The following is a 59,922-nucleotide window of genomic DNA, read 5'->3' on the forward strand; positions in this document are numbered from 1 at the left end:
CCGTGAAGAGGGAAAAACCACTCTTCGGTCATTTCGACCTCCAGGACGCTCATGGTAGACTCGACCTCACTGGGGAGAGAACCCATTGTAAGGGAAGAAAGGGATTAAAAAAGAAAAAAGGATGACCTGGGGAGGACGCCGGAGAATAGAACTTCGGACCGTGAAAGGCTGAAGGAAGAAAAGCTGGAAGAAGGCGATAAGAATGGGACAGAAGGCCTGGGGAGAGTTTATATAAACCTCCCCAACGGCCCTGATCGGTGAAAAGAAAAGCCGCATCCCGTCAAGATGACCACACGTGTCGGTCCAAAAGACAGAACGACGCATTTAATTAGGGCTAGCGCTTCGGACGCCGAAGCGCCCCATCGGATCATGCGGCCCCATCATGAGCCCACGACGCGAGGACGCTTCGCAAAAAGTGTCCCAATAATGAGACTTTTCGGGAAGGGAGAGACGCCACCTATTAAAGGCACCTCGAAGCGCTCGATAATTCAAAATGCGCAATAAATTAGGATTTTCGGAATCCATAATGACCCAACTAAAGCTACTTCCCGCGCTCCAGCTGGTAGCCAACTGGAACTCGGAAGTCGGGGGTAGTGTTGGGGGAAAAACCCCAAGTCATACCGCCACGGAGGCGCTCGGCCAAAGAGCGCCGACCGGAAAGGCGCTCGGCCAAAGAGCACCGACTAGGAAGATGCTCGGCCAAAGAGTGCCGACCGGAAAGGCGCTCGACCGAAGAGTGCCGACCAGCAGGGTGCTCGGCTAGAGAGCGCCGACCAGAGAGAGCGCCAAGAAGAGGCGCCCAACCAAAATGACCAAGTAAGGATGCTCGGCTAGAAAGAGTCGACCAGAAAGCGCCGACCAGGAAACCAACCGAAGAGCGCAAGACGCTCGCCCAAAGGGCCCCGAGCAGAAGTACTAGAAGCAACCCCGCCACAGGGCGCCCCTCTGGGCGACCAGCTCGGCTCGGCACCCCTGCCTTGCCTAACCTTCTCGAAAGGTCTGGCGGCTATACACGCGACTCCACTACGACCTGCCACTATCTCCAAGCCATCAAGGCATAAGATCTCCGCAGGTATTCGGCACGACCTGCCATTAATGCATGAGACCCCCTCAAGTCTCCGATGCACTCAGTCATTTAATGAACACGGCCCAAGACGATCTCCGGATCACTGAACCATCAGAGCGTATGGCTCTCCCTGACCGCCGGTTCACTCGGTAATAAATGCACTTACCATCCACGGACCTCAGGCCCACCACGGCCGGCGGTTCAACCACTCCAACAGGTCCGATCGACCGTGACAACTCCCTGACTCCGGTCCGATTCGGCCTTATTCTCCACTACGCCATTAATGGGCCAAATCGTGCCCAATTATTACAAAACAGGACAAACCTCCTGTCACCTCCCAGGTAACAAAAATCCTTCTATAAAAGAAAACCTGGGGAAAAAGGGAGGGGGGACGGGACCGGACCGGGATAAGAGAAAACAACACAGACACAATTGAGGACATCATCCTCTTCATCTTATCTAAATATTCTTGCTGCCTTCTCCATATACTCTCTTCCTTGCTCTCTCCACATATTAGCCCCCTCTGACTTAAGCATCGGAGGGCCGGCGCCGGGGAGCCCGGCCACCGGCTTCTTTTTGCAGGACAGGACAGGACGCCCTCTTCGTCGCTCACCCCACTCCAGCTCACCCTCCAGGAGGACGCGGCCGGCCGGCGCACCGCCGTCCGCCCTTCCGGCAGTGGAGCTCCTCCTCCTCCGGCTTCGTGGTGGCCCCCAGGTCCAATTTCCAGCAACAAAAGCAGTACACACTTGCACATGTTAGTATGTGGTGGTTGATGAAACTCATATGTGCCGGCTAATGTCGCATAGAAACTCATATGTGCGTGCCTGGATGGTGCCAATTTTTGGGTTTTTGAGAGTGGGTTCCAGCTGGCTGTTCAACGGTTCAGGCCGTTGCCACGTGTGTATTTTGTGCGGGCAGTCGTAAACGTTGTGTGAGGAGTGAGGACGATATCAGAGGGTCAAAATTGATGAAATGTAGGGAAGGGGATAGGGCGAGATTCACGGGCGTCCTTCTGAGGTATATAATGTTAAAATAACAAAATCTTTGACGCGTGTCAAAGACGTTCTCAGGCTTAATCAAGTCCACATCTGGATCATTGTCCATTTATTAATCTTCTTCTTATCTTTTCTGCTAGGAAAACATAAGAAGAAGACTAATAATACAAGAACATCTAAGTAGTCTTCCGTAAAAGACAAGCGCGTCTTAGTCAAATAGATTAGAGATTTCCACTCATGTTGCACTGCGGTCTGCAAACAGTGGTCCAGGAAGTTTCGCGCGGTGTGCCCTGGAAGACCGGTACCCTGTCTTGTTCAGCGCCGGAACAATAAAAAACCAACGCCTTCGACGCGCTTGTTTCGGTTGCTTGCTGCAACTTTCCAATCAATACAAGTCAGCCTGATGTTGATTCCCGACGAGTTGGCAGGAAGTCTTGAAAACCAGGTTCGATCTCTCAAGGGCTGATATCACCCAGCCGCTATAAAGCCTGCATGCTCTTGGAAGGTCATCCAAAGCCTCCACGAAGCTATATTGTTCATTATTTTCCTCTCAGACTTTCAAGTAGCGCACATGGGATCTCTCTCCAACTCACAGAGGGCATGCTCTTGGTGGTCCTCTCTCATGCGTGCAACCCTTCTACTCTTGTGTCCTTTTGTGCTCTCATCTCCCCAATCTCCTGCTATCACCACCAGCACTCCAACCTCCTCGGTGGGGAACAACAGCAAAAGCGTAGGCGACCACTTGGCTCTCATTTCATTCAAGTCCAGTATATATGATGATCCATATGGGGCTCTGTCCTCCTGGGACAACAAGTCGCTTCATTTCTGCCAGTGGCAAGGCGTCACATGTGGTAGTCGGCACCCTGAGAGGGTCATTGCTCTGGACTTACCCTCCTTTGGCCTGTCCGGCACCATATCACCATCCATAGCCAACCTAACCTTCCTCAGAAGACTAAGTCTCCAAGAGAACAAACTCGACGGATCCATCCCTCAAGATCTTGACCATTTGCATCGGCTGCAACATCTCAACCTAAGGGCGAATTCTCTACAAGGACAAATTCCATCCAGTCTTGGCAACTGCAGACATCTGAGTTGGATTCACTTGGGCGACAACCATCTCAACGGACAAGTGCCCCATGAGTTGGGATCACTTCCTCAGCTCATCGGCTTGAACCTCCGATCGAATAATCTTACAGGAGGCATCCCAACATCTTTGGCCAACCTCTCCTCTTTGGACTACCTTAACTTGGGGAGCAACCAGATTGCAGGCGGCATCCCACCTTGGGTAGGGAACCTGACCTCCATCACCGTTTCATTCTTAACTTTAACGCTCTATCGGGGGGCATTCCATCTTCATTATGCCGTCTGCCCTCCCTTGCTGGCTTCGAGGTAGCAATCAACCAGTTATCAGGCATGATTCCTCCCTGTCTCTACAATCTCTCAAGCATCCGTGTCTTTAGTGTGGGGGTGAACAGTCTTGGAGGGACAATCCCATCCCACATAGGTAGCACTCTTCCCCACCTCAGAAGTCTCGACATGGCCTACAATGCGTTCACCGGACTTATCCCTTCTTCTTTATCCAATGCTTCTGAACTGTTTCGCATCCAGTTTCAATCAAACAATCTCCATGGAAAAATCCCTCGTAACCTTGGAACCTTACAGAATCTGTCGTTCCTGGGACTTTTCGGGAACCAACTAGAAGCCAAGGAGGCCGACGATTGGAGCTTCCTCACTGCTCTAACCAACTGCAGCAAGTTGACAGTACTACTTATCGGCAACAACAGCCTCTCTGGTGTCTTACCCAATTCCATTTCCAACGTCTCCACAGATATCCATACCCTCGGTTTTTGGAATAACCAGATATCTGGAAGCCTGCCTTCAGATATATGGAATCTGAAAAACCTGGTATATCTTGACATGTCTGAAAACCTTCTCACTGGTAACATTCCTGCCTCTCTTGGAAATCTTAATGCACTGAATGTACTGGATATGTCTTACAACTATTTCTCCGGCCAAATTCCTCCTTCAATGGGAAACATTAGTCAATTGAATTGGCTCTCTTTGGCAGCAAACATACTGAGCGGGAGCATTCCAACCCACCTTAGAAACTGCAAAAACTTGCAGTTACTAAATCTCTCCTACAATCAGTTTACAGGCCCTATACCCATAGAGATTCTTAGCCTGTCTTCCCTATCTGAACTCCTGGACCTATCCCACAACGCATTACATGGGTTCTTACCTTCAGAAATTGGCAGCCTGATAAATGTCAATAACCTCGATGTTTCCGAGAACAGACTATATGGCGAAATCCCTGATAGCGTTGGCAAATGCGTGGTCCTCGTAAAGCTTAACATGAGCGGTAATTTTTTTGAGGGGATCATCCCGACATCGTTGGCCAATCTAAAAGGCCTTCAATTTCTGGACCTCTCAAGCAACAACCTGTCCGGGCATGTACCTGACTATTTCCAAATATTTCACTCGCTCCAGTTTTTGAATCTTTCTTTCAACAACCTTGAAGGCGAGGTTCCGCTAGGTGGGGTCTTCGCAAATATGAGCGCATTTTCACTTATTGGAAATCGAAAGATCTGTGGTGGAATCCAAGAACTGCACCTGCCACCCTGCTCCTCTACCCAACCCCATGGGAAAAAACACAAAGCTGCTATCTTGGTGGCGATCATCGCAGTTGCCAGTGGAGTTCTAGGTGTATCTCTGATTCTCTTCTTCGTGTTACTTTACAGGACTAGAAAGACAAGAATGAGACGTCCATCCATTGCAGCCATAAGAACAGAACATGTTAGAGTCTCTTATGCCGAATTGGTCAGAGCAACTGATGGGTTCTCTTCAGCAAATCTGATTGGTGTTGGGAGTTTCGGTTCTGTATATAAAGGAGTCATGGATTGGGATGATATAAAGATGGTTGCTGTAAAGATACTGAACCTTCAGCAGCAGGGGGCTTCAAGGAGTTTCATAGCTGAATGTGAGGCCTTGAGAAGCATCCGACACCGGAACCTGGTCAAAATCATAACTGCATGCTCTAGTGTTGATTTTAGAGGTAATGATTTCAAAGCATTGGTTCTTGAATTTATGGAGAATGGAAGCTTGGAACGATGGCTGCATCCAGAAGTGAATGAGCAATGCCAGATGAGGAATTTGAATTTAGAACAGAGAGTGAGCATAGCCATTGACGTGGCTTCTGCCCTGGATTACCTTCATCATCACAGTCCGGTGCCAATCGTGCATTGTGATCTCAAGCCGAGCAACATTCTTCTGGACGGCGACATGACTGCCCGTGTGAGTGACTTCGGGCTGGCGAAGTTTCTTTCTGAATCTGCTAACTCATTCTCCATATCTGCTAGCTTGGCGGCGATAAAAGGATCAGTTGGGTACATTGCTCCAGGTGAGACTCCATGCACAAATTTTTCTACTTATTTGCTTCCAACGTAGGCTAATATAGACTAATAATGAGCAGCTAAAGACAGAGGCTAATCTGGCTCATTCATTTTATTACAACATATTTCTACCTTTTGATTTGAATTTATGCTTCTAATATAATCTTTCGGTGGCATAGAGAAATGATCCACTTCTTTGTTTTGTTTGTGGAGCGATTTATCTTGATTGTTTAATTATGTTATTTTTGCCGTTGTCTTTGTACAAACATATATCAGAGTATGGTTTGGGAAGCCAAGTATCGACCCAAGGAGATGTGTACAGCTATGGAATACTTCTCTTGGAGATGTTTACTGGAAGGAGACCCACTCATGAAACCTTCAATGAGAGCCTAGATCTACATCAATTTGTTGAGATGGCTTTTCCCACTCAAATTATGAACATCGTAGATCCGCAGTTAATACGAGAGGAAGAGTATGAAATTATTGATGACATACAACACAGGATACAAGAGTGCTTAATTTCAGTGATCAACATTGGGCTACAATGTTCCTGCAAATTACCCAAAGAACGAATGCATACGGGAGATATTCTTAAAAAAATGACTGCAGCGAGGCAGATACTTGGCAGGGTCTAAAGTCAGAGAGAATGGCCCACAAATATTAGTAAGATATTATGAAGGCTTACGTAAACATACATTATGGAGCTGCCGTTACTTCCCTAGGCCGCTAGTTTTTGCTGTTGCTTCCGGTGCCCATCCCCTTCGACCTGTCTTCAATTTTTGGTTTTTGCCTTTTGTTTGTGCCTGCAATTGTTTGAGGGGGCTCTTTCTCTTTGGATGCTCTACCATCACATTGCCCCGAGGGATATCAGGATGAACTTCTCCATGGATTTGAAATGAGTCTTGTCATAGTTGCACGAGTTATGTTTTCCTTGACACACGGGAGAGGTCACTTTTTGCCTCCATCTTGCTTGCGCTTTATATATTTCTACCTCTTATTTTGATCCTTCTTATCTTTTAATCCTTCCACTAGGTAGAGGAAAAGAAACGGGTGGGTATAAAATGTGTTGTGTTTAATGGAAATGTTTAGTGTTAATTAACGTGATTACTGTTGTTTAATCTTTCTCAATAATAAAAAACGTGTTAACTGTGTACAAAATCAATATAAGTTTATATAAAGTAAGGCATATGTATAATTAAATTTGAGAGACTGAAAGATGAAATTAAGTATGACTACGCCATTAAGTGGGAACATTAAGTGGGAGTCCAACTCGTAATAAAAAAAAATGGAAAGACAGAAGGAAGGAAGAAAGAAAGAAAAGAGACTCCCAGTTACCTCTGTGATGTGTTTTGAATGGCATGTGGTACTGGCATGGGCATATCCCTATTGATCTGTTATGCACCTATGCTTGTCATGGTTGTAAAACCGGATGATCCTATGCAGAAGGACTTTCCAATGCCCATGACTTCAGGCACAAACATCAACAGAACACTTGCAGAAAAATTATAATGCAAAGAGAAGAAAAACTTTATTAAATAATAAAAGTATTACAACTTACTTTTGAAGCAAAATTTTCTCTTTAAGGAGAATTAACCCATCTCTTCAAAATACTTCAACTTTTTTTTTAAAAAAATAATAAATAAAGTTGGCGGTCTCTGCCATCTTCACATATATAAAGGCCGAAGCCTTTATTTCGTTTCACAATAAGGGTCATGTTCGGACAATGCGAAGGAGAGAGGGCCTCGAAAGCTCTCTTTGTCCCTCCCTCCGTCTCTCTTGGTCTCTGGCACCATCTCCCTCTCACTCCTTCCCTTCCTCCCTCCCAATTTTCCTCCTTTCTCTTTCTATTTTTCTTTCTTTCTTTCTTTCTCTCGCTCTTCCTCTCTCTCACTGGTTTCTCAATTCAAAGGTCGGAACTATTTCGGGCGGTTTTTGATACGGCTCAATACACCTCAAATTGAGCAATTCGGGATGGTACTTGTTGCTGGAAATTGGACCCGGGGGCGGCCGTCGGCTGAGGAGGAGGAGCTCCGGCGAACACTGGCGGGCGGCGATCCGTCGGCGAGCGGCGTCCTCCGTGGAGGGGCCTGCAAAAAGCGATGGTCGGGGTTTCCGGCGCCGGCCCTCCGATGCTTAAGTCAGAGGGGGGCTTAATTTTGGAGAAGGAGATAAGGAAGATATATTCCACTCGGTTTCAGAGTCCAACCCCCCACTGAGGAGGAGAGGTTCTTTTTTATAGGGGGGTCGGATTACATGTGATGTGATGGGACGATGTTGCTGTACGACTCAGCACGTCGCTTGAGTTAGTGCGCGACCAGGTGAATTAATGCCTTGACGTCGGAGGCAAGGCCAGGATCAGAGAGTTGTCACAGCTGACCGAACGCTGCCGAGCTGGTTTGCCGTGGAGAACAGAAGATCCGTAGATGATAGGAGCCATGCGTATTAATTGTTGAGTAAGCCGGAGATATACATTAATTGTTGAGTGAGATGGAGATATACATTAATTGTTGAGTGAGCCGAAGGTTTGCAGAGATCATGCGCATTAAATGCTGGAGGCGGTGGCAGGGTATGGCCCCTGACCGGACTTCAAAAGGGTGCAACCGCGGTAGGTGGGCGGCGAGGTCGGACTTCCGAGGTCAAGAGCCCTGAAGCTAGACGTCTGGTGGGGCGCCAGGTCGGGCGTATTACTTGTGGAGTAAGCCACTTCAGGCGTGATCCTGCGTCAGTCAGTAGGGGAAAGTACCCACAGTGGACAGTTGGTGGAGTCCGACTCCCGAGGTCGGGCGCCCTTCGGGTCGGGCGTTCCGAAGTCGGGCATCAGGTTCGGCCGCCCGAGGTCGGCCGTCATCCGGCCCCGTATCGGCCAGGTACTCATGTACTCAGGGGAACTTGTATTCCCTCAACAGTACTGTTGACCTTGATGCCATCTGTATGATGTTATAATCCCTCTTGCGGAGATGAGGGGAGCCTGGGAGGATTTGATTTATGCAGTCATTATACTAAAGGCCTCCAATGTAATTCTTAGGAGGGACTCTTGGATGGTTATCAGCTAGTTAGTTGATTAACAAATTTATGTTGAGGATTTCCACACTATTCTGGATGATATAAGGAGGATCATTAGTATCCTGCAATCTTTTAAGGCTATCCATATTTACAAGAAGGTTAACAATCAGAGGCGGCCCAAGGAAGGCCTCCGGCCCTCCACTCTCTAGCCTGGGATAGCCTCATCGCCCCTCATCGCCATCCTAGGATCGCCATGAATTTGGCTATCAGCTCCAGCTGCCCAGTGCCCATGATGGGATATTAGGATTCATAGCTGCCTGCCTGGCTGCTGCCTTGCCTTAGCTGCCTACGAAGTACGAACGATCCAGCCTCCAACCTCCAGGCATGGCCAATGAGCAACGGACAACGGGGCTATGGAGGGCCCTACGCCCCTACGATCCTCCATAGCCCGTCTTCTCCATCCGCCGGCCGTAGTCACCACCCACCAGTCCAAAATGGCAGAATCCCATCCGGCCATCCCAGATAAGAGAAAACCAGTAAACCAGAGAGAGTCCTCCTTCTAAACTCTTCTTCGGTTCTTCCTTCTTTCCTAGTTCCTTACTTCCTCCTGAGTCCTTACTCCTTAGTTCTTCAATCTTCGGTTCTTCCTACTAAGTTCCGTCCTTCGCCCATTTCCGGCCGTTCGCCACTCGCTCAGTCGCTCTTGCTGTCGTCGGTCCTCCCCGTCGGCACTCGGCCGAAGAGAGTGACGATGGAATCAGGGAGGCGGCATCGCCGGCATGACGGCGTCTTTTCTCCTTCAGTCCTTCTCGACCCAGCCCTCCGTCCTCGCCACCATCGCCGGAGCCCGGAGGTGAGCTTCTGCCTTCCGAGAACAGCTTTAGGCCCTTTAGGGTGTTCTCTTTGTTGGGTTACTTGGATAATGGGTTATTACTTATTTATTTTTGTTAATATATACTCATAATCATGATGCAGGAATCCGATTCCTACTTGAGTAATGGGTTACTTGGGGTTTATTTAATTATTTTTTATTTTTATTTTTAGAAGTTTATTGCAATATCCATGAAATTCTAAAAGGATACCACAAAAGATAATAGACCAAAAAATACTGACAGAAATCATGACGAGAATAGTAAAGATGTCTTAAAATTCAGAACAGGTTTGGTTATCTAAAAGATCTGACATAAAAAAACTAAGGCCAAGCGGCCAACCCAATATGCATGCTTGGGAACAGACTACAGAGGAGGTATGAGAAAGAACCCAAGCATGACTTGTATAACAAATTTAATGCTCAGGCACAGGGCCCAGCTCGATAACAAATTTAATGCTCATCCTTGATATCTTTCCTCCCTGGAACGGTAACAGATTCAGAATCTGTTTGAAGAAATGCACAAGCTAGTCTGAAAAAAATGGGGGTCATTTATCACCTGAATCCTGCACAGCTTCTTCCAATTTAATTCCAAGATCATTTCTTTCAGCAATAAACTTCTGAATCTGAATCTCCAGCTCCTCAATCTTGGCCTGATATGTGCTAAGAGAAATCTTTGCGGCATCAGCTGACTCTGCCTTGGGTCAAGTGACAGGCTCTTGAGTCTTGATGAGAATATGGTAGTCCTTTGCTCACCTGATTTTAGGAGAATAGATATCAAGTATTCCTTTTCTTTCTTTTTTTTTCTTTTTTTTTTTGGTAAAACGGCTACTCATTTCATATAACTCTAACGTGAGTACAACCTGCTAAATCGCGGAAAAGTAAAAGATACAAGTAAGGATGAACATCATCATCAGACGTCCAAGTAAAATCTCCGGAATGCCGGGCAGCATGAGAGGCGACCCAATCTGCAGCCCTGTTCGCCTCTCTGAACACATGTCCTATCTGAACGTCGCCCATCAGCCATACCATCCTACGTACCTCTCTAATGAGGGGATGGCCATCCCCAAACCGATCCGCCCCTCGGAGCCACTCGACAACCACAGATGAATCCCCCTCAAGGCAGACCCGCTCCACACCAAGAACCTGCCACACGTAGGATATACCCTCCCAAGCCACCCGCAGCTCTGCTCCGACCACAGAGAGTCCTGGCGTACGCCGCCCTCCTGCCGCTATCAATCTGCCATGGTGGTCCCTAACCACAAATCCAACCCCTCCAACCACACCATCCACTGACCGACTGCCATCGAAATTTACTTTAAGATAGCCAAGGGGTGGAGGTACCCAAGAAACAAGGGCAAACCGGGGCGCTGAAGCAGCGTGGAGAGTACCCCAGATGTCCCTGGCTATCCCAGAAGAAAATCGCATGGTAGCCGCAAGAACCTCCCTCGCAGATAGCGTCGCTCTATCCACCACCCTCCTCGGGGGCGACCTCCTCCCCTCAAACAGGCCGGCATTCCTATCCAACCAGATGTGATAGGACAGGTATGCCACCAGAATCCCTACCTCCACAGATTGGGAACTCAGCGTGGAGGCTCTCAACATCTGAATCATATCCTGTGCAGAGACTATCGAGTCGGGTAGTAGGACCGGTGATCTCCTCCATATCTCTCTGGCTCTGGGGCACTGCAGGAGGACATGCTCGATCGTCTCCTCACTATCTGCACACTCCTCACAGCACTGAGAGACCGCCATGCCACGCCGGGCTAACAAGCTCCTCGTAGGAAGGCAGCCCCAGGCCACCTTCCAGATGAATAAAGCCACTCGCGGATGAATCCGCAACCTCCATATCCAGCCACCCTCAATCTGACGAGCTGGCTCCCTACCAATCAATGCACGGAGATCTCTGACCCGTACCCGCGTCCGTCCCGTCGGAACCCATACTAGCCTGTCGCCCCCCCCACCAGTGGGAATCGGAATAGACAGAACCGACTCCGCCAATCGCTCTCCAAAGACCTCCCGGACCATCTCCTCCCTCCATCGAGCCCCCTCTAGTGTCAGCAGCTCACTAACCCTGCAGCCAGCTAATCTCGTCACATCAACCGTGGTCGGCATACGGCAGATCGGTATCTCGGTCACCCAACTGTCCTCCAGCACATCAATAGACCGTCCATCGCCTATGATCCATCTAATCTCTGGAAGCACCACCCCAGCTCTAGTGCAAATCTCCCTCCAAATCGGAGAATGGTGACGGCCAGCTCGCACCCCAGGAACCAAGGCACCATATTTGGCCCTCATCAGTGAAGACCACATACCCTCGGGCTCAAGCAAAAATCTAACTGCATGTCTAGCAACTAGTGCCTCCCGCGTGGCCACCAAAGACTGCACCCCCAATCCTCCATATCTAGCCGGCTGGCACACAACATCCCAAGCCACCAAGTGGACTCCCCCTCTGCCACTGCACCTCCCCCAAATAAAGTCCCTAAACAGCTGCTCAAGGGATCTCAGGACTGTAACTGGAATGATAGTATTGGAAAGTAGATAGATAGGGACCGAGGTAAGAACTGAGCGAACCAAAGTGATCCTACCCATCATCGAAAGTGTATGCATCTGCCACCCCTCGAGTCTCCGTCTGATACTGAGCTCCAGAGCTGCACAATCCCTCCGCCGCAACCGCTGACCGGAGAGTGGGACCCCTAGATATGTCATCATGCCCTCCTGCTCTCCCACCCCCAGGATCTCCACTATCGAACGCCTCACAGCTACTTTGGTCTTTGGGCTGAAAATAATAGATGACTTGGACTGATTGACCCGCTGTCCTGATGCTGCACAGTAGTCCCGAATAATCCCACAGATGATCCGAGCCGACTGCACCGACGACCTGGCCAAGAGCAGACAGTCATCAGCAAACAACAAGTGGGAAATCGGAGGAGCCCTCACCACCGGTCTATAAACCTCCAGCTCCTGAGAGGCCACTGCTCGTCGTAGAGCTCTAGACAATGCATCTGAGCACATAATGAATAATAGGGGAGAAAGGGGGCACCCCTGACGCAACCCCCCTGTCGACACAAAGAAACGGGATGGCGTCCCGTTCATCAAGATAGCAAAGGAAGGGGCACGTACACAGCCCATCACCCATCTGATCCAAGTCTCAGAAAATCCAAACCCCTGCAAAGACTGCTGCAAGAAGTCCCATCTCACCCTATCATAGGCCCTCTCCATATCTAGCTTGATCCCCATCAAGCTCCTCCTCACCGGGGCCCTGCCGAGATCAAACATAAACTCCTGGGCAATAAGTACATTATCAGATATACTCCGCCCCTCCAAGAAAGCTCCCTGCTCTGGGCTAATAAGCCTAGGAAGGACACACCACAAACGGACGGCGAGAATCTTCGCCGTCACCTTGTACAGGGTCGTACAAAGGCTAATCGGCCGAAAATGACTCGGCTCCGTGGCATCCTGCCGCTTCGGTATCAGGGTGATAAAAGTCCTCTGCTAATCTGCCGCCATCACTGCTGTACTGAAAAACTGCTGTATAGCCGCCATCACATCTCGACCCACTATCATCCAATATCTCTGAAAAAATAAGGGTGGGAAACCATCCGGCCCTGGGGCCTTGTCCCCCGCGAGGGACCTCACTGCCTCTCTGATCTCCTCCTCCGAAACTGGTCTGGTCAGTGCAGCTGTCTCCCCCTCTGACACCCCAACCTCAGGCGAGTAGATATCCACTATGCTCCCACCTGTAGGCTGCTCTGTCCACCTAGCCCTGAAAAAACACTCCATAACCCTCTGAATCCTCTCCGGATCCTCTGACACCTACCCCCTCTCATCCCTGATAACTCTGATTCTGTTCTGATGCCTTCTGATAACTGTCGCCTGGTGGAAAAATCTAGTGTTTCTGTCCCCCTCCACAATCCACTGTACCCTCGATTTCTGTCTCCAAAATATCTCCTGCTGTCTAAGAAGGCCATCATGCAGTGTCAGTAGTGATCTGAGCTCCCCCATCTCCCCATCTGCTAGACCTCCCCTCTGGTCCTCCTGAGCCTGTAACCTAGCAATTGCCTCCTCAGATTCCTCAATCCTCCTGAAAATGTCTCCCACCTCCTCATGGTTCCACCTCCTCAAACGTCTCCTCGTCAACTCCAGTCTACGAGACACCCGATACATAGCATCTCCTCTAACCGGAGCACTCCAAGCCTCCCTCACCATCTCCCATGATCTCGGATAACAAAGCCATATTTTCTCAAATCTAAATGGAGGCCGAACTGGAATAAAAGTGTCTGTACTCACCAGTAATGGACAGTGATCCGACGCAATCCTGGGCAAATGGCTCACACGGTGATCCGGGAAGCACTGAACCCACCCAGCAGTCGCACAGGCCCTGTCAAGTCGCTCCCATACTCTAGCCTGGCCCTGCTGATTATTACACCATGTAAATCTGGAGCCGGAAAACCCCAGATCTATCAAACCATTCGATGTCAAAAAATCTTGGAACTCCCTAACCTTCCTCTCATATGAGAAAGGTTTTCCCCCCATCTTCTCCTGAGGATCAACGATGCATTTGAAATCACCAGCCACCATCATAGGGCACCCCTGACTAATCAGCTGAGACGCCTCCTCCCACAATGTCCGCCTCTCCCTGAGGTCAGTACTGGCATACACTGCAGCAAGCACCCAAGAAACACCACCACCCTCCGAAATCACTATAACCACCTCCTGTGTACATACATGGAACACATCCACCCTGCAAGAGCCCTGCGCCCAGGTGACTAAAATACCACCCGACAACCCCTGGGACTCAACTGCATAAAATCCCCACGACCGAGGAACCGCTCTCCTAGCCTTCTGAAGACTCCTTCCGGAAAGCCGGGTCTCAAACAACACACATATATCCGGACAATGCAGCTGCACAATCCTGCGGAAGGCCGGCGCAAAGGAGGGTATGTGGTCTATATCTTTAATAGTGGAGATTGCTTGTCTATATCTTTGTTCTGTTACTTCTGTACCAGACAATGCATGTTCAGTGTCCAGTTTTCTCTACAAGGACAAAAGGATGAGGACCAAAAAAAAAATATCTATCGACAAAAAAAAAAGAAAATTACTTTTTGATTATTCATCTTTTTCTCTTTTCCACATATTTTATTGTCTATTGCTTTGGGTATAACTTTATGCTTATTCTAAAAAATTGGCAGTAGCTTTTCATGTCTAGGGTCTCCATTAAAATTGACTGCTTTGGTTTCATCTAAAGAAACTGCAATTGAAATGAAAGTAGAACCTACATTTCGTGAAAAACGTATGATTCGTAAAAAAAACAATTTGATGAAAATAGTGATGATGAAAATAGAACCTTCCAGTCGAAGCCCAGACCAGTTTGTTTGGCCCTGGCCTGGAGGGGATAGGTAGGGTCATGATCCTCTTAGCCATCGCCTCCCTAAAAGCCTTCCAGACCACCACCTCACTCCACCTGCCCTCTCCGGGAATAAACAGGTCACAGACCCTGCATCCCGCCAACCTCGCCGAATCAACCGGCATTGGCATATGACAGAGCGGAAACTCGGTCACCCATCTGTCCTCAAGCACATCAATGGATCGTCCATCGTCGATGGCCCATTTGGTTGTAGAGAGCACCAACGGGGCCCGAGCACAAATCTTCCTCTATATAAAGGAACACCTATGCCCTGCCCTGACATCTGCCACCGCCGATAGGCTACAATACTTGGCTCTCGGGAGGGAACTCCACTCCAGAATGAACCTGGCTGCATGTCTCGCCACAAGTACCTCTTGCCTCACCACCAAGGAATGCACCCCTAATCTGCCACATCTAACTGGCTCACAAATCACCTCCTATGATACTAGGTGGATGCCCCCTCTACCACCCCGCTTGCCCCAAATGAAATCTCTGAAAAGCTGCTCATGCGATCTTAGTGGTGTCAAAGGCAGGATGGTGTTGGATAGCAAATACACTGGTATCGAACCGAGCACCGACCGCACTAGGCTGACTCTGCCCATCATGGAAAGAGCACCCATCTACTGGCCCTCAAGTCTGTGCCTAATGCTCTGTTTCATGGAGGAACAATCTCTGCTGCGAATACACTGGCCAGTGATAGGCACACCCAAATATCTTTAAACACCGTCCTGCTTATCCACCCTCAGAATCTCCTTGAAATAGGAGAGGTTGAGAAAATTGGTGGGCTTTTAGTTAGGTTTTATGATACAAGAGAGGTTGAGAAAATTGGGGTATTTTATTTTGGTTCTCTTCTTTGGAAGCACCATAGTTTTAATGCTCCAATTTTTATTATTCGAGACATTATTAAACACCTCTATAATGCTGGTGTAGCGATGGATGCAATTTTTATTATTAAACACCTCTATAATGAAGTCGGTGTGGTCGGACAATTTGCAGGCATAGTGGTGGAGGCTGTAGGATTTAGGAATCGAACAACTTATAGTCTTATTATACCCATTCCACATGAGTCGCTCGGTCACAAGTAGGGCGAGGTCTAGGTTTGGGTAAATCTAGACCTAACCCTAGACCCAGGTTTTTTTCCATACCCTGCACAAGGATTAGGTTGGGTTCGGGTCCGGAGAAAATAACATCATTTCCCATCAGAGTTTTCAAGTCGAGTTCGACAGCATTCACACTTTGAGCTGGGATTCTCGCTCGCATTTTTTGCTACGGTGGGCCCTCCTCAATCACGGTTGTTGTGGCATACAGGGACGGTTGTGATTAGTAAATAGGCCCTCTCTAGTCAATCAACCGAATGGAGAGGATCTGAATTGTGACACTTTAATAAAAATTTATTCATAAAACGCCCAATTATATGCTGCAAAAATTAAATCCTAAGAAGCACTTGGTAGTTGATTATATGACGGACATTGGCAAAAAAATTTTAAATACACTTAATCCAAAGTTAAGTACAAACACCATAACATGTTTAATGTGACTAGTTTTATCATTTATACTTTATTAAGTTATAGTATTAAGTTTCATATGCTAAGAGTTTAGAAATAGAAAGATATGTAAATAAAACTAGAATTATATATATAAATTAATCCAGTAATTAGCTGGAACCAGATTAGGTTAGGTCTAAAAATCTCAAAACTAGATCTCTCCCTAATTTTCAATGAATTCGGCTTCAAATCCATACCAACCCACTTACGAGTGGTCAATGTTGCGTTCATATCAAGGTTGGGTCAAGGCTGTGTCAGAAATCAAGTTTGCATGTTGGAGTAAGTGACCAGTACCCTAGGCACAAACCGGCCATATATTTGAAATGGGTCCTAGCGTACTGAACTCTTTATTTTCCTAGAAAAAATCCCTTTCTACTTTTGTCTAGATTGATTGGGATAAAAGCTTATATTCAGATCTCTCGTTGGGATGCTCCTTATTCTTAATCCTTGAACTATGCAGAGAATGTATTAGATGAGAAAGTATGACTAGTGAAGGTTATTAGGCTTAACAAAACTAATCAGGCTTCGTCTAATCTTTCTTAATAATAAAGAAGAGCAAGTGCATTTAAGTATATAAAAAGCCATGTGTGTATATATATATATATATATATATATATATATATATATATATATATATATATGTATAATAAATAGAAAGTAGTTCTATCTTATTTAACCAGCTACATGAATGCGAAAGTTGCAGCTATCCAAACGCCACCATAGTCAGCATCTAGATATGAAGAGGGCTTGATGATGGACTAAGAGTTCGATCACGAAGGAAAAGCGTCAAATATAATATTCAATATAATATTATATTTTTATCGATTACTTAAAAAAAAATAAATGCTACGAAATTTTGAACTGATATCAATTATGTGGATAGGGCTTGCCATATTCTAGTAAAGCTATGCAGACTTTGTGCACGTTTGCACATTGAGTACATTTTTTTTTTCAGAAATCATTTGCTCATGTAATATTTATTAATGGATGCCATGAACCACAACCTCTTTCTAGCTGCATCCAAATACAGTTGGGGTAGGTCAGCCACAGTTGAAAGATTACGAATCCTTCCAACGACTTAGGTAGGAATATTAATAGATGGTAATAAATAATTTGATTGGATTTTTTGTTTAGATCAATGCCGTCCAACTCGATCATAAGACATGATGGCACGATTTCCAAAGCGCATGCAGTGTTGCTCCAGGACCGAAGGCCCAGAACGAGCGTACAGTCTGTGAACCCAAACCCCCTTGTCTCTTCCCATTACACCCTCCGTTTGCCCAAAACGGGAGCGGGTTAAAAATAAGGGTAAGAAAAAATAACCTTCGGCATTTTGCATAAAATTGCAAATACTCCTCTTCATTTTGCATAAATTTGCAAATACCTTTCTGCATCTTTGATTGATGTAATGTTCACCTTCTATTTTCTAGAATGTTGCAATATTATCTAGCAACCTCTTAATTGGGATCAGAGCTTGCTCCCGGTGCCTATGTGTGATTTTTGCTTGTATTTGTTTAATGAAGATGGAAGATGATATGGATAGATTATGGGCGGTAAATGCCCCCCATCATGTGAGTTGCATATGCAGGTCCCTTTTAGTCGAAGGATCTTTCATTCGCAACTTCACTATGTTGTTTTCACTTTTTTTCGATCAAATTCGTCTCTACGATACTAGATTTGGCACAAAATTTGCTTCCGAGTAGGAACAGAAGTTTTGCTCCAAGATGGCAATGATATGTCTTTGGTCCTCTACTACTAAGGCTTGATGCATCCCCGTGCCAAATTTTCGAGCTTGAAGAATTGTCTACGATATGAAAGAGAGATAGAGAAAGCCAAAGAGAGACCATCTCACACACACACAAACACACACACACACACACACACATATATGTATATATATTTATATGTATGTATATACATAGATGTATGTATGTACATATACATATATGTATGTATGTACCTATATATATATATATATATAGATATATATATATATATATATATATATATATATATATATATATATATATGTATATGTATATATGTATAGAGAGAGAGAGAGAGACAAAAATTAGCTCTTTATTGATTTTGGCGGAAACTTTAGTGCCACATGGGTATTTTGGTGCTTGGGCTCAAGAAACTCGGTGTCAGATTTTATCCCTTTTTTAAAAAAACCAAACAAATCCATATCATACAACTAACCAAAGATAACTTGCCATATAGCACCGAAGACAAGCTCTGGCCCTAATTTAGAGGCTGCTTGATAACATTGCAATAATTTAAAAAATATAGAGTGAACATTACAACAATCGAAGATGCAAAAGAGTATTTGCAAATTCATGCAAAATATAAAGAGTTATTTTTTTCTTTGAAAATAAAGTTCCTTATGAGCGATAACGACTTTGGCCCCAATTAATTTACATGCAGATTGTTTAGTATGATATGCAATATTTATATTTTCTAAAATATATTAAACAAACTATAATTTGTTATCAATCATTACTAGCAATCTAATACATGCTATGTATCTAAAAGAAAAGTAAATTTGAAATTTTATTATATTATTTTCATTTTTTTGTTTCCTGCTCTTGAAAGAGGGGTAATGTTTTAATTCATTATTTTCATTCTTTTATAAAACTAGAATTTTGATTATTACACATCTAATAATAATTAAGTTTATTTAAATAAAAATCAGTCAGTTTCATAAATGATAGAAAAAATCAGGGAAATAAATTCAAATCCAAAGTTCCTATTTTTACCTACAAATGTATATAAAGTTTTCTTATTGTAGCACTTTAGCTGTTACATTTTTTCTTTTTTTTGGTTGCTTGATTGTTGTATCACTTAGTATTTAATTTATTTTAGTGCCAACAATAGAAGTGGCAATCAGGTCGGATACGGATCAGGTCAAAATTTGCAATCTGATATATTCTTAAATAGATGAAAAATTTAAATATAAATATGACCTATATATTAAATATGTAACCCAACTTAACTTTTTTTTTTTTTTACCAAATGGATCAAATCAAGTTAAAATGGATTACATAGATCAAATGGATTGTTAATGGATTAAACAGATTAAGTAGGTTTTAAATATATTAAATAGATTATTTTGTGACCCGGTTCACTTATTAAAAAGATTAAGACGAGTTAAATATATCAAAGATCCAAGCATGTATTTAACTTGTTTAATAAATAGGTTTAAATGGGTTGATCTGACTCAAACTAATTTGTGTTAAAACGTATGTGACACAGGTTGAGGGTTGGGTTATAAATTGCTAGCCTTGGTCGTAATAACACCGTTGTAACGGTCATAATTGTCAAAAAAAAAAAAAAAAAAAAAAACAGTTTTAGGATCCGTTAACAATGCCGTTAAGGAAACCTCGACCGTGACGGCGTGACTTCGAGGTATTTTGGTCAATCCAGAACTCAAACCATTGTTCCATCAAGCAAACTAAGAAGAGAGATCACCAGTCCCAACGCCCCGACCTGTCTCTCCTCACTCTTCCTCCTTGCCGAGGTCTCTTCGAGCCCTCCATTTGAGCTCCACTGAATCGAAGAAGAGGGAAGAAGAGAACGAGAGTTTAGATCGAATTCGAATGCCAGCGCAAAGAAGAGGAAAAGAAATCGTTTTCCCTTTTACAAATCTTTCCTTTTCCTTCCTCGATCACATCAATCTTTGGTTTCTTCTTTTCTGAGAGGATTAAGGGGGAGAAGTACCTTCTTGCTTTCTTCTTCGAGCGAGATCTCAGGCCATAAGAATGAGTATCGGAGATTTTCTCGATATCCAGCCGGCAGAGCTAAAATTTCCTTGTAAATCCCATTTCTTAGCTGTTTTCCGCGTTCTTTTTGTAATGCATGATTGCTCTCTTCGTATGAGTTCCTCCATTTCCTTATCATTCGTAGATTTCATGCGTTTTTGTGGGGTTTTTCGGGTGAGATCTTGGTTAACCATTGAGTATGTCGTTTTTCTGTTTGTGATCCATTGCTGATGCTTGATGGGTTTATTTTGTTCGGTTGATCTCAGCAAAGGTGAGATTTTGAAAGGGGGAAGTGGTACTGTGGCCGTGGTTTCTCTTCTGGGTTTGTAGTTTAGTTGGATTTTGGTTTGGGTTTCTTGTTCTTATTATTCTTTTCTTTCATCCTGAGCTCAAAAAATGAGCTCTTTTCCATTGTAGGGTTGATAAAATTGTCTTCTTTTTTCTTTTCGCTGACAGAATATGTTTTTCTTTATCCATGTTTTTTATTGAAAAGTTGAATTGAAGAAGCAGAGCTCATGTTCCATGCAACTGACCAACAAGACCGATCAGTATGTTGCCTTCAAGGTGACTTTAGTGCTCTAGTTTGGTATCTTAAGTTTTATTTGTTTGCTTCCCTTTTTGATGCAATATTTTCTTGCTTTATCTCTGCATGCTTCATTGAGTATATCGTTGATGTTGGGAGGGCGATTTCAAATACATTACGTTCATTCTCATATTGTAGGTTAAAACAACCAACCCAAAGAAATATTGTGTTCGCCCCAATGTGGGAATTGTTCTACCTGGATCAACATGTGTTGTCACTGGTAAACTATCATTACTGGTCATACTACAGCAAGATTTTGACGTACTTATCAATGCTTACTTGTTCTGTAGTAGAATATGATATTCACTATTGCTTTGATTTTGGGATTGTTAGTAACAATGCAAGCTCAGAATGAGGTTCCACCTGACATGCAATGCAAAGACAAATTCCTCATCCAGAGTGTCATTGTGGACCATGGTGCCACGGCCAAGGATATGACCCCTGAAATGGTGGCTAGTTCTGGGCAGCTTGCTCTTTATGGTCAAGTTTCTTTTGTCACTTTGTTTTGGGAGCGCGCTGACTTATATTCAATATCATACTGAATTGTCAGTTTAATAAAGAACCTGGTAACGTTGTTGAGGAGTTCAAGCTGCGGGTTGTTTACATTCCTGCCAATCCTCCCTCACCTGTCCCTGAAGAATCAGAAGAAGGATCTTCCCAAAAATCTTCTACATTAGAAAATGAGGCTCAAAACTTATCGTTGTTTGATTCTGTAAGTAGTTGTTTTTCACTTACTCTCCTTAATATGTCACTGATTTCTTTTCCTTTCATTTTCTATAATAAGAGTTCATATTGTATATCTTACAGTTTTTAGCTCATCTAAGCTGCATGCATGTGCAAATATTTCAGGTATCAGAATCTCATGAAGAACCATCCAAGAAGAAGTCCTCAGAGGTGACTTTTTGTATCTTCTTTTGTAGTTGCACTTCATCTAATAATTCAAGTTTTTCTTTTTTTGATGAAAAGGAATTCAAGAATTTTTGCACATGGTATGAGGATTTACTGTTTCTTCTAGATTTACTTTGGGCATCCGAAAATTCCCCTCACGGAACTTGGATGTATAACCCCCAAAAGGGAAAGTACTCAAGAACAACTGTTGACTTGAGACATACTCCAAGTAAACAAATGTGGTATGTGGGAACATGCAAATCATATGCTGGCAAGCAAACAGAGCAGAGCTTGATTTTCCCCTGTTTTGTACATTGTGTTATTTTTAGAGATTCTGCCTTTCCATTTGCCTGCACCTTTTCTGTTAAATCTTCATGATGCACAAAACCACACAAATTATTAAGCAATATTTTAATACATGATGTTAGGCTAATTATGAATAGTCAGAACAATTATTTTAGACTAATATGGAGCTAAATAAATGAGCATGATCTTTGAGAATAAACACTTACGTTATAACAGCTATAATACTTTCTAACTGTTAAATTGTTACATTAATAACACCTTGTCTACAAGCATCTTCATCTATGATGTCATTGTGAAAACCATAACGAATATAAAATCATTATTATTTGAATCCTGTTAATTATTGTATGGATCCTTTTATTTATGTTCATGACAATATAATTGTGCCTCAGAACTGTTGTAATGGTCATTACAACATTTTGGGACATTGTCTAAATTTGTTGCAATGAGCTAGGCCACTGTCACATGACTAACTAGTTTTGTTAATATGTAAAGATTTTTAACTTTAGTTATTTAGAGTCCTTTTACTCTACGTACTTTGATATCTATAACAACAAATTTTACTTGCCAAATGAATGATAAAACCTGCAAACAAGTGGACTTATCACTCTTGCTTGCAGCTTCTAAGTGTTCTTATTTACAATTCTCATGAGCCCGGATTCCTTGCTTACATACTGCACCTATACCTGCCCCTACTTCATGCCACCTCAAGCTAATGACTAACTAATTTCTTATTTGTGAGTAAGATGATTTGATGTGTGTAAATGGACTTTGGAAAGAAGAAAAATGATTTGTGATGGTTTTGAGTGGGATACTTGAAGCTTCTAATCTGTCTTACCTGCTAAGTTATTTATGCTATTGGGAACTTTATTTCTGTTGTAGCTTATTGGTAGTGATAAAGATATAAAGTTGTGTAAATGCTTGTGAAAATTACATCTTGGTTGCTAGAACTGGGAGCGGGTGCGGTAGCAAATGTAGGTTCAGTTGTGGAGTGGATATTTTGTTGACACTTTTAGTAGAGAAGTGCTTAGAAAGCGGATGCATATTTGGGTTCGAGCTTCTAAGAAGATTCCAAAGCAGATGCGTTACCCTAGGTAAAAGATTCTACCTACTAAGAATTACGTCGAGTAATTAGAACCTATTTCTGGCTCATGGCTATATATAGTGTAATTACATGAAATAGTTCCACGGATTTATGTGCATAAAGATTGATATGACACTAGGAAAGAAAAAAGGGGGGGGCTTGAACTAGGAGATATTGGAGTTTCTTCCTTACTATCTATATGCCTTTGTTGGAGTTACCAAAGAACCTAATAATTTGAGTTCTTATTGCCATGTTAGTCATGAATCACCAAAGATATCTTTTAATGGTGAAAGCATTAAAAGAAATTATAGACTACAAGATCTCGGCATGTGCTATGCAGAGCCATGGTCACCCCTCATCACAACACATGATCCCTCTTCAATTGGTCTCTTATTAATTTCGGCCAGAACTTGTGGAACCCACTATAATCCCTTCCAGTTACTTGCTAGAGAAAACTATGATTTTATCTCCATCATATTGTTTTCCAAAGTCAAATTTGGTAAATTTAAAGATCTTTGAGTAGTTCTTTCAAAAAAGAATATCTTTATATCTTCTGAACAAGATCATAGGAAAACCCATAAGCCTTCCCTGTCTTTGTAGGTGAGATAGTGGGTGCTAGATTAACCTCATTCCCTAGGCATAGAATGGCAAGCTCTCTCTCTCTCTCTCTGTGCGTGTGTGTATGTGCTGGCAAGACTCGAGATCAACCCATTATCCATGATTTTACTAGATTAACCTCATTCCCTTTCTTAGTTTCTTAGCCCTTCAACTCCTCTTGGAAGCCAGCAAAACTCGAGTGCACAAGATTGTGATTATCCTTTGAGTTTGTTCCTTTTCTAGCCAACAATCCTTGCACGCCTGCTTGCCGCCACAGCTACGCCTTCCCTATCTTTATAGACTACAATGATTGATGCGAGCTGACAAGTCTCGAGGGAAGCTTGGAACTTGCAAGTCCAACCATGATTGTGATCCCATTCCTTGCATAATATTATTCTCTTAATTTTCAGTTAAATATTTTTCCTTTCCATATGCTTCATTCCAAGTTCATGAGGTTTTTGTACTTTTTTCTATATTTTATCCTTGCAACTTTCAAGTACATCATGTTACTACCATTGACAATACATTATGTTGTATCCTTTAGATGAAGACAGAATCTCATACCTTGTCTTCTCAAATTGTTCATTCTCATAACTTGACAACGAAAGGTGGTCTTTTTTTCCTAATTATCATTAATATTGCACAACTTCTATGAGAGCTGTTTCTAATTTTTAATCAGTGTTTCAGGAGCAAACAATTATGGTTTTCTATTTTCGGTTATTTTAATTAAATCTTTAAATTATGAGTAATTTACAAATATTCAAATATAGTAAAGTGATAGGACTTTGACCAATCTGCCCCTTCTAAGGAGCATTTCATGGATGGCTGGATTTTATCTTTTCATGATTTTTTATGATACTTTGGCAAGTTATTCTATTTTTAGTCTGTGTACTTTTTCTCTTTCCTGGTCACTTATTAGAGAGTAAACATGGAAGGTATATGTTCTACCAAGAAGAAAAATACATGGAGGGTATGTTTACCAAAACTGCTGGTTTTGGTTAAGCGCAGCAACCTGAGAGAAAAGCATCTGAAATATCTGTTTCTGATGGTTTGTGATAATATGCAGAATCAAAGCCACTTTTTTTTTCGGGCATGCACCCCACAGTACATGCACAAATCCCTAGAGGCCAGCGTTGTGTGCTGGATTTTGAGGCTTTTGTGTTGTATATGGTTGATCTTTAGATATGATGTCATTATCGGAAAGATGATGGATTGTCCGTATGAACATCGATAACCCTCCAACCCTAAGAAAAGGCTTTGAACTGGAAAATTGAAATTTCTTCATTTTTACTTATATTCCATTTTTGGAATTATTAAGAAACCAATTAACTGTAATTTGTTATTGTCATGTTAATGATGGATATTAAAGGTAAGCAAGAGGCATCTGAATTTATAAGGTACGAAGGATGTAGCATTCTTGATTGCAGAGAAAACTACAGACCAAACATGGAATCTACCTTCTAGTATCTTAAACATTTCCTCACATGTTTATTTTATTAGGAAATAGTTCTAACATGAATCTTGGTTGACAAAGCCTGGCGGGCTACTTTGCCGCTTGATTATCTATTTAAAGAGTGCTACAAAGGATGTAGCATTCTTGATTGCAGAGAAAACTACAGACCAAACATGGAATCTACCTTCTAGTATCTTAAACATTTCCTCACATGTTTATTTTGTTAGGAAATAGTTCTAACATGAATCTTGGTTGACAAAGCCTGGCGGGCTACTTTGCCGCTTGATTATCTATTTAAAGAGTGCTGGAGCATTACATGCATGTTAATAAAGAAATCAAGATAATTTATTCCTTTGTTAGTTATCTATGTCTTTATTTGAATCTTCTGTTGCTTTTTATGCCAGCACTTAGTTTCTGGACTCATAGACAGTGGAACTCTATTCCTTCCATTGGAAAGATGACAACCATGCTTGACATACTATTCTTATAATGATGCTTCAGCAATTAATACATTAGTGTTTTCATTTATTATATCTACTACATTAGTGTTTTCATTTATTATATCGACTACATTAGTGTTTTCATTTATTATATCTACTACATTAGTGTTTTCATTTATTATATCTACTGCTGGCTTCATTGTGGCCATAACCCTGTTGTAATTTATGATATGTAGGCACTGGCCCTGATTTCCAAGTTAACTGAGGAGAAAATTTCTGTTATTCAACAAAATCAGAAGCTCCGACAAGAGCTGGTATGGACTCATTTTTGGTGCATATTTAATTTATGATATATGAAAGACATGCTTTAGCATTTGTAGAGTGGTAAATTCAATCATGTCAATGGGTAGACATAAAAGTTAAACATGTGAGACTATAGACATAAAAGTTAAACATGTGAGACCATAGTGCTTAATTATAATGTTTGTGCTTGAATTTGTTTTGTGCTTATGGTGCTTTTATAAGCTTCTCCACTTTCTGACTGAATATCGTGTTGGTTCTCTTTAGTCTTTACTGCCAACGGATTGCTTTGAGGTGCATATATATTCCCTACTTTGTCTATTCAAAACTATATTTTGTTAGTGGGTAACATTGTTGTTCCTCTAATTAATAATCTAGTTTAGTGAAAAAAAGGTGGAATAATTGAGTGGGTCTTCAGAAACACTCCCAAGCTACAAAAAGAACCATTGAGTTTGCTTTAGAGATGTTAGACCTTTTACTGTACAAATATTGCTTAACTTGTGCAATTGATACTGGAGGTGCACATTATTCTGGTTAGTTTTGGTTGGTAGCTAACTGAGAACCCAGTGGTTTTTGATTGTTTCCCAATTTTTGAATCTCTAAGAAACAAATTAAAATTGGAACCAAAACTTACATAGATCATGGGTTGATGGATGTGTAAATAGTCTATGGTACAAAAGTAAAAATAAATGTAATTCTTATGCATGCTTGTGTAGTAGATTGGTTTTATCTAAACCCTTGTAACCTAGAACCATGTCTGGAGATGTCAACATGTTATGTCAGGCCCGGGTTTGGTAAACCCAAGCTCAACCTGGGTTCAAGATAGTTCCACCAAGGCTTTAAATTTAGCTTCAGTTTTGATCCCTTAGGTAGAGTTTCCTTTCAACAATTTTGCTATGACTTTCAGAGTTTCAATAAAAGTGTAAAAAATTCAAGGCGCATTGTTTTCGATCATTTGATGGTTCTTTAAGTTGTCTAAAATCATGAATGTCCTCTTCTTAATAAATACCAAATATCACTCAAGCACAAGGTAACAAGACAAGTAATGAAGAGTACAAAATAAATTAGGTTTACCTATTTAGTACCAAGGTCAGTCATGCAAATAACAGCAGTCATCATCATTACCATCATCACGATATGGGTAGGAATGCTGACGGGAATGAATAATAATGAGATAGCTCACTACTAATCCATGTAGTTTTGGAATGTTGCATTTAGTTTATGTAAAAAAGATTATTTTCGTGAAATGTAGTGTTGTTGTTTACAAGTACTTTTGTAAAGTACTATAGTAAGGGCCATTTTAGAGGCCTTTAGCCTATTAAGGACTATTTATTATGTATCTCCCTCATTTAACTTGACGAAAAGAAAGAAAAATCGTTGAAAATTGGCAATATATATCCTACATGCTACAAAAATAAAGAGCTCTCTACAGTTTGATAGCAAGGAGCAAATCAAAACTTTAAAAGAGCATCTATAGCTAGCTTTGGTAGTTTCTGCTGAAACTGGCTCAACCACCAAAAATTGGACCAAGACCGGCTAATTTAGGTTCAGTCTCAGCTAAAACTGATCCATTTCAGCCAAATAGATCGTTTTCAGCAAAGATGAACACCATATCAAAACTTGCTTGCACCAAAGCTTGACTAGGGCCAAATCCATCAAAACTTGGGTGATCCAAGCTTGAAGCGGTAGGCGTAGTTATATACTTTTTTAGCTCAGATGTCCAGAGTAAGAGAGACGAGAAGAAAATAAAGTATTTGAAGACTATTAACAACTAAATGCCAAATCTTTCGTTCATCAAAGGTGAACATTCAAATCGACTAATAACACTTCGACAAATAGACCGAGGAGGAAGGTTCCCAAAGCTCAGCTTTGACTGTTTGCATAGTTTTGGCTTGAATTTTAAAATTTGGGCTGACAAATAATTAAAAAAAATGCTGAAAGCAAGAAGTTTGGCATTGTTAATCAAAGATGAACAACATATCATACAAGTGGGTGCAGTCAAAGTGCCAATATCCCCATATGGTATTTTATAGACATGAAACAAAAAAGATTATAAATACATCTCAAGAAAATTTAAATAAGTTATATATATTCATGAAAATTTGCTGGAAGGTTGTGGAGATAAAATTTCTATCACAGGTTGGTAGAACTATTGGCATGAACTTCTTCTAAAAGGGGAATTTTGAGGAGCAAAATAAATCAAAAGATGCTATTATACTTTAAAAGTTTGTCAATCTTTCCCTTTTTTCGTGGAAAAATTCCCAGTGAGCAGAAAAGATCATGATGGTTGGATTGGCTTGTGCAAATACAATGGAGTGGAGATCAGGAAGTAGTCTGGTATAAATAGCGGTGACGGTAAGACCTTAGGGAAAGATTCCGGAAAAAAAATAAGAAAATTAATTTTGCCTGGTTTGTATTGTTAGGAAGTAAATATGATACTTCTTCTAAAAGGGAATTTTGAGGAGCAAAATAAATCAAAAGATGTTAATTATACTTTAAAAGTTTGTCAATCTTTCCCCTTTTTTGTGCAAAATTCCCCAATGAGCAGAAAAGATCTTGATGGTTGGATTGGCTTGTGCAAATACAATGAAGTGGAGATCAGGAAGTAGTCTGGTATAAATAGCGGTGAGAATAAGACCTTAGGGAAAGATTCCAGTAAAAAAATAAGAAAATTAATTTTGCCTGGTCTGTATTGTTAGGAAGTAAATATGATGCAAGCACTGAAGAACGTAGCAGTGTTGAGAACATAAAGGTAGATATATGGTGAAAGCAGGAAGTTTGATTTATGCATGGGTAAGCCAGAGGTAGCATAGACAAGGAGGGGGAAGATGATTCAGAGCAACTTTTAACAGAAAAATCATCAGAAATGTCTATAAAGGTAAGTTAAATGTATTAAAAACACCATGCCAACTTTTAAGTGATCTAATCTATATATAGCTTTCTGAGTTGTGATTTACCAATTCTTCATGTCACTGACACACCCTTAGAAGTCTTGCACTTCATCCATGTAAAACATGTAAAACAAAATGTGCATTCTTCCACTATAGGTTTAGCAACATGCAATTCAACAACTTTTTAAATCACACCATATCGATCCTTGAATCCACACATGTTTAAGGGAGAGAATTGATACAAGCATATAAAGTACCACTTCTATTGCCCGATGAAAGCAAATATACCACATAAAAGTTAGTTTAATTGTGTCCATTCTTTCATACTGTGACCTTTCTACCGAATCTTCCTTCCAGGAATTTCTAAGGAAAGAAAAGAGCAAGCATAACAGTGGTTTCTCGGTCACGTTTGTGGTGCTCGTGGGTCTCCTTGGTGCCCTTGTTGGGTATATCATGAAGAAGAAATAGCAGAGGCTCGTACTTACAAGACTACAATACAACAGAAGCACTGAAGTGTTTTCCATGGTATGCATCTGTTCCCTTCTATGCAGCGTGTTTTATTCAAATTTGTGGACTTGTTACTTTGTAAAAGAATAGTTTTACAGTTACAGCTACTTTGATTCATTTCGTTTAGATGAAATTGGTGTGATAATTAAAAAGTAAAGACTCAACACAGAAATTGGAGATATATATGTTTTGGTTTTCCCCCTTATGATTGAATTCTAGGAATTCTTGAAATGCTGCAAATCATAGTAGGCTAGAATAGAATTCCATTGTGAAGTGCAAATTACTCTGGAAGAGAAATATGATGTGGAGACAAATGGAAAAGAAATGAACCACAAAAATAATCCACATAGTTCATGGAGGACAAAAAAGGAAGAGCAGATTCTCATAGTAGAACTATTCAAGTTTGTTTTCAGACTATTCAGTCTATGTATATCACCAAACTAGTACTTAATGAAACTAAACCAAAAAAAAAGAGAAAGATTTATTGTGATTAGAAAATAAAGAGAAGGGCATTCATCTCAGGTTGGGACAAGGTAAGCCATCTCCTCCGCCCAGCAGTTGTTTGCCACCGCTACCCCGATCAATGCAATTGCGAATCCTGCTGCTGCTGCAAAGCCCATAGCCATGCAGTTCTTGACCCTACAGGAGGACTCTTGTTTCCTCTCTCTTCCTTTCTCATCCTCTTTTACCTCTGCGTCTCTACCATCTTTGCCTCTTGTTTCCTCTCTCTTCCTCTCATTCTGGCCCCATCATCTCTCCTTCCTCTTTCCTCTCTTCTTGCTTATCAAGAATTACCTCTACTAAACTCTCCTCTACCATTTATCTTCCTTGATTTCTCTCTATTTCCTTCTCATCTTTTACCTCTGCCGATTTCTCCTCTGCCATCGCTTCCTCTATTTCCTTCACCCTTCTCTCCCCTAACAGCTCTGTCCCTCCTTTCCTCTCACTTCCCTTATCTTCTTCTGCCATGAACTTCCTTTCTCCTGCCATCTCTCCCTCTTGTTTCCATCTTCCTTTTTCTTCTGTTGCCTCTCCTTTGACCATCTTAACTGTCTTTTGATGGCAGACCACTGCAGAAAGAAGAAAGAAAGAGGAGGAAGAAGGGAAGGATGAGGAAGAAAAGGTTATAGAGACGTAGGAAGAAGAGGTTATAGAGACGAAGGAAGAAGAGAAGAGGAGGAAGAAACAGAAGCATAAAAAAGGCTAGGATTTTTTATTTAATCATTCAACTTCTCTAATTCATGAGTGGGGTGGCCCTTGTATACGCCTTACATCATGAGTTGACCAAGTCAATCAAATAACAACTAACCAAACTTGGACCCTTTTTGATTACATACGAAAATCGGTCCAATCATTTGACTCAATTACATGACTCAATTATCTTGATTAATAACAAAACAACCGACCAAATTGACTTGACTAAAACAAAAGCAAATATTGCAATAAAATAAAAGTGACTCAGATTCAAATGGACCCAATCTGAGGGTCCTGATGTTGAACTCTGGTGCGGCATGAGTAAATGGCTGTGATGGCTCCATTATATGAAAGAACGACTCTGGTATCCCCATCAACTCCTCCCAGGTGGAAAAAACTCGACCACGTCGAGTGCAGGTCTAGCCGGTTGTCGTACTGCTGCAAAAGGTGAGGGTCAAGACGCTGCAACTTGGCTCGCGAAATACATGTCACGTCAGGCTTTGGTTGACGTTTCCATCGAATAAGGTAACATTGGTGTTCACCGTTTCTGGTTGATATAACCTGCTCATTTAATATATGTTCTATTTGTTCTCTGCGTGAATGAAATTTTGGAGGTGACGGTTCAACATCAGGTAACGGGTCAGGGTGATCAACAAAGGGGTCAGAAGAAATAATTGTTGTCTTTTTGTAAGAGACTAAATCTTTAATATTTGCACTAACCCCATAGTCATCAGGAAGATCCACAGTATTTATATTCGAACTAATTTTTTTTAGAACTTTGAACAGTCTCGCACTATGAGCTTGCAATTTCTTGAACGTTTCCGAAGAAAGTCGTTCAAGCCTAATTCATACAATGACATAATCTCCTACACTTAGCTCGTGGTAACGTCTGTGCGAATCAGCAAGAGATTTAGATTTTAAGTTATTAGGGTGAATGCGTTTGCTGATCTGTAGATACGATGCAAATGACTGTACAGACTCAGACACTCTATGCTGACGAAACATGGGGATCAGGTCTATAGTGGCAGGGTGCCTAAAGCTGGACTCCACACCATTAACTCGAGCCACAAGGGTAAACACGGATACTCGATATTCGACATCTTTCACTACCTCTTTCGAAGTAATGATGTGAAGTGGATTGTGTTTACTCAGATCAGCACTCTTTTTCAGGGACGGACTTTCTAGGAGGCATCGGGTTCAGTCTAATTTTTCGGTCCTGAAAAATGAAACTACACGAGTTCACAAACTTTATAAAGTGTTACGTCCAAATCGTATAGCTAAGGTCTTCCTTCTTAGGATACAAGTCTTATAACCGTTCCAAGAGATGCAACCTTTTCCTCTCGGAAAGACGTCTCCTAGGAATTTGAATTTGGTTTTAATAACGTTTAGGCTGGATCCCCGGCAACCTTTCCACTTCTGTGCCGAGGTCACGTGCATGCTAGTTTCTCACGTGCATTACATCTTTCTAAGGTAAAAATCTCTGGTAGGGAAGAAATTTCGTTTTATAGCAGTCATAAAAATCTCTGCTAGTTATTCTTTGTTTTTGTTAGTGATTTACCTGGAGCGTATTCTACATTTGTATGTAGGGAAAGATATCATTCGCCATTACTTGTCATTATTGCCCCTCTTAAATTTTGTTATTACTACTGATTTTTCTTGTTCATGTTTTTAATTGATGCCAAGGTTCAAATGTTAAAACTTCTAAGCTTAAAAAATATCCTTGAAGTGCTGACCCTGTGACCGTGCATAAAACCAACCATTTGCACAATATTTGATTATACATTAATTAGCAAGATGGAGAAGTGTTTTCTTTTTCTTTTTTTCCCAACAAGAGGTTATTGACGGCTGTCAGAAACACAAGAAGACCAAACTATATGCTGCTAAGTGCAGTAGGTTTATGCTTGGCAGCATGCTTCTGCCTCCGTCAACTCCACACCGGCCATGCTTTCATCCTCCGCCGCTGCCCGGCCGTCCTTGTAAACGTACCACCTCGCCGCCACCAAGTAGACCCCCAAGTTCACCAGGCACAGCACTGCCAAGAGCCAGTAGAAGTTGTAGAGCTTCCCGCGGTTCAGGTTGTCTGCGAGCCATGCTCCATGGCCGCTCTCCCCTGTCACCTTATGCACGATGGTCACCAATGCCGAGCTGACGAAAAACCCTAATGACAGGGTGCTCAGGAACAGCCCTGTGCTCATGGTCTTCATTCCCTTAGGACACTCCCTTAGGAAGAAGTCCAACTGGCCAATGTAGGTGAAAGCCTCCCCCGACCCAACCAAGAAGAACTGAGGGACCAGCCAGAAGACGCTCAATGGAACAGTAGCTCCCTTTTGCATGGTGACCGGGTTCGACCGGGCCACGTTGAGGCGCTTGATCTCGACGAGGGCGGCGGCCGCCATGGCTAGAATGGAGAGGACGAGGCCCACGCCGATGCGTTGGAGCGGAGTGAGGCCATGGGGATTGCCGTTGAAGCGGCGGGAGATGGGGACGATGATGCGGTCGTAGACGGGGACGGTGAGGAGGATGGAGCCGACGAAGAAGACGGTGAGGGAGCCCGGCGGAATTTGGAAGGATGGTCCAATGCGGCGGTCCATCGTGGTGGCCTGGGACACCGAGAAGGTGGTCATTTGGGCGTAGACGGTCCAGAACATGATGGTGGTGGCCCAGATGGGGAGCATTCGGATCACAATTTTCACCTCCTCCACGTCTGTTAGGGTTGATAAACGCCATTTGCTCTGTTCGGTGGACTGGTTGACGACGATCGCAGCATGATCCAGGAAACTGCAACAAAGCGAATAGAATCACATGAAAAGCCAATTCGTTGCAATTTTGATCGATAAGCTTACATGCATGCCATCAAATTGGAGCAGGCGTAGCCTTTTTAGCTAATGTCATTATGCCAATTGCTTTGGAGGAAATAAATAAACACCACTTTTTCCCTTTTTACATTGGTATATCTAATCCTTGATTGTGGTAGAGCTAGCAACAAATCTCTAAAGTATTAGTGAATATCTCTGAATATATGTTGGCATTTTGACATCATAAATTGTAGGATCAGTGTAACAATCTAAGATCAAACCCAAAAAGACTAGCTGGAAGTTATTATTTGGATTCTTTGGTTTTGTACAAGTACTTAAGTTTTATTCAGCGAATAATCAATGTAGGACTAAAATATACACCTGTTAATCTGATAGGCTACTTTATGAGAGAGATTGAATGTGGCAAAAGATGTTGAAATTTCATTTTCACTGGCACGATATTAGCTAGTCTCATGTTAAAAATGTTATGCAACTCGTGCCATGTTAATAAAAAGATAATACCACATTAGTTATGTTGCAAGCCTGTCCTATAGAAAGGTCTTGAGTTGCACTATATGGGATTCATGGGAATGAGTGCTGGAAGGGAACGGGGATTTCAACTTTGACCCATTTCAATATTTGATATGATAATTAAGGATGGAATCATATTTCTTTCGAAATCAGTATTATTTCATGTGAAGGAATGACAATTGTACAAATACAGGGAAGGAACCATCATTTTTATGAAAATATGAATGAATGATATTCTTTTGACAATAAGCTAATTAACAATATTTATGATATAAGATAATTACATAATATATTTTGATAGGAATTAATTAACAATGACTATGTTATAAAATAAAAATAATTTAATAAATATATAATTGAAAAAAGATTTTATTAAAAAATAGTAAAAATACCGAGTAGCATGCATTATCAACTCTTACTCAAAGGTTTATTATATGTTATATGCTAGCATATGGGCATTGTTCGATGCTTACTAAAGAAAAATAAAACATAAATATAAATTGCTAGATACTATTAATTAAATAGATAAAATATATCAGATAAATATTAAAAATTAACTAAAATATAAAATAATAATAATAAAATTAAAATATTAAATAAAATTTAAAAATATGCATAAAAACCAGGATACAATATAAATAATTATGATTGATATTAAATTTTAAAAAATAAATACTAAATTAACATAACATTTATTATATTTATACATAACTGGTTAAACTAGATATTGCAATTCAACTGCTATTCCTTTTTAATGTATTCTTTCGTTTCAAATCCAAACAATGGAATCAGAATCATGAATCTGATTTTCTACCTTTTGTTTTCATTCCATTCTAATACTTTTCTTTCCTAGGAACCAATGGGAGCATTATAGGTTTCAAAGGGGGTCAAAAGGGTTGCGGTTGTTCGCAATCTAGCCCAAAGCCGAAGATTTTAGAGAACGGGTCAGAATAAATATTAAGCCTTAACAGCCCCCTCGCATACGACCTGGATCGGACAATTCACACGTGATGGCATGAACAATTCAAGAATGACTTGAGATAATAATTGTGAGAATCTATGTGGACATATATTTAATTTCACATTCGCTATACACTGAGTAGATCTTAGACACTTATACACATGCTAAAAAATTTAAATAATATCGTTCGGATAGTTTTCTTGGGTGAGATCTTTGATTGTAATAAATAGTATTAAAGCGGATCTGACCCATAGCCTATGTGGACTAGAGGACATTGTAGCATAGGCCCATTGGGACTGACCATAGACCGATTTACTGCTTGTAATTAAATTTGAATGGGATCCTTAGCTTGGCAAAAATGCTAGGGCTTAAACAGGAGAAGTATATGAGGATCCATGCCGGTGTGTGTGTAGTCGCACATCGGCTATACACTGGGAAGATCTTAAATATTTATATAGGGCCAAAAAATTCAAACAATACTTTCTAGCTAATCTTTTTAGATGAGGTTATAGGTTGTGACAAGAATGAGTCTAACTCCCCACCTTTATTCATATTCCGATTCTTTTTCTTTCCTGAGAACTAAACATAGGATTATAGGTTTTAAAATAGGTTGCAAATGTTAGCAATCTAGCCCAAAAGCTCAAGCTATTAGAAAAGGGTCAATAACGTATATCAGTCCTTGACACCTTTCTTCAAGTACAACCTTGCCTGGATGACGCTTGTGAAGGTATGAACGAGTCGGGAATGACTCAAGATAAGAACAAGAACAACTCAATTGGAGATGAATCTGGGGAAGAAAAGACACAAAAAATTATAGGTTTCAGAATAGGTTATAAATGTTAACAATCCATCTCAAAAGCTGAACCGGCAAGTCAAAATGAATGCTAGGCCTTCACAACCCAACACCCAGTTAGATTTATTGGAGCATGCACTAAAAGTAAAAATGAGTCAGGCATCTTCAAGATAAGAACAAGTCAAAAATAACTCAGCCGGAAACAAATCAAGCAAAGAAAATACTCAAAAAAAGAGAGAGTAGAATTGGTTTGAATAGGGATCTGAACTGTTGTGTGTGACTTGGAGCAGGCCATGCACTAAAGGCATGAACGAGTCAAGAATGACTCAGAATGAGTTAAAAACAACTCACCTGAAAAATGAGCAAAAAGACTCGAGATAATTAACGAGTAAAGTTGGTACTATGTTAACTAACCACTAGACTCTAAAAGATTAAGATAGTAGGAGGATGGGCCCATTTGTAATTAAGATCATCCAAGGTTCCCATATGTAATTAAGATCACCTAAAGGATGGAACTTGAAGAAGGTAAACCCACAGAAAGCAAGGAGAGAGAACTAGGCGTAATGGATAGCTAAGGATGGCTTTCTCTGATACCATTTTAGTATTCCAGTCTAAAATCTTAACCTCTTAGGGAAGAATCAACAATATATTACCGACTTCAACACATTATTAGATAAAATTTGTGGATATATATATATATATATATATATATATATATATATATATATATATATATATATATATATATATTATGCCACATAATGAAAGAAAAGTACGATGCAATTGTATACAGTATTGCCCTACTGATGCCCACAGCTGCAATATGAGAAAGGACTTAAATAATAATATAAAAACATAATTTGAGAGGCAGGAGATATGAGAATTAATCTTAAAGAAAATCCTAAAAAGAGAATCTATAAGAAAGATATGTCATAAACCATGAAATAGATGCTGTGTGAATCTTATAATGTCATAAGGCAATTTTAATCTTATAACGATTTAGAATTTTAACTAATTAAAATTGTCTATTTTGGTAAATGACTACGACAAAGAGACAAAACCAGGAAACCAAGGAGAAGTGGGAAATTATAAAAAAAAGAATCACAGAACATGCTACCTTTGGGAGCTTTAGCTTCCAGATTTGATGATTGACCACTTTTTATTTTTTTATTATTGGCTATGCATTAAGAAATTTATCTAAGAGAGTATAATTTGGTTAGGTGCGTGAGTTGAAAGAGAGTAATGTAGAGAGAGCGAGAAAGAGGCTGGTGGGCGCGCAGCAAGATAGCTCTCTGCCCAAGCTTTTATTCTATCTTGTCCTCACGCAATTCAATTTTGCCGGCATTACTTTCCATCCTAATGACTCGCTTCAACGAATCCACCGTTGGGCAGAGAGACCTCAGAAAGAAGTCTCACAGGCGTTTTTAATGGCCTCGTGATGCATCTATTTGTCCTATTCATGGGGGGAATAAAGTAAAGAAGGCCGTATTTGGAATCTTATGACAGGGTGATTTAGTTCTAACGGGCAAGAGATAGAATGCTTCATTCTATATGTCTTCTCTTGGACTCCATTTCATACGTCCTTCTCCTATAAATGTTAGTAAGGGTTCTCATCTCCTATCATGTTATTAACATATATATATATATATATATATATATATATATGGTCTGCTTTGCACATAAAAGTCTTTTCATTATAAAAATTTCAAATGTCAAATTTCTAAGTTATTTTGTGCCACTGAAAGAAGTAATAGCAATGGTTATACAACTAATAATAATTTAATAAAAAAATAAAACACCAGCTTTTATGTGTAATGCCTCATTAGAGCCGTTACTTGTTGCCATGGTTCCTATATATATATATATATATATATATATATATATATATATATATATATATATATATATATGGTTACTTAGTTTCATCCGAGCGCTGATCACTCTCGCCAGCCAACCTCTTCAACTCGAAACTTAGATTTTCATGGCATCGCACCCTATCAGTAGCTCTCATAACCGATGTAGCTCTCGCTCTAGATTTTTTATACCTCTTTGAGTTAGGCTTCCTATTACTAAGCCATATCTTTAATATAATTAGTCAAAATTTCAACACGATTTAGTGTGTATGCACTGGGAAGAAGTTTAGAATCCTCAAGGCTGGATTCTTGGAGTACGTCTAGTTCAGGTGCTTGATACTGGCAGTGTGCGTTGGAAGATTTTCCTCCTTAGACTTAGCCTATATTCGGTGCAACACTTTTGTCACTATTATCTTTGGCCAAGCCCATGCAAAGTCTCTTAGGTCTTTTAATGCCACAAGAAGTACAAAAGATGAGATGGAGCGAGCTACATAACCCTATTATACCACATGGGTTGTGTCCCGAGCTAGCCACCAGACAAGCACACCAGCTTGTAGCCTGTGCAGCCAAATAGGAGGTGTCATAAAAGCCTTCCAATCATTGTCCTGCCTCAGTCCAAATACAGCTCAAATCTACCCAGAATTCAAAAAAATATAGATGTTCAAATAGGTTTCGCACCTTTGATATCCAGGTCAAGAATGAAAGATTTCCTATGTTGTTGGTTAGATGGAAATTATATATGGTGATCGGATATTTCTAAACTTTTGTGTGGTCATGACAGTGTTAAACAAAATTGTCAACCTTTTAATCTTTTAAGCTAAGAGGACATCGATTTCACTAATAAATTTAAATTTAGCTGATGTCAAAATTGTTTCTTTCCAATGCAAGAAGAAGTTGTTATTCGCTGGTATGCCGATGGCTTTTACTTGAAGTATGTGACAATCGTCAACAATTTAGACGTTCTCAAATATGCACCTTACGCTATAGATGAGGAAGTGAACGAAGGGCAAATATTGTCCAAAGAATTTTTATATTGAGCCAGAGCTATCATTGACTACATTTTGTGCACGACTATCACAAGACGCTACTCTTATGTATAAGAATGGTATAGCTGATGGAAAATTGGATGTCCATATATAAATTTTCCATAGCATATTTGCTTACAAATAATGCTACGAGCCTACTTTGACAAACTTTTGGAACTATAGGGGAATCGTATATATAATCTTCGATAATATATACAATTCCCCTTGAGAAGATGAGGCTATGGAAACAACCAGTGCATCCAATATATCTAAATGCAGATTCATATTATCTTTTTTTCTTAATGTCATTAATTAAGTTTCAGCTATGACAAAGGTAATATATAATTGGCACAAGAAAACTTGGGCAAGACATTAATATGTTCACGGGCTGCTCCCTATCCCTTGGACAACTTGATGTTTTGTATGGTACCTAGGTTCACACGCTTCAACTAGTAACGTGTCAAGTGACCAATTGTCATGTCAATTCCTTCTGTTTGGTTACTAAACGTTAGGGAGGGAGGGAGAGAGATGAAATAAGAGTGGGAATTTACCGGAACTGTTTGGAGTGCGGCAGCCTCTGCTTTTCTCCATGGCTCTTCTTGGACAGATTCTTCTCCCGTTGGCCGGAGCTGCCATCGATATCATGCAGCATCGAAGGATCCAACGGCAATTCGAGGGCCCTCTTCTTCCACGCCGCCGCCACCACCGCCGCTATCTGCGTCAGGGGACTCCCCACCAGCTTCTTGAACCGATACCGCCTCGTCCCCGATAGGAACACCAGCAGCCCCGCCACGATGGCCGCCGCGCACAGCCCGTACCCCCACCGCCGGCCCAGGTTGTCCTGGATGTACACCAGCACCGTCACCGCCAGCAGCGACCCGAGGCTGATGAAGAAGAAGAACCAGTTGAAGAACTTCATCATCTGGTGCTTCTCCCCCCGGTCCGTCTCGTCGAACTGGTCCGAGCCGAAGCCCGACACGCTCGATTTCAGCCCGCCGGTTCCCAGCGCCGTCAGGTACAGAGCCAGGTACAGCACCCCGAGCTGCGCCGCGGAAGCCTTCACGCAATTGCCTGATCCTACATCGGTGCACGCCGGCGGTCGCAGCCCCGGCACCGCAGTCGAGATCGTCAGGATGGTCACGCCCTTTATTGTTCAGCGATCCAATATTCGATGTTAGCAAGGAATGGGACGGATGGAGGGAGGGAGGGAGGGAGGGTTGCTGGTGGCTTACAGAGGCTTGGACGGCGGCGAAGATGGCGATGGTGAGGTAGCGGCCGAGGAAGGTGTCGGCGACGAAGCCGCCGAGGAGGCAGAGCATGAAGGAGGTGCCCATGAAGTTGGTGACGGTGTTGGCGGCGGCGGCGTTGCCTAGGTGCATGGTGCCGGTCAAGTAGGTGACCAGGTTCACTGCTATTCCCAGGGTCGTCAGCCTCTCATTCAGCTCCACCACTGAGAATAGTCGAACGAACCTTGGATTTCATTTTGTGTGTACAAGTTAGGATTAGGATGTAGAGATACAGGGCGAAGTACATGTACCTAAGATCATGGCGGCGCTGGTCCAGCCGCCGGATTGGGCTCGGACGGCCGGGCGGCCCTTGTAATCCCAGGCATCGGATAGGATGTTGCCGGGTTCGCCGGTTTCAGGCAGGCCGACCATATCTAGCCTCTATTAGCTTTGGTAAAAGAGGTAATTGGATTTGTTTTTTTTATTGGGTGAGGGGGAGGTGGGAAGGCTTCTGGCTGGAAGAGGGGGGTTTGCTTTCCTTTGGCCGTGCACAGGGAGGCGGCAGGGCTTTTATAGAGGGAGAGGCCAGGGTTAGTTTGGTCTTAGGGGGTAGCCAATCAGTGTGGTGGGGCATCCATAATTAATGGAAGTTATTATTTTTTTTTGTGTCATCCGTCAAATTCAGTTTTGGATAAGTTCCCCCTTTTGATATAGATACATAACTAGTACTGCATTTAGCTCATTCAGTGGCAATAAGGAGGGCATCCGTGGGTCATACATGCATGGGTTCATATAGTAGAACCGGCCACTGCAGCCAAAATATTGGATCTTAGATCTCTTTCAGGTGGAGAAGGATGCCAATACACTGAACTTAAATTAGTTCGATTCTTGATGAGTTCCCACTTAAGATATAGCAAAGGCATAGTGCGGCGTAACTTCATCGAGAGGCAATCAAGTAAAGTGGCCCGTGGCGGTCGTATTTGTGACTTCACATAATAGACTGCAGGATTGCTACCATATGATGGATATTTAGATCTCTTTCATATAAAGAGGGATGCCAACAAGCTGAGCTAAGATAGCTAAACAAAATTATACCAATTGGATTCAACTTATATGACTAAGGTTGACATAAATTGTATACAAGAATAGTGCTAGTCGGTAAACTTGGTGAAATTTTACTAATGTTGATAAAAAAAAAAAAATTAGTTTCTTCTCTTATGGAAACGAATGATCTCAAAGTACTACCAATAGTTGTTATTTTTTTTAGAAAAATAATTGCATGAATAATTTTTGTTTTCCAAAATATATTCATATACTAATTTGGTTTTGGTGCAAACGTCAGGAATTGAACATTTTGCTTGAGACGCGTGCCTGTCTACTTTTGGAGCACCGAGTGAGAACCAAATCTGTGTGTACTTTTGGACTCATTTAAGTAACTGGCATCAACTACAGCAGAAATAGGCAAGCTCCAATTACAGGACAGCACGACGACAAAGCCTATTTGTAATTTGTAAAAGAACTCGTCGTTTTAAACCCGAGTGCAATGGAACAGCATACACACAGATTGTTTCCTGCTTCCAACTCAACTCATCGGCCTTGCATTTCGTGAGATTATCATTATTGAGTTATTTGATGTAGACAGCCTTCTTGGCTTCGGGTCAAGAATTACATAGACGTGACGTGCTTCAGCCGTGCGCGGTAATCTTGGACGCATCCACTGTCCAATCACACTCGCTCAGCTCCTCAAATCACCTCTTCCTTTTTAATGACCATCAAATCATCCCCTTTGAATGGGCTAACCCTGCTTCGTTCTCTCACCGCAATTCGCCCCTTGAATTAGGTTTGGATTAGAAGGGACAATTTATCACCTATTTATTAAATAGATCGAATCAAAATTTAGACTTTGGATCCATTTTGGTCTGTGTAAAATCTATTTAGTCTAATAAAAATTACAAAATCCACTTCCATCCTGTTTAACCTAATCTAATCTATTTAAATTTATTTAATCTGTTTAAAATCTATTTAACCTATTTTATCGGTTTAACCTGATTTGATCTATTTAATAAACAGTTTATGCATTTTGGATCGAGTTCCTAATTAATAAACAGATCGACCTATTTAGTAAATAGATCGAACTTGAATTGATGAATTTTGAGCTTGATCTGTATTGATTCGATCCGATCTAATTGGTTTGGATGGAGTCATTATCGGGTAGATATCAACTAGAGTTATCGATGAGATTCGTGCCGACCCAATCTGCCGTATGAAATCGAGAAAGCAGGTGTGAATTGGCGACTGGGATAGGGTGGGCCTGCTCGACCGGCCATTTGGTCCCCGTGGGATCATCAATTGAGAGGTGGGTTGCAGCCGATAAGAACTCCCGAATCAAAAGGATTCACACATTGGTAGACTGCCTCCTCGCCAAGTTCCACACCAATGATTGGAGGTATTTTTCACCCTCATCCCCATTCCCCAGGGAGGAGGGTATCAGTGATTTCAGCAAAGCAATAACTCTCAACAGCCAGCTACAACCTAACTTTGCGGCATCGTGGTGGCAAAGGGACTTGCTCCAATCCCAATGAAGACTTTATGCTGCCCTCACTTCTATGCCTTATGGTAGTTTTCTTTTAATTAGTGAAGAAAAGGATGGTTTAGTCCATGGTACTAAGACTCAACCTTGCAACTCTTTTTATGAGTTATAAGCATAATAAAGAATGTCAAATTTATTCTGCTTGACAATATGTGTCATTCATTTATGTGTCTTGCTAAGGTGGCTTGCTTGAAGATAAGTAGGTGGATTTGTCTCAAATATGAGAGCGCGGAGATTGTTGAGGAGTGCATAAAGAAGTCTTTTGGAGTGAAATTTAGAAGGAAGTATATGCCATTTTCGACCATAAATTAAAAATATATAAGTATTATTATTACATGTGAGAAATGTTTTCTACAAGTGTATTTTGACTTGCTGTTTTTCTTTAATGTTAAAATGATATTTTTCGTCAATAGATGCACGACCGTAAATTTTAATTTATGTTACAGAAAACATTATAATTTAGAAGAGTAAGAAAGAGAAGCAAATCAATAACTTGAAAACGGAAGCGTCAGTGCCTTATTAGCATGCGAGATTATGTGAATAATTTTCTTCCAAGCAAGTTAAAGTATCTAAGAGAACTTTTTATTGCAACCATATTTTGAGAATAGTCTAATGGGTAATGTAATATATAATCCAATATTCAGTAAAAGAATTAAATATGCAAAGTTGTATTTACTCTATAAATTGTTATAATTTCATAAATCAGTCAAAATTTTAGTTAATTGATATTTTAACACAACTATTGAGGTCAAGATTACTAATTGAATGCTAACCTAAGCTTTTCAGAAAAGAAGCTTAAATTCTTAAATTATGCTTGTTAAAATCAAATGTGTTTTGTCTTTTAGGGGTCAGGTAACTATTTTAAAATGGTTCCTAACCTACCAATTGGACCTACTTTGATAAATCAATATAAAAGAGCTTGAAAACCAGCCAAATACCAGTTAGGGGCATCAATCTAAGTGGACCCCTGGCCTCTTTTAATAGATTAGAAGTTAGGCAAGGAACAATATACAGCATGTTCCTACCCTCTTCTTCCTTTCTCCACTCTTTTTCCATCGTTGGTCTAAAATAAATATTCCCAACATCCTATATTCTTCTATGTATTTTCCTTGAGAGGATGATTTCTTTAATCTAATGTTACATTCTAATTTATTTCTATACTTCTTTTTTTTTTTCTTTGAGAGGACTAATTCCTAATGTCATATATTTCTCCTTTGTGTTCCTATTCTAATTCTATTATAGTGCAGAAGGCATACAATAATAGGGGCAATTTAGGTTCCTAGATGTGCCAATGTACATAGTGCTACATGGTTTTTATTGAAATAAAGTGGCATTTTGATATGTAGGCTTGTGCTAGTCACTCAAGATCTCCTTCTATTGAAATATTGACGTCCTTGCTAGGCTAAAGTTTAAAAATCAAATTCAATCTCCAACACTACAATCAGCTTGTAACCAACCCTAATGGACTCATGCTACAATGTTTTCTAGTTTATATGGGCCATGTGCCTAGCCTGTTCCGATACTATTCGTAACTATTCAGGACCTCATTTAAAAAAAAAAAAACTAGCTAGAAGATATTATTTGTGCTTCTTGGTTACAGATAAATACCCAAGATCTTCTCAATGCATAATCGATGCGGGACTAAAAGCATGCCCTCTTGAGTTCTCACATGCTAGGCAGGCAAAGGGTCTATTATTCCATAATTTGTATTGCCAACTCTTTCAAACTGTTGGATAACCTAATCAATCATGAATTTATAACATCATTTCATACCGAAGAACCATCAAAAAGATTTATATCATGTAATATGGTAGGTTGAACAAGTTCTTTATAACTTTGTCGCATTTTTTTTTGTTGCGCATTATCATGTTGCCCTTTTTGTTGCATTGATTCCAATCCTTTTTCTCCCATTCTTTATTTCTTTCTTTCCCTCAAAATATTCTGTATTTCTTTCTAAGAGTATTGGGTATGTGGCAACCCGTACTGGAATTATAAACAGGATTTGATACATCTCAACTCTCAAGTGAGTACAGCTCCTTCAAGTAGCCTTTCAGTAGGTGGTTTAGGCTTCTTCTAAAGCTTGCAAAACCCACCCTCTTTATTCCCCATCAGGCAGAAAAACATTATAATAGAAAGATCACAATGTAGGACAAGATATGACATTTTCTGTTTCCATTTTTCTCATTAAGGCATGGGATGCTTCCCGAAGCAACGAGCACCTCATGGATTGCTAATGAGTTTGGAACGATCGAGCCCAAAGATGCCCTTCTCATCACTTGCCTTGCATCTGAGGAATTTTTGGCTTTAAGACATTGATAGGTGGCAGCGAGCATCAAATAGCACTGCCCAATTAGAAAAAGCCTGCCTTCCGCATGAAAGATCTTCTCATGAATCGTTCAGCTCTCTCTTCAGCCTTGCCTTTTGGGAAAGAAATCCAAGTCCTGTCCAATAGAAACCTAATAAGAAAAGTAGACTCGTCCTTAAGAAATGCTCTCTACTTTTTCTTTGAGAATTGAGGAATAGGTGCTAAATTTTGATGGTTGCATCTGTCGATTAATAATCTCTATTTCTTTGGTCCTAAGCAAAAGAGGGACTGTGGGAGGCCCGGACATTCAATGCATGGATAACACATGCAACCTTTTTCCTTTTTGTTTGTCTAGTGTTGCATTTGTGTTAACTCAAAAAGAAAAATTCTCTCTGCACCCATATCGTGGGGGAAAAAAAAGGTTCTCACCTTTGTTTAAATGAGGTTTGACTTGTAGATTAGTGCTCGGCTCATGATACACACAAAGCTTTAGTGTAGTGAATAGATGACTAAGATCAAATCTAGGTCAAGTTGTATACGTGGTGGTGCACAATATTGTGAGGCATCTAAGAGTAAGATTTGTGATCTAGCTCCAATCAAGCCCAAAAATGGTGCATCTGTCTATGTTTGCATTAAAATGAAGTAGCCTCTCTCTACAAATGACATCCCGTCATTCTAGCAGGTTCCTAATTAATCTTCTGGGTTTGCATGTTTAAGTTCTTTAAATTTTTATTCTCAAAAAGAATTTTCTTTGAGTTTTTGAGAATCCTTACAACATGGCAAGTGTTTAAACTACTTCATCATTGACAGCATCAACAAGTTGCTCACTGATGACTTGCACGCATAAGTGGTTTTGAAACCTCTCACATTTACGTTGCTGACTTTGTAGGAACCCCCCCCCCTCTCTATATATATGTGTGTGCGCGCGCGCATGTGTGCTCGTGCTGTGTATGTATATATATATCGATGAGAAAAAAAAAAGATATTTGAAAATTCACTTTATAAATTTTGAGCCTAGTTACCCTTATCACTAGACCGTTGCCCAATCTTCAGCCTCTCCTGACTTGAAATGCCATGGACAACAAAAGACTCTTCTTGCGAACCCACCTCCATATTTTGCTTTTCATATTGGCCCAACTTGCTGCTATCTACATTAAAACAACTTACTTTTACTTTTCTATTCATGCTTTTGTCGACTATCCTAGTTTTTTTCTTTTTCCCGAGTACAACGGTGCCTCACACAACATGCATGTGAGTACAACCACCAAAGTCAGAAAAAGAAGCTGACGAAGAGAGTAAAAAACCTTTGCTTGATTCACCTAGATGAATCCACCATAGTGATGCACCACGAAGGAACTATTCTAGCTCGACTTTCCTCAACCATGCCAGATCATGCAACAATGAAGGAAACCTAGCTAGATCCCTAGAACTACTCTATAGTTGGAAAATTTCTGTCACATGAGAGACCCAAGCGTCAAGTAACGTTTGCAATGGGCACCACTACACTCCATGCGCTTGAAATAAAAAAAAAAAAAATGACATGTTCCACTTCCCCAAGCCTCTCATGTCAACACAATCATGTTCGCAAGGCAACCCTAGTGAAACCCCACCAACCCATTCAAAACTCCACATTTGGGGGGTTCCATCACCCATAATCCAAATTACTTATGCCCTAACTTGGAGTGATAACTAGGGTTTGTCTCTCTTCTTTGTTGTTATATCATTATTTTTGTGAAAAGAGAAAAGTGCCACCTAGCTAGGCTGTTACAAATTTTGGTACAATTATTGTAAAGTCCAACATTGCAGATGGCAGCTCTCATGACCGTCCCAAGATACAATGAAGGAGACAAGGGAAGACAAAGTGATCATAAGAGGACTAATGTGCCATATCAATTGACAATAGCCAATGAAAGAGACGCTCGTGCTAACCACTATTTATTACTCTATAATGGATGAGAGAGAGGATATAGACATAGAAAGGGATGCTAGCTAGGCTGTTTTATGCCCTGATGACACGCAAGAAGGTTTTCTCATACACCTACATCCATCATCAATTCAACTCAAGCCTTGTCTCATTGGAATCCTTAGGATGTCATTATGGAATTTTAAGGGACCTATCAATACTAACCCATTCCCTGGGGTTGACCCGGCTGGGCTTATCCGCCACTTCTAGGATGGGAACCCTAGATCTAGCTCTGTGGTCACCTTGATAAATAAGAGGCTAAAATTTGTTTCGATGATAAATAAATAGATGATGACCTTTCTTTCCTAAGGAAAAATAAATGAATTCAATTGACTAACATAGAAGCATTTGTGGTGACGATTATATATGAGGCAGCATGAACGAGATCATTGATTTCGAAATTGACTGGTTCCTTGGAGGCGAGGGCTGCGATCGTTGCCACTGCTTTCGGTTAATGTATTTGTATGCATGGTTGTGGTGCAGAAAGGGTGCATGCAATCAAGGTTAAACTATAATATTATCATGACAGGTTGTGTCTATGTTATGTATGAGGTTGGTGGTCAATAAGATTGAACTTTTTAGGTTAACAACCATATAATATTGTGCTTCAAATCCAACAATATAAGGTAGTTATGAAGGCTTTTACATCATGGAGGCATTTATTTGCCTGCCTTTCGAGATGCTTGCAATTGAAATTGTGGTGCAAGGGAGAATAATTGCTTAGCTCTCCTGCATGTGCATTATGGTGTTGTTGCAATTAAGCAGTACATATTGTGTGCAATATGAGACTAAAACTAATAGTTGGGCAGCAAATATATCAAAAAACCAGCTTGTCTCCTCAATGTGGTAGGTTAATGGTCGCATTAGCCTCATTAATGGAGTTGGTCCAATCTATGACACTTGAGTTACAAACGTAGGGATGGTAGGTGCCACGATATCTTGTGCCATCGCCTTTGTGGCACTCTGTCCACATCATGATAATTACATTAGGAAGCAAGCTAAACAAGTTTCAATATATTAATATGTGTTTTTAAGATACATTGTTGGCACGCAATGCGTAGGAATAAATTTATTAGTGAGATTATAATTTATAGGACAATTTGATATGATCAGAAAAAAGAAGGATTTTCTTTAACCTGCTCAATTTAATATTTCGAATAAAGTAATAAAAATAAAAAATTTAAAAAGTGGAGCTTTAAGCTGTTTACTTTTAATAATTTTTTCATGATCCATAACTTGCGGTACATATCATAGATGCAAAGTAGGGTCTATAATCTTTGCTTTCATTCCTTTTATTCGCGTTCTCTAAAATCATGGTATATAGTCTCTATTTATACTAATAAGGACCTCCTTATTTGAGTTATATTCTTATTCTAGCTAAAATAGGAGAAGAATTTTAAGTTCTCTACTATTCTGAAAAAGATCTACTCTCTTTAACTGTGTTGGATCCTTCTTCTACTTAAAAGAAGATAAAACTTCGCTCTTTCTGTGCCAGTGAAGTCCAGCCCAAATCAAATTGGAATTCTTTTCTAATCAAAGGAGGAAACAAAGTACAAAATAGTAAAAATATTTCAAAAAAATAAATTTGGAACGAGAATTAGATCTTGACTCGAACACCAATTTTGTTTTTGGCCACATCGATAATTTTTTTCTTAACTAGAAGTCATGGCTTTCTAGAATCTCAGTACTCCACCAAGCCTTAAATGTTGATGATTTTGCTCTCAATGCTTGTCCAAACCTATCTAACGCAGTAGATTGGTCTATAGTGGATCAAATTATTTTTCTAGATCAAAGCTCATCTTGTCTATTGAATCTAGCTCCTATTATATTAAAACTAGAGTTAGAAGAATACCTATTTGCTCATCGCATGGCTGAACCTCATAGCTTGTTAATTGAATTGATATTCTTCTACGAAATATCCATCTTTTCTTAGCATCAGTAGGACAAATTTCTCATTGTCCCTAGATGGGAGATAAATTTTATAACAACAGTTGAAAATTTTGGAGCTGAATGCAGTAGCTGAATCATAAGTTTTGTGAATTATATGATCTTCTTCCCTAACTAACCGAGGCAAAACTGCACATCATCATTTGTCGAGGTAGAAGCCATTCTCGCTTTTGTCCTTCAATAAATTTTGAATATTAAAAGTTTTTCTTCTATCTAAATGTACTGCCTGCAGACTTGTACCATGCACTAGAGCTTCACAAAAGAAGAATCTCATACTCTGGCACCAATTTGATCCAATCAAAAGAGAAGAAAGGATTTTTTTGAACCAACTCATCTCAATCTCTTGAATAAAATAATAGACAACAAAGAATTTACAAAATAGGATTCTAAGCCTTTTACTTTCATTTATTTTTGTGATTTATTAAATATTGTAAATATTATGATGAAAAATAGAGTCTATGCTCTTGCTTTCACTCTTTTTTTTTTGGGAAAACAGAGGGAGTGATAGCAAAGAGCCAGTACTCTACTTTCTATCAATGATATGTACTAGAATTTGCAGATTACAGACAAGCAATTGGGCTAAAACCCTAACCACCATCATTAATTTCCTCCTTTCCTCTCCTCGTCGGTATGTCACTGCAAAATTCCATGATACCTGGGTTCTGAATAGAAGGGGATTCAGAACTAAGTTTCTATTTTATGTTCCTGCTCGCGTGTTTGCCGATGCCATGGGAATTTTGAGTTTGAGAGATTGATACCGGAGTTCCCCCCTTCTACCTGAAACAAAAAAGAGAAAAGAACAAGTGTTTGATTCAAGTTTTGGGTCCAATCAGAGTCTGTTGGACTCAATCATAACAATGTCATGGCCCTAATCACTGCATGTGGGGTTGGGAGACCTAATGTGCATGGGCTTGTTTTGTATGGACTATAAAAGAGTATAGCAAATGTTAGATATCTGCCAATTGCCAAACTTTTAGCTGGGTCTATCCATTGATATTGGCCTTCGTGCCTTCTACCATTTCTACAAAAGCCTTTTATTTTTTTTATTTTAGTTTATTTTATTTGGTAGAACAAAGCCTTAAGTTTTCTTTAGATATCTTTTCTTCGAGTATTTTTTTTGGAATGATGAAGTTAGGAATTGGATCTACAAAGTCCTTTCCTCCCTGTACGATAGCTGCAAATAAAATTAGTTCTTCTATCAAGAGTTCTATCTTTTAATTTTACACCATTTGTAGGCCATTGAGTTCGATCCTAACATTCTTTCTCCAGTCACCCTGATCCCATGATCTATCAAGAGAAAAAAAAATAGAAAGACAACAAAAGATAGAAAGAATCAGGGCGAAAAAATGGTTTTCATTATGATACTAGCTAACTGGACCATGTGCGCATTTAGAAAAATAAATTAATTAAAAGGTTTTAGGGGGTTCAAGTATAAACGAGATAACAAGTGTGGATTAGAGGAGCAGTAATCATGTTTTTGTCTATTTTAAATTGAAAAAGTATTTGGAAAAGATTTTCTTAAATTTTATCTAGGTTGAAATGTTTATCAAAATCAGATAGAGCTAGCCAAGATATAAATAGAATTGCACATGGATTACATATTTAATTTTTCAGTTTTATCTTTTTTTTTTTGGAGATATTTGTGAAGAGAGAAATTAATTTTAGTCAGAAAATTTGATAAATATAATCTGAAAAAGCATATCGCTCTCATGTTTAATAATACCGTGCCTATGTATATATACACACACAACATCCTTTATTTGCCTCTTTCAGCCTTTGGCTTGGTTTTCTAAGCTCAAAAAATATTAATCACTATTAACCGGAAATAATGGATAATGTCACAAAGTAACATTGATATTTCTTAGCATCATTCTTGATAGCAAAATTTATTGTTTTAAAACTCATGGATATTCAAAAAAGAAAGAAAGATGAATAATGATAATTCCTATTGAAACAGATCATACAACAACCAAATAGTAAAAAAGAGGATAATATTTTAAAATCGCATTATTTGATATAGTAACATACAGCTCATGTACAGCCACCTTTACAGCTAATGTACAGCTAAGCTAACAATATGTAAGTCTCTGGGAAATTTTACAATGTTATCCATCTTGACATCCAAAATGATATTATATTTTGCTTATTTGGCCACCACCAAGAAAAAAATGGGTGCTAAGGGTTGCTCAACAGCAATAGACTGTAGCTGCTATAATGTTACCAAAAGCTAAAAGAACTGAACTTACATAGACCAAGAGCATACAATAACCAAAGACTAAGAGAAGTGAACTTATGTAATTCAAGAGCAAACAAACGTCCAAGAGCAAGGAAGGCAAGACCCATGCACATGATACTCACTCTAGCCATAAACTCTAAACTGCTACCAAAAGAAAAGAAATCATTAGTTTGTTATATGTTTATTATAATTTATTATGTAGTTATTGTATGTTTATTATGTACTTATGATAACTTATCGTTATTTGTTATGTGTTTATGATATTATTATAATTATATATGTTCGTTTGATGGTATATAGTTATTATGTGTTTGTTATAATTATTATAATAATTCAGTTAAAAAAAGTATTAGTGAATTTGTTACATATTTTAAGATAATTAATTATGTAGTTAATATATACCTTTTGAGCTATCCTCAAATAGGTCAAAGAATTGGGGCACATATAGATTCATCCAATGGACCTTTAGACATGACAAATCACATGTTACCAAATAGTTAGATATGAAGAGGACTATAGAATTTTGGAAGCGGTAGTATGAAAGATATACCCTCACTTCCAAAAGTATTACAAGAAAATTAACTCCTGGATTTGTTCCTTCTAACCAAAGGAGAATGACGAATAACCGAGGCTTCTGGAATAATAGCTTCCTTCTAGGAATTAAAAGAGGGTGCATCAAGCTACTATTATAGCAGGCTTATTGGATATTCTTGCAGAATTTACTCAAATCTAATTCGCTCATCTTTACAAGTTAGGATATAAATGAACAAAGTGTTAGTTTCACAGCCTACATTGGATCATTGGGTAAATTCTATAAAACAATATTTGGACATCGTCAGCTGAAACCCAGCTAGTATGCATCCCTGCCTACAAGAGTAACATACAACGAAAGTCTACTTATTAATATGAGTACTTCTACCACTCCTTGCTCCATTCTTCGCTCTTTCTTGGTCTTGCATGGCAATCAGGGATTGGTGAAATACACCATGGATGGGTTGCAATTGAAGGGTAAACATCAGCTTTAACTATACAACATGCACCATATTGGCATAGGAAATGGGGGTTATCTGATCACAGAGACGGATGTTAGACATCCCATTACAACCTGTCATATTTGGCACCCAAAACAATATGCTATGTTTTGAGGAGGAATTATTAGTTTGACTGGATCCACCGTGGACCACCAATAATTCGTTCTAGTGCATGTTGCTTTATACTCATAAAAAAGAAGAAAAAGAAGGGAAGAGGGATTAAATTCATCTTAACGTGTGTTGTTATTACACATAAAAATAAAAAAGAGAAGGAAAAAGGGATTTTTGTTACATGTGTTGCTTTTTGGTTGGATTGATCCACGGTGGATTTGATCCAACTAATAATTAGGTTTTCATCTCTATAATTGGAGGACATGGTGGCTATTGAGGGCTGTACAACTCTTAGTGGTGCAAAATATGTACTACAAAGGATCCGAATTCAGAAAATGGGGCAAGAGGTGTAATATTTTCTAGTTAATGTTAGTCACATGGCAACATTTTGGCTTGTCGATAACATTGATTCTAGGTCCTTGATCGAGTTTTGGGATTATGTGGCTCACTTTGCTTTATATAGATATGTTGATCGAGCACAATAAAATGTTTTATTGTCCAATTTTTACCATAGGAAGATAAAAATGATCAAGATAATTAGCTAGCAAAGATTGCAAAGAGATGTGAAAAACATCATAGCTGGATTGACTCCTAGCTGATTGATATACCGTGATACAAAAAAAAAAGGTTAAAACTACAATTAAAAATTTTATGCTTAATTTCTCAAAATGTTTCCTTTTCATGGAGAAGGATATCATCATTTTTGAAAGCCTTCCAATTCCAACAACTTGGACCCAATTAAAGATGTCTCCAAAATATACTTTTCTTTTCTTTCTGAAGAAATATGGTGGGATTGCCACCACCATGATTTTAAGTGAACTACTCAATGAGAGAAATGCCAACTAGCTTAGCTAAAAACTATCAGCTATATCACCAAAATACTTCGTATCAAAGGATAACATACTTGTCATATTGATATTATCCTAACTTTTTCTTCAAAAGGAATCCTAATTACTAAATTCATTCGTTGATTTGTTCTCCTCCCCATAAGTTGAATTGCTCATTCCATCCATGGGCATGGCTTGTTGATGGCCTTTTCCTCCCTGAGAGAAAGCATTGCCATGGCCACGAGGAATAAGTCAAATGATCAAGACAAGGAATCCATGGTATGCTTCTGATTCATTTCAAAGCAACAACCAAAGCATCCATAGAGAGTGACGTCTCAGAGGTTAATTTAACCATGGCTTAACCAGACTTTAACTAAAGTATAAACAAGGTGACAGTGCGGGAAAGCAAGAATAGCTATGACGTATATCAGGACGCTCGATATCTCAAAAGAAAATAACGGATTAAGACAACAGATGACACTGGAGTCCAGTAGGATATAGTCCTCCTTGATCAGCATTCAATGATATGAGGTATGCAGTGTGGACTCCCGTGACACACATTCGCTTTCAAGCACCAAATTAATAATTAGGTGGTGCATGCTCCTTCGTCCATATAGAATTCCCTTTTTATAGTCAAGACATATGAAGGGAATTATGGTTGTTAAGTTTTCCCCCACTATCTATTCTATTGTACAGGGTCAAGGTGGGCCTCATAAGGACTTTGTATAAACTGAACCTGGATTTTTTGGCATGTAGAATGGATGTTATAGTTTCCATATATATAATCCAAGTACAATTATTGAAGACAGTTGGTGACATTGTCCACTATCTTCACCATCTTCACGCTGCAGTGCGTTCCTAGCTTGAAATGACCGACCTGTTCAAAGGAGGGTAGAGTGATAGACTACAAAGTACTAACCAGTGCTACATTCTAATATTTTTTCATATTGGTACTTAATTTGTTGCATCACACTGACCAAGTGATTGAACTAGAAGAATATGACATTCTCCAAGATACACGTCGCAAAACTACAGAGATACTACTATGTAGTACTTTGACAAGTGGGAAGGGGCGATACATTGGAAGTCATTGTGATTTAGGTGTATATCAGCCATTGGTGAGGATCGGCCTATCAAACTGGAACCAATTTGGTGACTGGTTTGGACTGCTTAGCTTTTTCTAGATAACAAATGCCCTGGTCATGATGTACTTGGATGCAAGACTATTTCATTACTAAGGTTCGTGACTCGGCTCTTAGAATTCCTTATTTCTATTGGTGGATTTAATTTAATTTTTAAGGCCATAGAATATGCATATTGGTGGGAAATTCTAGTAACTTGAATTTTGTATGTTTGGATGGGACTGCTAGCTAGATCTTTCTCATAATTGTTGAAGACTATTGGATGTATTAATTCAAACTCAAGTTTAGGTTTATAATTTGAGTAGGGATCTTTTGTCATTATTGATGAAGCTACTAGTAAAATATCCCATTGAGTTTAGATGCTTTCATGAGTTATCACATATAGCATTGCTGATAGATATTAAAAATCTTGATGAAAAAAGATTTGGAGGTTAATAGAGTTATTTCTACTCATAGTGATACTGGCTCAAAGGCTTCTAACTTATTGAATTTGAAGCAAATCCTTTTGGAAGGAAGATCGATCTAGATTGTCTAATCAAATTATTAAGAGAATCCAAAGTTGATCCACTTCAAATTAAATATAGATATTTTACGTTCTAAAAAAATTGTGGAGATCATGTAGTGACCTTAAACTTGACTAATGGCTTGAGAGTTAGTTATGAAAAGTATACTCTACACAAATTGAGAACAAAGAGACCTAGAGATTCTGTTATGCTCTAGTTTTACTTGAAAATTTGAATTTTGAATTTTTTTAATCTTAGTGTAAAGTGATATTTTAGTCAGAAATTATTAGCGGCCTTAGAGTATTTGATGGGTTAGATCAGAGTGTGCAACAAAAGTATGGTGGTTTGAGTTATTTTGAAACTGGTTAGACATAATAATACTGTGACCCGAAAGGTATTATTATAAAAAATCTGAGTTAGGAAAGGAGTATATCATGATTCTTTGGCTACCAAAGGTAGCTATTCAATTTTTACCAATGGGTTCTTCCATTGTTGACAACTCTTAAGAGAATTTTTGGGCATTTCAAAATTAGCATTAATGGATTGATGGTTATGTGGTTAAGCTTGGAGAAGGAATGTTTTGGCATAGATCTCATATTTGTAGCTCTAACATTGTTAATCTATCTATTTGAAAAGGCTTGAGGATTTTATAGAATAAAAGTCTAATTATTAAATCACGGGTGAAGTTTAGAGAAGAAAGAGGATCGTAGATTATGAAGAGCATTTGATGCTAAAGTTTTCTCCTATTTCTGTTAAGCCGATTATGATTTTTGTATGGAATTCATCAGAAGCAATTAATTTTGGAGAATTATGTATTTTAAAGGAGATCAAGAGAACCTGCTATGAATTATAGATGGAAAGGATCAAGTTTCAAGATGTCATGATTTTCTGTGTCATAATTCTTTATATCAAAATTTTGTGAGTAGGCACTCTGAGAGGGAGACACATGTAAACAAAAATATCTTGAATTTGAGAAAAATATCTTGAATTTGAGAAAATTTTATTGTAACATATAAATCAAACAGATAAGATATGGTTTGGACTAATCTCGTCATGGGATAACATCTATGAGCTTATGCATATGATAGCCTCTACGGGCTTACATGTAGGATAGCCTCTACGAGCTTATGTATAGGATAAGCCTCTACAAGCTTATCCGTGGGATAGCTTCTGCGAGCTTATGTGTGGGATAGCCTCTACGAGCTTATGCATGGGACAGCATCCACGAGCTTACACGTGGTATAGCCTCTATGAGCTTACGTGTAGGATAACCTCCACAAGTTTATACGTGAGATAGTCTCTACGAGCTTATGTGTAGAATAGCTTCCATGGACTTATGCGTACCTCTACAAGCTTATGCATAGGATAGCCTCCATGGGTTATGCGTGAAAAGAAATTTTATCAGTCTTGACTGAGTCATGTTCTTGGTTAGTTCAAAGTCGAAAGTTAATTGATAAAAAATATGAAAAACAAGTTAATGAGAAATGGATAACATGACATAAGAAACTGTTGTTGAACAATTGATTACATTTGAGATATATATAAGTATAAATATGCTTCTCTGAAAAGATGATTATTAGAACTTATGTGCATGTTATTTGTACAAGCTTTTCGAGTATTAATATGATATTCATTTTATCTGGTATTGCTAATTGATTATTTTTTTATTACTTATGGTGTAAAGATTTGGAATTCTTATTGGGCTGAAAAAGCTCATATTCTTCTTACTTTTTTCCAAACTCATAGGAGGTATAGTTTCGAATGGAAGGGATGTAGAGTTCGTGCAGCTAGTCATTAGTTAGTTACCTATTTCTTTCATTTTGCTGATACTGATAGACATCAAAAAATTTGTAATTGAACTAGTTAATGATCTAATGTTAGTGGATTGATATTGTATGAATTTTGTTCATCTCAGACCTAGTATATTATTTAGGGCAGGGCAACAATAGTATCATATTTTTGGCCTGTGATGGAGCATCAACAACGTAGCTAGTCTAGAGCACCACAACTCATAATTCAATTACATGCTCATTATGTAAATATAATTTAGGATCAAACACTTCAACAAAATTTGATACACGCAAGTATATATCAATGTCCACATAAATCAAGATCAATAATATATAATACATAAATTCATAAAAATATATATATACTTAACAAATAAGTATATAATAAGAAGTCATCATATACCATGCAATGCAAAATCACCGATGCACAAAATAGCTTAAATTATATGTGATTGAAGTTCGAAAATTTTTACCTCTATCGATCTTAGACTCAAGTATAGCAAATATTGATCTAGTCCTCGATCTATGAACTTAGGGACAAAGTGTCCTGCTTAACACCTTTTTGCCTAACCGATTGCTTACCTACAGGGCTATATCTCATAATCAAATGATTATACATTTATGGATTATATTAGATGATCATAGCAAGGTCAACTCGAACCTTCTCATAGAACCATAAAATGCCGACCTAGAACTCTCCTAGAGTTGTATAACATTGACCTGCATCCCTTCTAGGGCCACCTAATGCAGATCCAGGGAACCCAAGACCCCTCTAAGGGTCAAGGGTCATCCAAGCCGTCAAGACATCTGGATCTCCATAGGTCCCTAGGGTTTCTAGAGAGAAAGAGTGGAGAAGAGAGAGAAAGAGAGGAGAGGAGAGGAGAGAGAAAAGAGGAAGGAGAGAGAAAGTGAACTTCCTCCTTCCTCTAATCAAAGGAAAGTTCTCTCTTTTTCTCAAAATGTAGCAAGAGAAGGCCAGTAGAGAGGGCTTGTAGTGGCCGGTGGGTGGCGACCCACGGCGACAAGGCAATGGTGGAGGTGGCGTGAAAGAAAACAAAAAGTAAAATAGAGGACCGGTAGCTCAGTTCTCTGACCAGCGATCGGATCCTTTTGTGTGGTCACAAGTAACTACCAAGAGAGCTCAATCTTCGGGAATGCCATGAGGGCAATTAAGACGATGGTGGATAGCGTGGATGAAAGCAAAATAGAGGAGCGACAAATACAAAAATAGGGGATTCTCGGTTCTATAGATTCCGACAACAATCCGACACTTATTCGATTGGAGTCGACGACCTTAAGGCTGCGGAAAGTGGGGAAAAAGAATTAAAAACACAAGATGGGAGTATTACCTTGGCTCCAGCAAGGTTTAGATGGTGGCTCGCCTGCACACTTAACGGAAATCAAAGAGTTTCAAGGATTTTTATCGGCGGTGGGTCAGAGATGAGAGTCGAGATAGCTAGAGGGCCTTTTATAGGTCGTGTCGTAAGGCTTTCATTGGAGTCCGACGAGCCTTAGGACTCCTCCTTGACGAACTCGGAGAGAAAGATGACTCCCATCAGGAGTCTTCCTCCCCTGTTGCACGTGCTAGGCGCATGTTGAAAGACCCAAAGAGCCAGCTCAGGCCAGACCAGGCCCACGCTATTACAAGGTTGCTTGTTAGGGGTGGGCCGTGCCATCTAGATTGTACTTTGGGCTCGTTTGGTTCGCGGGAAGTATTTTCCCTCCTAGGAATATGATTCCTGGGAATCAGATTCCTAGGAAGAGGATACCTAGGAAAGTACTTTTGACATGTTTGGTTAACCATGGGAAAGTGACTAATTTCCAAAGTGCTTATGTTTGGTTGACCATCCACTTTCCTAGGAAAGTTATGTATAATTCCTATTATGCCCTTAATAATAATTAGGTCTTTAATGCCTCTTTAATGCTTCTTTAATGCTGAAGGGTCTTTTTGGGAAAAAATAAAAAAGGAGTGATTCCCACCTCATGGGAAAGTAACTTTCCCATGTTTCTCATGGGAAAGACTTTCCCATGAAATGTGGGAATCATATTCCCATGGGAATACAACTTTCCCATCTCTCTCCTTTGAAAACTCCAACCAAACAAGAGGCATTTTATTACTTTCCCGTTGACCACACTTTCCCCCCTCATTTTCCTGCGAACCAAACGAGCCCTTTATGTCAACAAAAAAAAGGTAGGGCGCGGGGGGGGGGGGGGGGGGGGGGGGGTTACTCCTCCTGCCAGCATACACGACAAATGCCACCGCGCGCACGAGTTTAAGAAAGTAACCATAGTTAGAATTCTAAACTATTATTTATTTCTAATTAATAAAGCTTAAACTAGTAGAAAAGGAGAGGTACGCTTCACTCTTCTCGCTCTATAAATACATGCACCCTCCAACAACACAGCCCATCACAAACGCCTGCCAAACAAGCATTGTACCCACTCAGGTTTCTTGGTTTCAATTACACCACATATGGCCTCCAAGACCCCAGCTTTTGCTCTCTTCCTCATCTTTAACTCCCTCCTCTTCACCTTTGCTAGTGCCTGCGGCTCCTGCCCTCCGAAACCAGGCACGACCCCAAGCCCAAGCTCTGGCAAGTGCCCGATCGACGCCCTTAAGCTCGGTGTGTGCGCCGATGTCCTCGGTGGCCTCCTCAACATCACGATTGGCACACCACCAAAGGAGCCATGCTGCTCTTTGTTATCAGGACTCGTCGACCTCGAGGTCGCCGTGTGCCTCTGCATCGCCATCAAGGCTAGCATCCTCGGCATAAACCTCAACATTCCAGTCGACCTTAGCCTGCTTGTTAACTATTGTGGCAAGAAGGTGCCATCTGGCTTCCAATGCGCTTAGGCCTCTTATTTTCTTTCCATGTTCTCGTTGCTTTCTCTTATTGTCACGTCTCTGTATATATGGTTTGTTGTTATTCCAGATCTCTGCAATAACCTGGGTACTGTAGCAAGATTGATGGTGGCTTTTGTTATATAGGAACTGGTGGGTGGTTTGGGATCATAAGCTATGTGCTCAAGGCTGTAACCTTTTATGTAATAAACTCGGGTTGTATCTTTCATGCATGTAACGTAGGTTTGAATAGTACGTGGATTGCCATTCAGTGCTTATTATTATAAAAGAGAACCTACTGTGGATATGACATGGTGTGACCTGATTGATGTGAAGACATACAGGCGTGACCGGCAAATCGGAAGTCCTTGATTTTTAGTGATGGATATGAGGTTGGCAGGATGCAAATCGTTAGATATGCGTTGTCATTGTAATTATATATATATATATATATATATATATATAAGGTTTTTTTTGGGGCATGAATAACTTCTAAAAATTCAAATTTATATTAATACCCTCTTCAAATTTATATTTATTTCTGTATCCTCATAAAACATTATTTTTGCACAAATATTTTTAATAAAACGGTTCTTCTAACATCATTAATAAAAATTATATTTATTTTAATTAAAAATAAAATAAAATTTTAAAATTAATTTTTTGTCCTTCATTGCGATCGGCTTATAGATGTTTCTTTTTACACATCTACCTATTAAGAATATTTTAGCCATTTTAATTTGAAACCGTTAATTTTTTAACGGTACTAGATGACGTGGGTACATATACAAAAACAAGGATAGAAAAGGGATAGAATAGCAAAATAAATATTTTACGAAGGTATACATGCAAATATCAATTTTGGAAGGGTATCCATCCAAAATTCGATATTTAGGAGGATATTCATGCAAAAAACCTATATATATATATATATATATATATATATATATATATATATATATATATATATATATATATAATAGGTCATTCATGTTGATGATTCACATCATTCATCATGATTTAAATATCAACAAAAATATACAAAAATTAAAGCCTTCTCATTGTTGATAATTTTTGTCCTTTGAGCCCATACATAAGAATTCAACTGATTTCTATACTTCAAAACAAACATAGGTTGGAGATAAAATTGCAGCATCCATGATCATCCATTC

At 39.9% G+C, this 59,922-nt stretch overlaps 4 protein-coding genes across 4 annotated transcripts; 3 read left to right on the forward strand and 1 right to left on the reverse strand.

Moving 5' to 3' along the window:
* The first annotated feature begins 3,464 nt into the window (after positions 1-3,464).
* Positions 3,465-6,428, forward strand: LOC103698686 (receptor kinase-like protein Xa21). The gene is made up of 2 exons (XM_039114833.1): positions 3,465-5,461; positions 5,730-6,428. Exons 1-2 carry the CDS (start codon positions 3,478-3,480, stop codon positions 6,086-6,088), a joined length of 2,343 nt encoding a protein of 780 aa, XP_038970761.1. The 5' UTR covers positions 3,465-3,477; the 3' UTR covers positions 6,089-6,428.
* A 13,301-nt stretch (positions 6,429-19,729) lies between these two features.
* LOC103720689 (vesicle-associated protein 1-3-like) lies at positions 19,730-29,290 on the forward strand. Its single transcript, XM_008810520.3, has 8 exons — positions 19,730-20,088; positions 20,530-20,600; positions 20,758-20,839; positions 20,953-21,068; positions 21,170-21,331; positions 21,469-21,513; positions 25,624-25,701; positions 28,936-29,290. The coding sequence occupies exons 1-8, from the start codon at positions 20,037-20,039 to the stop codon at positions 29,044-29,046; spliced, it is 717 nt and encodes a 238-aa protein (XP_008808742.2). The 5' UTR covers positions 19,730-20,036; the 3' UTR covers positions 29,047-29,290.
* Positions 29,291-31,999: 2,709 nt separating this feature from the next.
* On the reverse strand, positions 32,000-40,011 carry LOC103720688 (protein NRT1/ PTR FAMILY 6.3-like). The gene is made up of 4 exons (XM_008810519.3): positions 39,775-40,011; positions 39,470-39,687; positions 38,789-39,381; positions 32,000-33,057 (listed from the first exon to the last, which is right to left on the reverse strand). The coding sequence occupies exons 1-4, from the start codon at positions 39,893-39,895 to the stop codon at positions 32,175-32,177; spliced, it is 1,815 nt and encodes a 604-aa protein (XP_008808741.2). The 5' UTR covers positions 39,896-40,011; the 3' UTR covers positions 32,000-32,174.
* An 18,294-nt stretch (positions 40,012-58,305) lies between these two features.
* LOC103720687 (14 kDa proline-rich protein DC2.15-like) lies at positions 58,306-59,026 on the forward strand. The gene has a single exon (XM_008810517.3). The coding sequence runs from the start codon at positions 58,382-58,384 to the stop codon at positions 58,760-58,762; it is 381 nt and encodes a 126-aa protein (XP_008808739.2). The 5' UTR covers positions 58,306-58,381; the 3' UTR covers positions 58,763-59,026.
* The last annotated feature ends 896 nt before the right edge of the window (positions 59,027-59,922 follow it).

Source organism: Phoenix dactylifera, chromosome 17 (assembly GCF_009389715.1).
Source record: "Phoenix dactylifera cultivar Barhee BC4 chromosome 17, palm_55x_up_171113_PBpolish2nd_filt_p, whole genome shotgun sequence".
Lineage (NCBI taxonomy): Eukaryota > Viridiplantae > Streptophyta > Magnoliopsida > Arecales > Arecaceae > Phoenix > Phoenix dactylifera.

What these genes read in the sequence shown, in the direction of transcription:
- LOC103720689 (XM_008810520.3), top strand. Translation starts at nt 20,037, where the DNA reads ATGAGTATCGGAGATTTTCTCGATATCCAGCCGGCAGAGCTAAAATTT. An exon ending in GGCAGAGCTAAAATTTCCTT is followed by an intron (nt 20,089 to 20,529) that starts GTAAATCCCATT and finishes TTTATTGAAAAG; the next exon opens with TTGAATTGAAGAAGCAGAGC. An exon ending in AGAAGCTCCGACAAGAGCTG is followed by an intron (nt 25,702 to 28,935) that starts GTATGGACTCAT and finishes TCTTCCTTCCAG; the next exon opens with GAATTTCTAAGGAAAGAAAA.
- LOC103720687 (XM_008810517.3), top strand. Translation starts at nt 58,382, where the DNA reads ATGGCCTCCAAGACCCCAGCTTTTGCTCTCTTCCTCATCTTTAACTCC.
- LOC103720688 (XM_008810519.3), bottom strand. Translation starts at nt 39,895, where the DNA reads ATGGTCGGCCTGCCTGAAACCGGCGAACCCGGCAACATCCTATCCGAT. An exon ending in TCGCCGCCGTCCAAGCCTCT is followed by an intron (nt 39,382 to 39,469) that starts GTAAGCCACCAG and finishes TGAACAATAAAG; the next exon opens with GGCGTGACCATCCTGACGAT. An exon ending in CCGCACTCCAAACAGTTCCG is followed by an intron (nt 33,058 to 38,788) that starts GTAAATTCCCAC and finishes GCTTTGTTGCAG; the next exon opens with TTTCCTGGATCATGCTGCGA.
- LOC103698686 (XM_039114833.1), top strand. Translation starts at nt 3,478, where the DNA reads ATGATTCCTCCCTGTCTCTACAATCTCTCAAGCATCCGTGTCTTTAGT. An exon ending in AGTTGGGTACATTGCTCCAG is followed by an intron (nt 5,462 to 5,729) that starts GTGAGACTCCAT and finishes AACATATATCAG; the next exon opens with AGTATGGTTTGGGAAGCCAA.